This window comes from Thamnophis sirtalis, unplaced genomic scaffold, assembly GCF_051295495.1.
Source record: "Thamnophis sirtalis isolate CommonGarterSnake01/CBP01778 unplaced genomic scaffold, rThaSir2_p1.2 scaffold_1, whole genome shotgun sequence".
Lineage (NCBI taxonomy): Eukaryota > Metazoa > Chordata > Lepidosauria > Squamata > Natricidae > Thamnophis > Thamnophis sirtalis.
This window is the reverse complement of record NW_028261381.1, coordinates 7210818-7277460: the sequence shown is the minus strand read 5'-3', so window position 1 is coordinate 7277460 and position 66643 is coordinate 7210818. Positions and strand designations below refer to the sequence as shown.

Here is a 66643-nt window from a genome sequence, read left to right as displayed (position 1 = left end):
AAGATACAAAAAGAAACTCTTTAATAGTGTCTCCGCTCTGGAGACTGGGAGGTATTGTTGATCGGAGTTTTGTGTATTCAAAACAGAACTTTTTTTTCTTTCATGGATTGCTTTGACTTGGCGTCACAAAGCTTTACTGTTTGGCTACAGACTGAGAAGAATGCACAGATGTCCCTTTGAAGTATGTTTTCGACCAGAGAGAAGTCAGAGCAGCGTTCTTTGTGAATCTATGCTTTAATATTGTTGATCTTTCACGCTAGAGTAACTGTGTTTGTCAGAATGACACAGTCCAAGGAAAAATAGAGGTCTTGACTTTGCAAAATATATTTTCAGGACTACAGAAATTATCAAATATAGTAGAGAAAAAAATGGAATACCTAGAACACATAACAAGAAAATATGATGAAAAAATTGAAAATTTTCATCAAATGCAAAACAAGGTGATTGAAACTCAAAAAACCGAAGTGGAAAATGAATATAAAGAGACTAAACCTGCTGATATCTATGGTAATTGGTTTGTTCCTGAAAATGGAAAGAATGGAATACAGAAAGAGGAATTAAATGGAGAGGAAATCTATTTGAAAGGTCAAGATATAGAAGAAGATAAAAATTAAAGAACCTATGGATTTAAAGAAAGAAATTCCACTAGCAAAAGTTTTGATAACACTGCTGACAATCAAAGACAAATTGAATAAGGAAACAGAAAGAGGGCATCAAGATTATATGAGAGATCTTATAAGCAAGGAGTTGCTAAGAGAAGTCCATACAAAGCTAATCAAGAAGATGACTAGAGGATTGGTACCACAAATGGCAGAAGATATGAGATTGTTTTGTTATTGGAAAGATACAGGTTGATAGATGGAAGAATATAATTTAAAGCTAGTGAAATTTAGTGATAATAGATATAGTCAAAAAAAAATTGATAATGATAATAATGTATACAATGTGTAGTGTTATGATTAATAATTGGATATAAATATTGAATGGTACCCATGAAAGGAAGATTAGAAATCCTTTTGAATTATATACAAAGGTTAATAAAAAAGAACTAAGTTAGATACAGTTAAGTTTTAATAATTAGGGAGAAAATGTTATGATACAGGATATAATCAAATAAAGGAGGGATAATGATGACAACCTATATGTATGGGTACAATATAAGGAAACTGAATGAAAATTGCCAACAGTGAACTGGAAAGGAGGATTAGAAAAGTTTGTTACTAAATGTTATGGATGTTTAGCTAGAATAGGACATAAGGATTCAGTGCTATTGGAGGATTTTAGAAATATTAGATGAAATGCCAGTACGTGGTTATGTATTAAATCTTGGTATATTTTATGATGAAGGATGTTTAAACAATTATAGTCAAATAAAAATGGAGGTATAAGGGTAACATGTATAAATATCTGAGTTAAAATACTATGGCAGAAGATATAAGATTGTTGTTATTGGAAAGATACAGGTTGATAGATGGAAGAATATAACTTAAAGCTAGTTAAACAGTGAAATTTAGTGATAATAGGTATAATTAAATAAATTAATGGTAATGATAATAATGTATACAATGTGTAGTGTTATGATAAGTAATAATTGAATATAAATATTGAATGGTACCCATGAAAGGAAGATTAGAAATCCTTTTGGATTATATACAAAGATTAATAAAAAAAAAAGAATTAAGTTAGATACAGGGAAATGCCAGTATGTGGTTATGTATTAAATCTTGGTATATTTTATGATGAAGGACGTTTAAACAAGTATAGTCAAATAAAAATGGAGGTGTAAGGGTAACATGTATAAATATTTGAGTTAATATGAATTATGCTTGATGACTGTGGAAGAGATGCACGAAAACCTTTTGTAACCAACTGATATACTTTCTACAGTACGTAAAGAAGGAAGATTTTATGTGTTGTGTTTGTTTTGAAAATAAAAATAAATTCTATTTAAAAAAAAGAGGAAGATACATTTCTGAATATATTCCACCTGTTCCAGTGAATGCAGTACATTAAAAGTTCTTCACTATTGAAGTCACTGAGGAATCTGATGAGGAAATATCTCTGAAAAGATGAGCCAACGGGTCATAGGTCGTCTAGTAGCTAATAAACGTTTTACACAGATACACTATATCCCAAAAAACCTACCTAACAAGCATCCTCATATAGGATACTAGCTTTCTACTATGTATTACATAGTACACCAGACTGTCCTCTTAGCAAAAGAGCAAGATAGCTAATGAATCAAAATATCCCCTTGATGTAGTCTCCCTACACATCTATTACAAAGGATTCAAGGATATTTCTGCAAAGACAGGGAATAAAATGTTACTAGATGAATAAAATGATAAATTCTTGTTGCACAAATCCACTTTTGTAACAGTGGATGTAAATGCACCATTACATACCCTGGTTCCCCCCAAAATAAGACCTCACTAGATAAGCCCAATCGGGCTTTTGACCGCATGCGCTAAAATAAGCCCTCCCCCGAAAATAAGCCCTTGTCATTTGCTGGGGGGAAGGGGGGAACATGCCCCACATGCACCTGCCATCCACACAGAACAGCCTCGTGGAGGCCACTCCCACAAACCCTAGCTACCGCGCCCCTTCTCTTAGTGGCGGCTGCAAAAAAGAGCGGCAGGCCCAGCGACGCTAGGGCTGGCAAGAGTGGTGGAAACAGAGAAAGAACTTCCAGCCCTCTCTCGATTAACTAATCCGCAGGCCGAGGTTAAGGGGCCTGCTGCACCTCAAAAATAATAAGACATCCCCGAAAATAAGGCCAACACTTATTTTGGCGGTCAAAAGAAAATAAGACCTTGTCTTATTTTCGGGGAAACACGGTACATACTACATGAATTTAAATACTATTTGAATTTGTGAATACGTGAAACCTTAATGTGACACAATGAAGCAGCCAAATTTTAGGAAGTTTAATTAGCAGTTATTTCTACAAAAACATTTAGCAGTTTCACTTAAAAAAAACACCTGAATTTAATTATTCAAAGACAAATTAGCCTCTGACAAGTATCCACAGCATTAAATTACTTTTGAATATCAAAATTAGACAATCAGGAATGAACAAATTCAATATGTTTTTTTTTCCTTTTTGTCTTCTTCACTGAAAGTTGCACAAAAGCCGTAGAAAACAACTTGATTGTGAAAAATGATTTTGTACTGTATTCTTGGGACATATAAATAGCGTAATTACAAAATTCATTCAAATTAAATGTTTAAAAAGTGTAAAAAATATTACGTGCAAGTATAAATGACTGAAGCATCTTATGAAATTGAAGAAGTTGCCTATTCTAAGAAGACCCTTTAACTTCTTTGTCCGGGAGGGGATATTCTTCCACTTCACTATTAAACATCATCTCTACAAGAAAAAAAAACAAATTATCATAGGATACTAAAATATATTGAAAAATATATGTACAACAAAGTCCATAAAAATAATTCCTCCGTTTCCTCTTTCCACCAGGATACAGGTAGTCCTTGACTTACAACAGTTCATTAGTGACCGTTCAAAGTTAAAACGACATTGAAAAAAGTGGTTTAAAGTCACTTTTTCAAGCTTACAATCATTGCAGTATCCCCATGGTCACATGATCAAAATTCAGATGCTTGGCACCTGACTCATATTTATGACGGTAGCAGTGTCCCGGGGTCATATGATCACCTTTTGCAACCTTCTGACAAGCAAAGTCAATGGGGAGGCCAGATTCACTTAGGTTCCACCACAAATCCGCGAAGCCCTTATCCGCGGAGACATAAGCGCGAAGACTAATTTGCGCCGTTCGAAGCGCTAAGGAAAAACGCGACCCTACCGCGATGACATAATCACGGAGGGCAAATCCGCGCATTCCCAAGCACTCAGCATCCTAAACCTAACCCTAAACCTAACCCTAAAACAAACCCCTAAACCTAATCCTAAACCTTACCTTAATTTAAATCCGCTTTCTGCCGCCGCGCTGTTTTAAAGCGCCCTTCTGTCACCGCGCTGTTGTCGCGGCGGTGATGACGTCACGGCTTTAGCGACGCGATTTTATCACCGCTATTTTGACGAGCGCGGTTTTGTCGTGCCACGATTCACTTAATAACCACGTTACTAACTTAACAAGTACAATGATTCTTTTAACAACTGTGGCAAGAAAAGTCATAAATTCATTTAATAAAAGTTTCACTTAGCAACAAATGTTGGCCTCTATTATGCTCGTAAGTCGAGGATTACCTGTACATTTTGAAAGTATTACAGCTGGGGAATAGGTTGCAAGCTTGAGGAAAGAATGAAAGAAACCCTTAGCATCAGGATTCTGTATTTTTATATGTAACTCCTTCAGATTATTGTATATATAAAATTCTCTTCTGCAAGCTGAAAGACATATTACTCAGCATTCTAAGGTTCCTTAAAATTATTAAAACTTTACTCTCAATATATCTGCCAGTACTGATAACAAGGGGACGACACTTGGTAAATGTTTTAAGTGTCAGAAGCATCACAATTAAAATAAGCATATTATACAACACAAAATGTAAAATACAAGATTAAAATATGTAGTTCAATATATTTATAGGAATAGTCAAGCGGAGATACTGAATTCTATTTATTGCTGGGCAATTCCTTAATTTAATTTCTCTAGGCATTTTGCAATAGTGCTGTCTCTTCAAATATATTCCCCTTTTTCTTCTCTAACACTGTTATTTGCTGTTCCTCTCCGTGTGACTAATTATTGAAAATCCAGGCATACTATCTCCCCTTCCCTAGTAACTTCCTTGATCTAAAATTGTTTAGGAAAGAATCAGCAATTTGCCATTCAGATAATCTATTAAGGAAATGCTCATATTCTAATGGATTACAATCTATTTTCTTCTGTACCTTCAGTATGATCCATATGTGGCCGGTATGACAAAAAGAACCAGGAGATCCCAACAAGAATAGCTATCACAAGATTAATCACAATCCAAGGCTGAATAATCTCTTTTTCTTCATCTGAAATCCTGGGTGGGGATGTGGAGTGGGAGAGAGGAGAATCATATGTATTTATTAGTTATGAATGCTTCAGTTACATCTGTATAATCATACAGTTTACGGTTTGCGGTTTATTAGGATTTGTATGCCGCCCACTCTCGAGAGACTCAGGGCGGCTTACAGATAAAAACAGGGAGGGGAACATATAAAAATTAAAAGACAGACATTAAAATTACACAACATTTATATAACTTAGGATGGGGCTGGATAAATCAACAGCCCCAGGCCTGCCGGAACAGCCAGGTCTTAATCGCTTTGTGGAAGGCCGGAAGAGTAGTAAGGGTCCGGATCTCCATGGGGAGATCGTTCCATAGGGCCGGAGCAGCTACAGAGAAGGCCTTCCCCTGGGGAGTCGCCAGCCGACATTGACCGGCAGATGGAATCCGGAGGAAGCCTAATCTGTGTGATCTTATAGGTCTCTGGGAGGTAAATGTCAAGAGGCGGTCTCTCAGGTAGCCAGGTCCTAAATGTAGGGCTTTATAAGTAACGACTAGCACCTTGAAGCGTGTCCGGAGACCAATAGGCAGCCAGTGCAGCTCGCGGAGGATAGGTGTAATGTGGGTGTACCGAGGTGCACCCACAATCGCTCGCGCGGCTGCATTCTGGACAAGTTGGAGTCTCCGAAAGCTCTTCAAAAGTAACGACTAGCACCTTGAAACGTGTCCGGAGACCAATGGGAAGCCAGTGCATGGAAGAGATATGCTTAAATTAACTGTCTTTATAAAAGAAAAAAAAGTCAATAATTCTTACCAAAGGCTACCATTTTCTAAAGGTGGTATGTACAAGTTGATCTTGTCACTTGTCATTTGTTGGCTCAGAGACAGGATAAGAGCAGCAAAATACACTGAAAGAAACCAATAATGTTTATTATTGAGAAACTCCAGATTTTTGGAATAGAGTTAACAACACATTATCCTGTCTGATCCTTATGTTTCATCCATCAATCTGATTCATCAGAGTCCAGGTAGTCCTCAATTTATGACCACAATTAGGGCCCATTTATGTTGTTAAAAGAGACATTTGTTAAGTGAGCTTTGCCCCATTTGACGATGTTTCTTGTCACAGTTGTTAAGTGAATCATTTCCGTTGAGAAATTAGTAACGTGGTTGTTAAGTGAATCTGGTTTCCCCATTGACTTTGCTTGCCAAAAGTTTGCAAAAGGGGTCACATGACCTTGGGACGCAGCAATGTTCATACGTATGAGTTGGTTGCCAAGCACCTGAATTTTGATCACAGGGTCATTATAAGTGTGAAAAACTCGTAAGTCACTTTTTTCAGTGCCATTGTAATTTTGAACAGTCATTAAATGAACTACAGTAAGTCAAGATCTACCTATAGTAATAGCTAATTACAAATCATTAATTTACATAAATATTCCTTCAAATTCATTACTTTTCCAGCACAGACAATATCCCGACCAACTTTCTTTAAATATTCAGGCAGAAGAAGCAGTAAATCCATGCAAGTTAGCATTAGGAACCAAGTTTTTCAAAACTGTGAAAATGATTACATTATTGCCAAATTAACCTTTCAAATTCTTTGTTCGCTGCCTAGATTTTCACTTTCAGAAATTCCAAAAAAGCAAAACACTTTGATAGCATTCAATATGCTCTTTTCGGCCCTATGTCACAAAATAAGCTTGCTGCAACTGGTATTTAGTCTGTTCAGAACACAGATACAGAAGAGACGTGTAAGATACAAATCTGCAGAATTATCAAATTATTACTTGATAAATACCTCTATAACCAGCTTAGAGCCTCCTAGCATTAAAGTACTGTCGTAGTCTTTATGGAAACGGATGCCCTTTTACAATATACAACAAGAACAGTTATAGGAAAACAAAAGAACAAGGCCTTAATAGCAATAGCAATAGCAGTTAGACTTATATACCGCTTCATAGGGCTTTCAGCCCTCTCTAAGCGGTGTTACAGAGTCAGCATATCGCCCCCACAGTCTGGGTCCTCATTTCACCCACCTCGGAAGGATGGAAGGCTGAGTCGACCTTGAGCCGGTGAGATTAGAACCGCTGAACTGCAGATAACAGTCAGCTGAAGTGGCTTGCAGTACTGCACCCTAACCACTGCGCCACCTCGGCTCAGTCAAGATCAGGAATGAAAATATAGTGGAACCTCAGGTCACAAACACTTCTGACCACGACCAAATCAGGTGCTGGCCAAAAAATCTGCCAAATGTTTCACTCTGTTCATGGACACATCCTTGGGTGAGGATCAATCACAGCCACAGCGATTTTCCCACAGCCACAGCGATTTCTCTTTCCATGCCTTTTTTGTGTGCGCGCGCATGCACAGTCAGTCTTGCTTACAGTCATGACCAAATCAGGTTCTGACCGAAGTCCTGGAATGGATTACTTACTTACTTACTTACTTACTTACTTACTTTCGATCATGACCAGAGGTTCCACTGTATAACTAAGACATAAACTTGAGTAATTAGCTAATACTTATTGGTCAGTAAATGCTGCTTACTCACTGAAAGATGCAATTGCTGCTGGGTCCAATGTAAGAAAACTGCGTATTGCCACTGCTGCTTTAGCCAAATCGATTCTGAACAATGAGTATGAAATGGGTTTAATTAAAAGTAGCCACTCAATGGATGACTTGGTTCTGCTATATCTCAAAAGAAATTATCCATTGATGTTAAGGAAATAAGATATCCTTTAAAACCTTGATCTAACAGGCCAATTGTTTCATCGGAATAATTAACCTGCGTGGGTATCATTGCTTAAACTAGAATGTCTCCAGTTCAAAAATATTAATAATAAAAGTTTATAATAAAAGAATAAAGAATTTCAAAAGTAGGAAGTATAAGCAACTAACAGAACACAATGCAAATCTTTCTGGCTTGAGAGTAGTTTTCATTCTGTTTTAAGATGTTAACATCTGATTTACTTCTACTTACTTCTACTACACAGCTACAATTAAAAATATTAAGACTTTAAGCTATTAATCATTTGTTTCAGTTAATAGGATAACTTCACAATGAATCATAGCATTGTCACCAAGACAGAGGAATGCACAAATACTTATACCTGTCAAAAGCTGAAATGGTACTTATTGTAAGTAGAAAATAAAGGAGACATTGAGCAGGATATGCCAAAGTCTTGTACTGCTGTAGCAAGTTTGAAAGGGTTGAAAGCTGATTTCCTGCCAGAACATAAATCACTATGATGTTCCACACAGCATAGCCAGCAAGAAAGCCGTGAGTAAAATATCCAATTACTCTAATAAAAGAAAGCATATTAATTAAAAAGATAAACTTGTACAAATAAAAGGTTCAGAATGTCAGATTTACAATAACTTTTACGTCCACCATCTTAAATTCAGTTTCTAGTTCATTAGAGTCAGATTTCCCTAAATTCAGAATGTAGTGAATTAAATTCAACTTCTAGCCTCTGAATTTTCCTAGCCAATAATAGTTTTCATCTATGCAATAGGGACTTTTGAATTCAGGTTCCAAGTTATTAACCTGTATTCAAGTTATTCAAGTCACACAGGGGAATGCTGAAAACGAAAAGATTTTAGTTAATAATCTCTATTCAAATATTTGTTGTGGATGGCAAATAACATTTATAAGAAATAATTACAAGTGGGAGGCCAATCGTTATATCAATTACTGTCATTCTCTGAAGGATTTTAATTTTTGTGGAAGACCATTTATTTAATTTGACTGAACTCACTAGGCAGAATATTAGAGTGATTAGGCAAGCATCACACATTAAAACTTTCAGACAAATATCCCAAGATGGATAAATTGGAAGAATTAAGATGCAGTGGAAGTGTGTTTCGTATGGTGGGATTCTGTTAATATATCCTGAAACAGAACTTCTTAAAGTAAATAGTCTTAAATTTATTTAGATGCTCCAGCTCACTAAAGGCCAAGATTCAGCAAGCACATCCACTATAGTAGTTTGGAACATTGTATGTGAATAGAAAAAGCTTTGTGGCGAAGTTCTGTGAGTTTCAAACTTTGCATACATCTCTGTGTTTTAAGTCTTAGAACAGAGCTTTTATTACTAAGCCAAAATTATAAAGTTAAACTAAAGACTGTCTGCAGCATCTTGGCTTGGCTTATAATGATAGAGAGGGGCCTGCAGGGAAACATATTTTCTCCACATAGCTTTAAAGCAAGGGTAATTGATTGCTAAGCAGATGCTCACCTGCATTATGAAGTTGAAATTTTAGGGAGTTTGGTAAACAATTGCATCTTAGTGAACCAACATTTCACGTGTGCATGAGACAGAGAGAGAGAGAGAGAGACAGACAGACAGACAGACAGATTGAGACAGAGAGACAGAGAGACAGAGACAGACAGACAGACAGTGGAAAGGAAGAGAATCTGATTCCAAAGTCAGGAGTCGGCTTCATTGGATATTTTATTCATTTTAATGTACTTGTTCATTTTAATGTCAATAGTGGGAATAATTTCATACCTAAAACCACGATGAACTGAAAGTGCCACGTCTTTAGTAGTCCAGGAAGCCTTTACATCCATAAACACTTGAACATGTTCAGTAGTTTTAATCAAATCCTTGCGGTCTGCGGCCTGAAAACGTCCTTAGAAAATAAAATAAATGTACCGTATATACTCGAGTATAGGCCGACCCGAATATAAGCCGAGGCACCTAATTTTACCACAAAAAACTGGAAAAGTTATTGACTCGAGTATAAGCCTAGGGTGGGAAATGCAGCAGCTACCAGTAAATTTCAAAAATAAAAATAGATACCAATAATGTTTTTGAATATTTATTTCAAAGAAAAACAGTAAACTAGCGGTGTATTCAATGAAATACTTCACTCACCTCATGATGCTGATGTCCCGCTGTGATGATGATGTCCCGTGCAGCCGCGGGAGCGATGTCCCGCCTCCTATGACACACGGCACAGTGATTCCTATCATTGGATCACTGTACCAGAGGAGGTGGGACATCGCTATGTGGCTGCTTGCCATAACAAGGAGGAGGTGGGACATCGTTGCAGAGCGGCAGGAGGGGGAGGAAGGGGAATCGTAAGACAGCCCTGCATTACATTAGAACGTGAGGAGGGGGGATGGTGCGGTGCGCGCTGCGCGGCAAACTGACACAGAGGGAGGGGAAACTCACAGGGGCACTGGGCCATTCACGAGTGTCACCCAGCGGCATGGCCCCGCCCCTTTTTCTCCTCCATTTCGGGCAAATTTTTCACTGACTCGAGTATAAGCCGAGGCGGCTTTTTTCAGCCCAAAAAGTGGGCTGAAAAACAAGGCTTATACTCGAGTATATACAGTAAGTGCTTATAAGAAAAATATTGTTACAGTTTCTTATTACTATACTTGTTCATAAAAATTCATGATTTTTTTTTTTTGGTTAGAGTATAAATTGAGACTACATACATAATATCATATATACATACTTTTCTATTAAAAAGTCATTGCTGCTCTTACTGTATATCAGGAATGTCATCTGAAAACAAAACGCACCGACTAGTGAAATATCACTATTTCCAAGATGACTTATTTGGCGGTAGATAATTTGCTACAATCACCAGAAGTTCCCTTTTCAGCCTAATTGCCAAATTCTTAACACTTTGGTTCTATTAATCTCAGCCATCATTTAAAAAATATATTTATTTATTATATTACAGTTCTACATCACCCATCTCATCTATGAGGGAATCATAAATATGAGATCATATTATTTTTCTATATAAATAAAAATAAGTAGCTCTAGGCTGGTTACAAAAGCAATATATTCTTCAAATTTTCTTAGAGCTTCATGTCAAATTATATTATTCCTAACAGCAATGCATTAGGTGCAGAAAGATATGACTCAAGAATTCTCCAAATTTCTTCAAAAGAAAATGAAATGGCACAAAGGCAAATTCACTGAATCAGATTTTTAAACTTTCTTTCAACAATGACATTTAGGATGAGTTCCTGCACTTTTTAAAATCAAGTGATGCCAAGGCTTGTCTGATGGCACAGATACTTCATGTAAGCTATGGATGAGCTTTAATATGATATACTTTTTTGATCACTCAATTGACCATATCAAAGCATGAGTGTCAGCCACAATAAAATATAATAAAATGAGATAAGATATAGTGAAGTGATATGAGTTTCAAAATAGTCATACTTAAGAGGGGCTTTTGCCCAGGTTCGCCTGGTGCACCAGTTGCGGCCCTACCTGGACCGAGAGGCACTTCAAATGGTCACTCATGCTCTCGTCACCTCTAGGCTTGATTACTGAAATGCGCTTTACTTGGGGCTGCCCCTGAAGAGTGTTCAGAGACTACAATTGGTCCAGAATGCGGCCGCGTGAGCGATATCGGGTGTACCTAAGTACACCCATGTTACACCTATCCTCCGCGAGCTGCACTGGCTTCCCATCGGTCTCCGAACGTGATTCAAGGTGCTGGTCGTTACCTTTAAAGCCCTACATGGCTTGGGACCTGGATATCTGCGGGACCGCCACCTGCCACATACCTCCCAACGACCTATAAGATCTCACAGGCTGGGCCTCCTTCGGGTACCGTCAACCGGGCAATGCCAGTTGGCGACTACTCGGGGGAGGTCTTTCTCTGTAGCTGCCCCGGCCCTGTGGAATGATATACCCGCAGAGATCCGGACCCTTCCCACTCTCTCGGCCTTCCGTAAAGCCACTAAAACCTGGCTGTTCCGGCAGGCCTGGGGCTGTTGACCCCAAAATATGGTCCAGCCCCACTTCGAATGGAGTGCATGGTATGTTTTAAATCTATGTTTTTTAAATCTATCTTTTCTTTTCTTCCTTTCTTTTTGATTTACGTTGTATTGTAAGCTGCCCGGAGTCCTACGGGATTGGGCAGCATACAAATGTTATTAAACTTTGAAACTTTAAAGTAAGGAAGTGCTAGGACATTTTGAAGTACTATAAATTCAATTTAAAGGATATTTATTCATGTACCCCCAATATGATGGTCTAAAAATGACTACAAATCTGGTTGTTCTCTCAGGCCTCGAGATAAGGTAGCCCTTTTGGTTTTGCTTCATTTTATCCTCCTGTGCGTCATTAATCATCATTTATTTGTATAAGTATATTAACATTTTATTGTAAAACAAATTACTTACGATTTTTTTCAATGAACACTTTGCTGATAGGTTGACTAACCCCAGTTGGAACCGAAAACACAGAACGTTGTTCTGGGCCTTTTACTTGCTCATCCTCAATTATATCTTCATCTTCCACACACAAGTCACTAGAACTTTCTGCAGGCCGGGCTTTCCTAACATTATAGTAGCAAAGTAAAAGGACAGTCATTTTATTCTTTTAATGTTAGTGACTCAGGATATACCTGGGTCTTATATTTGCTGGGATTGTGGCACAATCTGCATTCAAAGAGGTGGTGAGTACATCACATCTTCTGGAACCTGCTTTAATCAAGTGCATCTATTCCCCGAATTTGCAAACTGCTGATTCTTAAAAAGATGCAGTAGTTTTAAGGAACTGTTGAATCCTCCAAATCATCTTTCCCCCTTCAAATCCACAGACCTATTGTCGGGCCTGCAATTATATTCCTGTTAGGATCTTTGGCCTGCCACACTCTCTCTTAATTCATTATGCTGTTTCATTAGTATAGTTGATGGGAGGGGGGAATAGAAAGGAGTAGGATTGTGGAATGTATTGTTGTCATTCTTTTCTAGAAGACCAAGGTCATTTTTTGTCTCCGCACCTTTTCACCTGATTGGAAGCAGCTGGGTGGAGACGCCAGCGTGGAAGAAGAAGATTGGACCATGTGATGGATTGTGGGTGTGGGGACAAGATCATGAACTTTTAACTGGGTGGGATTCTGATGTAATTTCCAGAATTGGGATTAACACAGATGTGCTAAGATGTCTGCTTCATTAAATTGGAACTTTAAAGATCATTTTGCCTTGGACTCTGATTTAATTCTACGTGATACTTGGAACGCTGACAGCTATTATGTTTCTCAAAAGGATAACCGGTGCTCTTCTACTGTGATGGAATACAGTAAGAAGGTGGATTTATAAAATGGACGAGGGTGCACTCCAGAGGAGTAAAAAGCAACTTAGCCCAGATTGGTGTGAGAGGAAGAAGGTGAAGATTAATAGTTCACATTATAGATGCCGATAATAGAGTGCTTAGTCTGGCAAGATTTTTTCTATAGGCATGAAACAATAAAGAAAGCTTGGAAGAATCATGTGACATTCTTGGTTTTGGGCCTGGCAACTACAGTGAACCAGAAGTTGAACCAAAAGTATATGCTCCCAGATCAGAAACTTATACAGTAGGAATCAATGTAAGCATGATACACAGTGCATTTCACCCTGGCACTGTAAAAGAAAGAAGGAAAGAATGAAAAATTCTGGTTAACAATAGAGGCAGGGTTTGGCAACTTGAGTAACTACCTATCTTAGCATCTGCTAGCCAATTTCATCTTGCAGAGTTGGCATGCTTTGAGTAAATCTGTCAGGTTCCTCCCAAAAGCATTCTGAAATTCTATACACAAATATAACACACACACACACTCACACAAATGTGGATAACTGAAACAAAAGACCATCTTACTGCCAAACAACATACATTACAAACTTGTTACTTCAGAAGGAATATAGACGTCAAAATGGAATGTCTCACTTTACTCTTTTCCATTGTTTACGAGTTACTGTTTCTTCCACTGGCGAAGGATCCATGTCATTTCCATTCTGTTCGGTAAATGATGTTTCTGACTCTGAAAATTTCAAATGGAAAACCAGGAAATTTGTGCTGGGTAAAAATATTATTTGTACCCGTAGTTCCAGAAGAGACGGCGAAGGGATGAAGCATTTCCTTTGCCAATAAGGTTTTATATAAATGGAGCTCCTTTTCTTCTTCATAAGAATAACCGTGTGAAGAAGATATACATGTAGAGTATTAGATCAAAAGCAGGAAATAAATATACTAAACATGTGTCTGGAATTCCAGAAACCGTGTAGAAAAAGTATTCAGTATATTTATTTCCTACCTTTCTGTTAAGGAAAAATACATGCATCTCCTCAAGAAATTTTCTCATGAGTAAATCAGGCAGGAACCCCACATGTATCGGTTCCACCACAAATCCGCGGTAGACTAAAGCGCGCTCGACGAAAGCGCGTACGTGACGTCATCACAGCGTGACGAAAACGGCACGCTGTGAGCGGTAAATTTAAAATTAACGCGAGAACCTTACCCTAACCCCCCCAAACCTAACCCTAAACCTAACCCTAAACCTAACCCTTAACCTAATGCTAAACCTAACGCTAACCCTTAACCTAACCCTAAACCTAACCCTAACGCTTAACGTAACCCTAAACCTAACCCTAACCCTTAACCTAACCCTAACCCTAACCCTAACCCTTACCTTTATGTGAATCGGCTTGCTTTAATTTTATTTTAATTTAATTTATTTTTAATTTTATTTGTCGCGCTGCTGATGACGTCACGTACGCGCTTTGATCGGGCGCGCTTTAGTGGACCGCGGTTTTGATGGGTCACGCATGTATCACCTTGAGTTCAAAATGAAAAGTGGGATATAATATAAATAACTCTGTGCTAAGAGGTAATGAAAAACAAAGTCGTGTTTACAAAACTGTGTATTTTATGAGTGAATTTGGATCAGAGATGTACCTTCCTAGTTATATCTCAATTGGGAAAACAGTGACATTCTTGCTGTATTAAAAATTAATTTCAAAACACTACAGCTGTAGCGCATTTAATAATAAAAATAATAAAAGATTTTGCTGTAAATCAGGATCTTTATTTTCATTATCATAAGATCAGGCATTTCAAGGGTGCCCAGCAACTAAAAATGTATTACTGCTGATTTTATTATTATTTCACTATGCGATACAGTATTGTAGCAAGGGACGTGGTGGCTCAAGGGCTAAGATGCTGAGCTTGTCGATCAGAAAGGTCGGCAATTTGGCGGTTCGAATCCTTAGCACTGCATAACAGAGTGAGCTCCCATTACTTGTCCCAGCTTCTGCCAACCTAGCAGTTTGAAAGCATGTAAAAATGCAAGTAGAAAAATAGGAGCCAAATTTGGTGGGAAGGTAAGTGTTCTTAGATTGAAATTTCATTTTCATTACAAACCATTAAAAAAAACATTTTTTAACTAGCAGCATATGCAGCCTCATTAATAACAACGATGCATCGGCTTGTATTCTCTGCCGAAATTGCTGTTCAAAATTCTTCACATACCTAGAGGCGCCTTCTTTTTTCTACGCTTCCTCTGAGGCGGAGCATCCTGTGCTTCAGAAGTCAGAGGCTCATTGCTTTCAGACACAGCAACTTGACCCGTGTCATCTAAAACGGATTATTGCCATCAAATCAGTGTTAGAATAGAATAGAATAGAATTTTATTATTTGTATGCCGCCCTTCTCCGGGAGGACTCAGGGTGGCGAACAATTCAAGGGGGAAAAGGGGGAACATAAAAAGACAAAATACAAATAATAAAAGTAGACAACAGTCGCACAACCATACATGTCGAGAGGGGAGGGAACTCATCACCCCCAGGCCTGCCGGCAAAGGCAGGTTTTGACGGCTTTTCGGAAGGCCTGGAGAGAGGTGAGGGTCCGGATCCCTGCGGGGAGTTTGTTCCAGAGGGCTGGAGCTGCCACAGAGAAGGCCCTCCCCCGGGTAATAGCCAGGTGGCATTGGCTGCTAGATGGCACCCAAAGAAGGCCAACCCTGTGAGATCTAATGGGTCTGTGGGAGGTAATTGGCAGCAGGCGGTCTCTCAAGTTACCCAGATCAAGTAACTAGTGTTGACTGTTTGTAACCACAAAGACAGAAGTTATCTAAGAAGCACTGCTGAAGGGTAATTTCAGTGCATCACAAGATGCTTCCGAGCCTTTTTTATAATATACTTTTTTATTTTCCATTTTCATAACATATAATCCACATGTATACTATTACATAGCCAATATCCTATTGTATTAAGTAGTAATTACATCAGTTCCTCTTGTCATCAACGCCCAGAAAGATAAAAACCCATTATTAGCTCTTCTGCTCTCCATACACCTCTTTCTTCTGCCTCTCTCCTACCTCCTTTCTTCCCTCCATCATCCTTTTCTACTCTACTTCCCCTTCCTTTCTCCTTCTCCTCTCTCTTCATTCCACTCCTCCTTAGAAGAGCCGAGGTGGCGCAGTGGTTAGGGTGCAGTACTGCAGGCCACTTCAGCTGACTGTTATCTGCAGTTTAGCGGTTCTAATCTCACCGGCTCAAGGTTGACTCAGCCTTCCATCCTTCCGAGGTGGGTGAAATGAGGACCCAGACTGTGTGGGCAATAATGCTGACTCTGTAAACCTCTTAGAGAGGGCTGAAAGCCCTATGAAGCGGTATATAAGTCTAACTGCTATTGCTATTATCCTCCTCATCTTCCCCCCTTACCCTCTCTCCTATTCCCCTCTTCCTATCTTTCTTCTCTCCTCTGTTTCCCACTCTTCCTCTTACTGGTGTATTACAGCTTCTGAGCAAACTCCATTCTATGTTGATGGTATTTATGCTTCCATATCAATATACTTAATATATCTTAGTTTTAAACAAAAAATAAGAGAAGACAGTATACATGTGCAATCATATTACATTAAAATCTAACACCCCTTGTCAAGCCTAATATTCATCCCTCCCTCCCCCCCAGCCTTCCCTCCCCCAACTTCCCAGAACCCATACATGCTTCCAAGCCTTTGAAGACCTCCACAAAAAATATTTGATCCTAGTTAGCTCTTGCTGAATTCTTCAAAGACTTTATTAGAACATTTTATATTTCACACAGTATTGACAGCAACTGTATTTAAAGTTAGGATGTTATCAATTGCAGTTTAGTCCTACGGTTATGATGTTAATTGGGACTGCAACTGCTATTGCTAAGTGACATGATTGTAAAGTATGACATAACACAACTACTTTGCGAATTGATTAAGCAAGGAACATGTGGGTTGTTAAGAGACACAACGTGACCTCTTGCCAACCTATCCATTGACTTTGCTTGTGGGAAGATTGCAGGGAATGTCAGAAATCACAATCCTGTGATTCAGTAGCCATTAGGATTTACAAAAGTAAATCCTTGATTGCGTGTATACTACTGGTAACGCGGTGGTTAGAATGAAGTATTGCAGGCTAATTCTGCCCACAGCTGGAGTTCAATTCAGTAAACATAAAACTACTATTATTTATGAAACAATATTTGAAGATGTGAAGCATCCTTCATAGAATATCTGGTACTCAAGTAATAACTATAATCCAGAATTAAGAAGCCAACAGGTGTAATGCCATTCATAAATTGCACCTTTAAATTCTCTGTAATCTCTTCATCTAAACTTGCCTGCTTGGTTGTTAACTAAATCATCTTCTTACCTAATGAGTTTTTCTTGACTTTTTTCTTTTTGGGCCGACTAAGAGGAATTTCATCTGCAAAACCAAAAGCCAAGAATTAGTTGATCCCATAATAGTAAACATACATTCTTATTATATGTCTAAATGCTTTAAGTATATTATTCAAGCTGTTTCGTGTACATTATCTAGTTGAGTATTTACAACAGTCCAATCACCTTAATCAATTAATACATTAAAAAAAATGGGGAAAATGAATAGTACTCACCTTGGTCTCCACTTTCGATTAATATTTTCCAAATTAAAGGTATGTGAAATGGGAAACATAAAAATAAAATGTTAATATTGAAATATACAATCCAATGCATAATACTCAATTTGGAAAACATAATAAAATTCACCCACGTAATAGTAATAGGTGCCAAAAAAAAAAGGTTAAGGAATAATAGCTTCCTTGAAATTTCTAAATTGCCCATTGTATTTTTGCAGAAAATTGTTATTTTTACCTTGGTACTGGAGGAAGAATCCGAGGTGGACGCTGCAATACATAAAAATATAGAACTCAATATTTTTTTTAAAAACAAACAAACTTATTTTCGAGTGTCAGCAGATGTAGATAGCCTGTAAGCCTTGTTTAAAATGAGTCACTAAACATTTATTTGAATAGACGTATAGATTTTAAATGTATTACTGGAAGAATATCACAATGATTCCTTTTAACTTTCTGCTTCTAAACTACTATTCTAGCAAAGTATATAAGATAATGCATAATAACCAAAACCAGCAAGTTATTTGTTTTTTTAAACCGCATACATGAATTTTAGAGCAGTAGCACTATTCATAACTAACCAAGTCTTTTAGAAAAGCCAGCCTAATCACAATACTTTTCTTTGCTCAACCGAAATAAGCAATGCAATTGAATCAATGTGCAACCACATATCGCACAAGAGGTACACATTTTAAAAAGCAGTCAAAAATCCATCCCTTTTATCGTTAAATGAACCGTGTCCTCCACCCATGAAAACAATGAGAGAATTCTCAAATCAAATCTTTGTGTAAATGAAATCAAAAGATGAAGGAGCCGAAAATGAAGCTCGAGATTCGGGCATAGTTTTTATCTTAATTTATTTTTTATTTTTAAAAAAAAACAATACAAATATCCGACAGTTCAAAAGAGGACTCACCACTTGCTTCTTCCCCATATCCCTTTGTGAGGTTACATATGAACTAAGGCAACTAGGACATAAATAACTCCTGTTAATTCTGTACTGTACTAAAAATAAACTCTCAGTACCCAGGATTAGCTGGAAATGAACTTTTGCCCCATCTAGTTTAAGGGCTGGAGGGTGCATTCATTAAAAGCCATTATTTTATTATGGATTGCCCTAGAGAAGTTTTTCTCGATGGCACCTGCCACACAAACCTATCACACCTGTTGTGTGTTTTTAAATTATGTTATGTCTTTTATTTTCTGTCTGTACCCCCCTTCCCCGATTTGAATTGTGAGCCGCCCTGAGTCCCCTTCGGGGGAAAAGAACAGCATATAAATATAATAAAATCAAATCAATCAAATCAATCATGCAGGGGTGGGTTTCAACTGGTTCGCGGCGGTCCCCGCAAACCGGTTGGTCAGCGAACCCGGAAGTAAGTAACTTCCGGGAACGGCGAAGGGCCCACCCGCCCGCCCGCGCTCCTTACCGGTCTTTGAAGGCTTCTGCGCTTCCACGCAGGCGCATGGCACATACAGCGCCTGCGCGAGTCTCCGCGAACAGCTGGAGCATCGCGCAGGCGCTAAGACGCATGCGTGAACTGCGCGCGTGCACGAGGACGCCGCCGGCCCCGTTCCAACCGAACCGGTTGGAACGGGATTAGCAACCCACCCCTGCTATCATGTCTCTCAAAAGTAAAGGGTCTGTTATGCCACTCTTAGTGAAAGATAGGGAATAAGTATGTAAAAATTGAGCTTAACATACCTCTTCCAATATCTTTGGGTTAAAAAAAAAAGGATTAATTCTGAAATGAAGTTTCCTGGGGGTTAGCGTATACTAAAATTGGAATTCTGTACACTACTCTGAACTTGCTATCGGATGTATACATGATTCGTTGAATTATCTTATAGCCAAAGGTACTTAGCAAATTCCCACTAAGCAGTAATTCCTAAAAGACACGGAGTGAAATTAAAGCTTAAAGCGGATGAGCATTAAAACTCTCACGAGGCGACCTTCTTCAGGGTAAACAAGGAGAAAGCACAAGAAGGAAGTCTTCATCATCTCTTCAGAACAGCAATTTCAAGGATGCCTTTTAAAGGAATCCACTTTCCTCCTGGCTTTAGTTAAGATTTAGGTGAATCCTAAAAACTCAGGATTCCAAATTTCTTGATGAGGTCATGTATCACACCCAGGGCCGGATTTTCCTATAGGCTAACTAGGCTTCAGCCTAGGGCCTCAAGATCAAGAGGGGCCTACATTCAAATTGTTAGCAAAATTAAAATTACACTATTCTAAAAACAGTGAACACTAAAACACTGAACCGAAAATAAGGAGAAATTCTACGCAGATGACTAATAAACACACATAAAAATGTATTGCTTAAAATCGTTCCAGCGCCGCGGCAGTTGGGGAGCCCGCCCACGTTCCCGGCACCGGCGGTCGGGCGAGAGGCGTGGCCGCTCCCAGTAGCCGCCCCGTCGACGCGGAGCCCACCAGCGGCCAGGCAGGTGAGGGGGAGGGGGCTGAGCTGGGCAGCTGAGCGCAGCAGGGGAGGCGGCTGGCCTCGCTGCCTTTGCCGCAGAGCAGAGCCACCCTCCGTCGGGAGGCCAGCTATATATATATATATTGATATATATTGATATATATCACAGTAATGATGTATTTTATTGTCTCTCATGCAATTTACAAACTTAAAAATTGGAGGTGAAAGGGCCTCATAAGTGGAATAGCCTAGGGCCTCTCTTTTCATCTAAATCCGGCCCTGATCACACCCCAGTTCTAAACACTTCTCCCGCTTCTGAAGAGGGATGGGGGATTTCTCCTTCCATTAATGATGGTACACAGAAGGGAATTGCTGGATTTGTGAGGTGCACCCTGAATTCAGGGGTGTTTCTTCTGATTAAATGGGCACAGTATTAGGTTGCAGGAGACCCAAAGGGGAAACTCAAGATAGGGTGACTGAAGGAGAACAGAAGATGCTTTAAGGCAGGGGGCTCCAACCTTGGCAACTTTAAGCCTGGTGGACTTCAACTCCCCGAATTCCCCAGCCAGCTTGCTTTAACTTTAAGCCTGGTGGACTTCAACTGCCAGAATTCCCCAGACAGCTTTCTCCAACCTTGGCAACTTTAAGCCTGGTGCACTTCAACTCCCAGAATTCCCCAGCCAGCTTGCTTTAACTTTAAGCCTGGTGGACTTCAACTCCCAGAATTCCCCAGCCAGCTTTCTCCAACCTTGGCAACTTTAAGCCTGGTGGACTTCAACTCCCAGAATTCCCCAGCCAGCTTGCTTTAACTTTAAGCCTGGTGGACTTCAACTCCCAGAATCCCCCAGCCAGCTTTCTCCAACCTTGGCAACTTTAAGCCTGGTGGACTTCAACTCCCAGAATTCCCCAGCCAGCTTGCTTTAACTTTAAGCCTGGTGGACTTCAACTCCCAGAATCCCCCAGCCAGCTTGCTTTAACTTTAAGCCTGGTGGACTTCAACTCCCAGAATTCCCCAGCCAGCTTGCTTTAACTTTAAGCCTGGTGGACTTCAACTCCCAGAATTCTCCAGCCAGCTTTCTCCAACCTTGGCAACTTTAAGCCTGGTGGACTTCAACTCCCAGAATTCCCCAGCCAGCTTTCTCCAACCTTGGCAACTTTAAGCCTGGTGGACTTCAACTCCCAGAATTCCCCAGCCAGGTTTGCTGGCTGGGGAATTCTGGGAGTTGAAGTCCACCAGGCTTAAAGTTGCCACTGTTGGAGACCCCTGCTTTAAAGGTGTGCGCAAATCCACCCCCACCACCCCCGCCCGCTTCCTTTTAACAAATCCGAATTATTTTGAAAACACCCTAAAATGGGCTATTGGGAGGATTACAAGTATGAACCTTTACAGCCAACGTGCGGATTTCTCCAGGTGGATTTCTCCATCGGAACAACGAACGTTTCAAAGCGGAACCCAACTCCCAGTCGGGAATAACAACAGGCGGCCAGTTGGCAAACAAAGCAGCCGAACAACGTTTCCAAACAACACCAACACATCCGCGATGCAAACGCTGCCGTGCATTTATTGCAAAGAGGACCTAAGCGGGGGCTATTGTGAGCAGCGACAACCCCTCCCGCAAAAGCCTAAAAAGGGGTGGAGGAGCCCTGAAACTGCCAATTTTAAGCCAACCCCAAATCTGAGCGATGCTGCAATTGACACTTTCCACCAAGCCCGATTTTAAGAGAGAGATGCATCCTCGGGAAAACCCCCCTCGCTTTAAGTGCGGAGAGCTCCGACGGCAAGCAGCCTCACCGGCCGGACTCCTTCCATCCTGCAAGCCTTCAGCGTCCGCAGCAACCGAAAGCGCGCCCTTCTCCCAGAGGCTCCTTGCTTGCAGACGCCCAGGGAAGAGGAGGGGAGGCCGGCGGTGCCATTTCCGGGCAGGGGGGGGGGAAGGCTGCGGTTTGGGCTCCTCGTTCTCCGCTGCTGAGAGCTCTGCGAGTTCCCGGCTTTCTGATGATGATCCTCTTTTCGGAGCATCGTTGGTGGTGGATGAGCTGCGAGGGAAAGACATCGTCTGCAATAGCAATAGCTGTTAGACTTATATGCCGCTTCATAGGGCTTTCAGCCCTCTCTAAGCGGTTTACAGAGTCAGCATATCGCCCCCACAGTCTGGGTCCTCATTTCACCCAGATAGATAGATAGATAGATGATTGATAGATAGATAGATAGATAGAGAGAGAGAGAGAGAGAGAGAGAGAGATATGATGGATGATAGGTAGAGAGACAGAGAAAGACAGATGGCTGATAGACAGGATAAGAAGATTAGATAGATAGATAGATAGATAGATAGATAGATAGATAGATAGATAGATAGATAGATAGATAGATAGATAGATAGATAGATAGCAATAGCTGTTAGACTTATATACCGCTTCATAGGGCTTCAGCCCTCTCTAAGCGGTTTACAGAGTCAGCATATTGCCCCCACAGTCTGGGTCCTCTCTTCTTTATAACAGTTATAACTACAATTATAATAGCAATAGCAATAGCTGTTAGACTTATATACCGCTTCATAGGGCTTTCAGCCCTCTCTAAGCGGGTTACAGAGTCAGCATATTGCCCCCAACAACAATCCGGGTCCTCATTTTACCCACCTCGGAAGGGTGGAAGGCTGAGTCAACCCTGAGCCAGTGAGATTTGAACCGCCGAACTGTAGAACTGCAGTCAGCTGAAGTAGCCTGCAGTGCTGCATTTAACCTCTGCGCCACCTTGGCTCTTTGCAACTAGGATTTATGCACGGGATCCGTGGTGCTGCAATGTCCATAAGAAAAAAAAAATTATGACTTCTGAAACAAAATCTTGTTTGGCCCGCACCTGCTGAAACCTACAGGAAAAAATGAAGACTCTAATTCAGTGTTTCTCAACCTTGGTGACTTGAAGTCCTGTGGACTTCAACTCCCAGAATTCCCCAGCCAGCTATGCTGGCTGGGGGATTCTGGGAGTTGAAGTCCACAGGAACTTCAAATCACCAAGGTTGAGAAACACTGCTCTAATTGAAAATTGTTAAATAGAAAAAAAATCATGCTTCAGTATAAAAGGACCGTCTCGACAGTTTTGAAAATTAGATGTATCGTTTTACAATGCTGAGTTATGTGCCTTGCTTCTGTGGGAAGTTATCATCCAGCCCTCCTCTCCCAGAAAAAACGAAATATCCTAGGAAATATTGAAAAGGCAGAATATTTCTCTGGATGTGAAAAGAAACATGTTTTAAAAGACAGAATAGTTGCCTATAGCTTTCTGCCCATCCCCAGTTAATGGCCCATTGAGATGGCCAGGCTAGCCCACTTTACATAATAAAGACTTCTCCTCACTGCAGCTGTAGGGGGAAGGGATATTACTCAACTGACCACAAGGCAACTGAGAACTCATCACAGCCTAGAGAGTAGCCCCCTGCATGGCACCATGGGAGTCTGACAACCAGTCAGAATACATTTCTTACACAGGAACAGGAAACAGAGAGGTGGGACTGAACAGGGTATAAAAAGCCTAGCAAGCCCCTCCCTCGGCCCTTCTCTTCTTCTCCACCAACATTGAAGCATGTGATCACCTTTTCTGTTCAGGGCTTAAGCCATGTGGCCCTGTCCACCAATAAACCATCTTTCCAAGCAGCCTCCATGTCTCCAGTGTCTTCTTCCCCACTTGGAGCTGAACCCAAAAGGACATTTCTTTCAACAGTATAAAAGGACTGTCTCAACAGTTTTGAAAATTAGATTTATCATTTTACAATGCTGAGTTATGTGCCTTGCTTCCGTGAACAAGTTTAAAAATGAAAAAAAATACCATGTTCTAGCACAGGTTTTAGTATTTATGTACATGCTGCATTTGGCTAACACTTAAGTTATAAATGTTACTCTTAAACATGTTGTTGAAAGAAATGTCCTTCTGGGTTCGGCTCCAAGTGGGGAAAAAGACACTGGAGATGTGGAGGCTGCTTGGAAAGATGGTTTATTGATGGACAGGGCCACATGGCTTGAGCCCTGAACAGAAAAGGGGATCACATGCTTCAATGTTGGTGGAGAAGAAGAGAAGGGCTGAGGGAGGGGCTTGCTAGGCTTTTTATAACCTGTTCAGTCCCACCTCTCTGTTTCCTGTTCCTGTGTAAGAAATGTATTCTGATTGGTTGTCAGACTCCCATGGGGCCATGCAGGGGGCTACTCTCTAGGCTGTGATGAGTCCAGGTATAGATGAGTTCTCAGTTGCCTTGTGGTCAGTTGAGTAATATCCCTTCCCCCTACAGCTGCAGTGAGGAGAAGTCTTTATTATGTAAAGTGGGCTAGCCTGGCCATCTTAATGGCCCATTAGCTGGGGATGGGCAGGAAGCTACAGGCAACTATTCTGTCTTTTAAAACATGTTTCTTTTCACATCCAGAGAAATATTCTGCCTTTTCAATATTTCCTAGGATATTTCATTTTTCTGGGAGAGGGCTGGATGATAACTTCCCACAATGTGAATGCAATTATAGTTTAAATTATAGCTCTGATGTAATAATTGGAATATAATAGCAGGACATATTTTGCCTGTATTGACATCTCATTTTGAACTTGAAGTAGACTTCGCTGGAGCCTCTTTTCTTTCTATAGGGTGAAGGTAACAAGACTTAAGAATTTTATTATTCAGCAAAATTGGTAAATTTAAAGCAAATGCTGCATTGGAGGTATATTTATATAGAAGAAACTAGCCAAAGCTTGATCTTGTTTTTAGATAGGATGAAACACTATAATTGCACATTCATTCTATGCACATATAATGAGCATATCAACAGCTACTAATGAAACTTAATATTTTAGTTAGAATTGTTGACCTCCTTCATAGACCTTCCGACCTGCTTATTCATAAGCTCTTGTTGAACTGAATTGCAGATAATAACTGTCAAATAAGTCAGAAAATAATTTGAGATTGGAAAAAACAAAAACATTGAAGACCAGCTTTCCTGCTGAGTAAAATATTTTACTTCTTGAAAAAAAAAATGGCTACAGAAGTATAGTACCATCTTGTACCAATTATCTGGACCAGTGTTTCTCAACCTTGGCAACTTGAAGATGTCCGGACTTCAACTCCCAGAATTCCCCAGCATTTGCTGGCTGGGGAATTCTGGGAGTTGAAGTCCGGACATCTTCAAGTTGCCAAGGTTGAGAAACACTGATCTGGACATACCTTTAACAATCTTTGGACCATTATGTTATTATCCACTTTTTATGTCAATACTTTTTAATTATATTTTAATGTTAGTATTTTTAAAGATAGTGTAAAAACTAGTGTGTATTGCTGGTCTTTGACCGTAATAAAAGATTTTACTTACTTACTATACACGGTATCCAATTGATGATCACTAGTCCTTACCTAGCATCTTGTGAGATCCCCTGATTTTTGTGCAACCTGTCCCCTCTGAAAGAGTGAAGCTGTTGTAGACCACACAAGGGTCTATTTGTGCGATAATATCATTATATCGAACTTCAACAAGTTTACACGGGATTAGCTTTTTTTTTTTTTAAGTGTTGGTTTTAACTTGTGGGAAGTTATCACCCAGCCCTCTCCCAGAAAAAATGAAATATCCTAGGAAATATTGAAAAGGCAGAATATTTCTCTGGATGTGAAAAGAAAGAAACATGTTTTAAAAGACAGAATAGCTGCCTGTAGCTTCCTGCCCATCCCGACTTTGTCAATGGGCCATTAAGAAGGCCAAGCTAGTCCACTTTACATAATAAAGACTTCTCCACTTCAGCTGCGGGGAGATGGGATTAAAACATGTACTAAAATGGAATGTTAAATCAGTTTTATATGGATGCTGTCTCTTGTACATTTTATTGCTTATGTGCCTTTCCAATCTTGACCTAATGGCAGCTTATTGCACAAGTTGGTAAGCAATAATTTCTAAAAAGAAATTAAACTTTGGTGATTAATGCAGATATATTTACACGAATTCAGGGCACCTCTAAATATGGAGACCATAATCCTTTGTACCGCTGAGAATCAGATTCACTGAATGTAGTGAAACTGCATTCTCGATGGGATAGAATTACACTATAAATTCTAAGACTGAGTCTATATAGCAATTATCCCAATTCAAGAGAATCATAAATGTTCTATATTATTTTTTAAACCACCCTCCCCCAATGTAATAACGACAGATGTAATGAATTACCAATCCCCCCCATTTTATGACTTTGGTTGCCAGGATTTGTGAAATTTGTAATGAAATAAAATGACAGCGTATTTAAATTTGAACTATTTCACACGATCGTAGATGTTTTTGAAAATAATTGAAAGCCTGACTTCCAAATGGCAGTCTTTCCAAGGTGGTTAGTATAATTTAAACCAGTGTAATTACAAAACAAAAAATTCTAAAAAGCTTACAGGCTGGGTGAAAGAAAGGGTGTACAATTCAGCAGACTTAAGCACTTTTTATTTATCTTCAATTACTAGTATTACCATTTCTAGGAGTTCACAGACCAACAAAAATTTAAAAAAAGCACACCATAACACTCATTATAAACCATATGAAATCTAAGATGGTAGGGAAAGTGAATCCCCAAGACTTGTTGAAAAGCCATCTTTTAACAGTTTTCAAGATGATTTAAACTTCCTGATTGATATTTTCTGTGCCAGTTTTATTTATACATCGGTTTTGGCTTTGGAGATTTACTTAAAACTAATCAAAACAAAATGAAACAAATTACCAAAACAATATTAATAATCCATTAAAAATTTATTAGAAATTAAATATAGCTAATATTTCAGTGTTTTGTCACTAAGGGTCACTGGTTTACTGACAACCACTGTATGTATGTGTGTGTGTATGTGTGTGTGTGTGTGTGTGTATGTGTGTGTGTATGTATGTATGTATGTATGTATGTATGTATGTATGTATGTATGTATGTATGTTGTGGCCCAGCAGGAGCCGTTGGAGCTGCCACCAGACTCCGACAGCAAGGGGCCCTATGAGTCGGCTCTGGAGGATGTGGAGGACCCTGGGCAGGGTTCCGACTCCAAGCAGGGCGCAGAGAGGCTGGTTGGCCACCAGGAGGCGCCTGAGCCTTGGACCAGTGGGGAGGAGACAAGGGAGAGTGATCCAGAAGCCAGCAGTGAGTTGTTCTTGGATGCACGCCATCGAAGAGCTAATAGGTGTCAGGAACAATTACGCGATTACAGGAGGTGATTGTACTCAGCTGGTGGTCATTAGGCTCCTCTCCAGACTATAAAAAGCTGCTTGTACAAACGCCCCTCTTTGCAGAAGTCAACGCAGGATTGAATGTCGGAGGACAGTACTGTGAGCTTGGCAGGCTGGATTGCTGCCAAACCTTCTCTGTGTTTATTGCTGCCTGAGTTTGTCTGAGCTGCTGCCAAGGTCCTTATCTGTTTGTTCTGCTTGGCTTTCAGCCACCAAGGTTTTGGTGTCTTGCTATTAAAGTACATTCCAGTTAAGCTTGTCTCAGCATTCGTTACTGAACGGAGGAGGGGGTCAGAACATACATACATACACACACACTCAATGGTGTAATAAATCATGCTTGAGCTCTAATTATAGACTGAATTGATATACTTCCCGAATCTTCACCCATCATAATATAAAGTTAATTATATTAATTATATTTTTTATTAATTTTAAACATAGAGTACCTTCTTAATTTTGAACTAACATGCGTTTCCTGACATCTAAAGGACAAGGTGTACCTTCATTATTTTTTTTAAATGGTGCTGTTTGCTACCAAAGATAAAGGATGCTGGAGAAAGTTTTAAATAATATCACAGTAATTTTAATATGATTGCTGCTAGAAGTATGATGTTTGCTAACTGGAAAGTTCGGTGAAAGGTAAAAATAACTCTTTTCTCCAGATTTCATTCTTGTTGGAGGAAAATCAAAAATGTTGGTCAAAAACTTCTGCAATTCCCTTAACACCTCCTATGCTTAAGAAGGGAAAAAATATCCAAAATTACACATTTTAAACAATTACATCATCTTTGATTATACCATCAGAATGATATTTCTGGTCCAGAATTACTTAATATATAATGATGAAAAATACCACATAAGTGTGGCTGCACTTATGACAAAGTAAGTGATGTGTTAGGATTTAATAAATTAATATTAACCAAGAATAAATGCTGGTTTATAAATTCTGGCTCCTCAGGAGCATAACGAATCATAATCCTGGTTTGGACTAAATGAATCTCCCTGCTTTATTTGCCTGCTTACCTGAATTAGGAAGGAATTAAAATAAATTATGTGCTCTGTGATTTATTAAACAACTGTTCCTAGCTTAATGCAGGGGAGACCTATGGTAGTTCTTAGGTTTTTAAAGTTTTCTGCAGGCAGGTGTGCGTTAAGGATGTTTTTAACGTTCCCTGGAGTGTTTCCGGGATGGAAAGAAAGGAAAGAAATGATCCTACCATTTTAATACCTGGCCTACTCCCAGAATTGGGTGCAAACATAAAATTATTCTTTAAAGAAATAATGTTGTCCCTAACTTAAGTGACAGGCAAATGGAGCCAATAGACCTGCACCTTGTAATAGCTTTTGTTAATCTTCTCTTGATATCTCCAGCAACCCCAGCCTTAAAATCCAGTAAAAGTTCCAAAAGATTTATTGCCAGAAAAGTAATGTTCACCCCTAAGATGGCTGAACTGATGCCTCTGGAAGAAAACCAGGATCTTCCCCAGAATGTTGGATTTTGCACACAATTACCCTGCTGTTGTGGCTCCCAGCAGGAGCCATTGGAGCTGCCACCAGACTCCAACAGCGAGGGGCCCTATGAGTCGGCTCTGGAGGATGTGGAGGACCCTGGACAGGGTTCCGACTCCGAGCAGGGCGCAGAGAGGCTGGTTGGCCACCAGGAGGCGCCTGAGCCTTGGACCAGTGGGAAGGAGACAAGGGAGTGTGATCCTGACGTCATGCATTGGAGCAGTGGGGAGGAGCCAAGGGAGTTGTTCCTGGATGCCCGGCAACGGCAGGCAGATCGAGGTAGAGAGCAGCTATGCAGTTACCAAAGATAATTGGACCCAGGTGATTGTAATTAGGTTCCTCCCAAGATACTATTTAAAGAGAGACTGGGAGGAGCCTGGTTTTGCAAGATTCAACGTCATTCCTAACGCTGGAGAAGCTGTTATCTGTCGAAGTCTGAGTTGCTGCCAAGGTTCTTATCTGTTTGTTATGCTTGGCTTTCAGCAACCGAGATTTTGGTTTCTTGCTAATAAAGTGCTGTGACATTCCAGTTAAGCTTGTCTCGGCATTCGTTACTGGACGGAGGGGGGGGGTCAGAACACCCCGCTATCATTTCATGAAACGGGCTAGTCCTGAGAGTTTGAGCATATCCATGTGGCTGGAACCCACTGTGGCTCATTCTGGGCTTGGTGCACCGCAGAGACGAGCTGAAGACAAGCTTCCTGTAAATTGTCATTCACAATCACTTGATCAAAGAATTGTCCAAACTGAGTTTCCATTTTTTTAGCTGACTCTTCCATTTCCTGCAGATCTTCTTCCTGGAGGGAGATCACAATAAATAATGAGCTGGCATAGTTGTACCTATGTACCTGCTTCATTTCTCCATCTTGTATTTTCTTGTTAGCAGGCATGAATATAGGAAAAAAAACAATTTCAGCCACAATTTGTTTACACTCCATGAAAGAATTCCAATTTGCTTCTTTCTTGGGGTGGGGAAATAAGCCATGCTCTGCAGCTATTAAAGAAGTAACAATTAACTTCTTAATTGTTTCCCATTGGTCTCCGAACGCGCTTCAAGATGCTAGTTGTTACTTTTAAAGCCCTACATGGTTTAGGACCTGGCTACCTGAGAGACCGCCTCCTGCCACTTATCTCCCAACGACCAATAAGATCGCACAGGTTGGGCCTCCTCCGGGTGCCGTCAACCGGACAATGCCGGCTGGCGGCTCCCCAGGGGAGGGCCTTCTCTGTTGCTGCGCCGGCCCTGTGGAACGATCTACCCGCAGAGATCCGGACCCTTACCACTCTCCCGGCCTTCCGTAAAGCCGTCAAGACCTGGCTGTTCCGGCAGGCCTGGGGCTGTTGATTGATATCCAGCCCCGCTTAGATGGAATGGATGATGTGGAGTTTTAATATTGTATTCTCTATTTTTAAATTTTAAATGTTTCTTTGTCTTGTTGTGAGCCGCCCAGAGTCCCAATGGGAGTGGGCGGCATACAAATTTTATTAAACTTGGAAACTTACTGCTGAACACTACCTAGAAAACTCTTTAATTCCTGATTTTGACTCTCCCATAAAAGAGAACGAAAGACTTGAAAACCATCAATGGAATTGGAATCAAAATACTCTTATTTGGATAAAGAAGAGCAATGTTTATACTGAATAACAAAGCAGATCTCTTTGGATGTGAACTCTCAATTCATACTCAAAGGGATGCAGAGGTATAGGCCTCCTCGTGGCTAGTTAAAGGGCTACTGCAAGATCATGGGGGAACAGAGAAATATCTCATTGATAATACCAATCCTTTTATAGGCACAATGCTAGTAAATAGTGCTGTCATTTATTTATTCGGAACGCATATATAGGAAACAGCTCATGTTACAGATAGGGATTGGTGGATCCTATAGCACCCCCCCCCCCACCTTCTATTGAAAGTTAGCAAAGATAAAGGTTCCCCTTGCACATATGTGCTAGTCGTTCCCGACTCTAGGGGGTGGTTTTCATCTCCGTTTCAAAGCCGAAGAGCCAGCGTTGTTCGAAGACGTTCTCCATGGTCATGTGGCAGGCATGACTAAACCCAGAAGGGGCACAGAACGCTGTTCCCTTCCCACCAAAGGTGGTCCCTATTTTTCTACTTGCATTTTTACGTGCTTTCGAACTGCTAGGTTGGCAGAAGCTGGGACAAGTAACGGGAGCTCACTCCGTTACACGGCGCTAGGGATTCGAACCGCGGAACTGCCGACCTTTCTTAATCGAAAAGCTCAGCGTCTTAGCCACTGAGCCACCACGTCCCTGGTAATGGAAAGTTACCAGCTAGTAAAAAAAAAAAAAACATCCACCAATCATTCCCCTAAATGTGGGCTGGTGTTGGGGCAGGAGGCAAGCAGCCTTGAAAACTGATGGGTATGAAGGAATTTAAGAGCCGAGGCGGCGCAGTGGTTAGGGTGCAGTACTGCAGGCCACTTCAACTGACTGTTATCTGCAGTTCAGCAGTTCAAATCTCACCGGCTCAAGGTTGACTCAGCCTTCCATCCTTCCGAGGTGGGTGAAATGAGGACCCAGACTGTGGGGGCGATATGCTGACTCTGTAAACCGCTTAGAGAGGGCTGAAAGCCCTATGAAGCGGTATATAAGTCTAACTGCTATTGCTATTGCTGTTAAGCTGTGAAGCAGAAAGGTAGGAGGTAACTCCATGTACCCCTCATTCTATAAACCCTAGATCAGTGTTTCTCAACCTTGGCAACTTGAAGATGTCCGGACTTCAACTCCCAGAATACCCCAGCCAGCGAATGCTGGCTGGGATATTCTGGGAGTTGAAGTCCGGACATCTTCAAGTTGCCAAGGTTGAGAAACACTGCCCTAGATAGATGTTGTTCAGGCTATTCCAGGTTTCCAGCTGCAGATTGACCCAGAGACGTGGCACATACAAGAAGTAAAACTAGACTATTTTGCCGCCTGGAGCTGAATAGCCCTGGGTGGTGCTCAGAGACTAGAGGGGAGGTAGTATGGTTGCGCCAGCCTAAAGTGGCCAATACAGGTAGACTTCATTGAACAGCCATTCAGCAACTATCCGAAGTTACAACGATGCTGAGTGAAGGAGACCTTCAACAGATCCTCATTGTTGCAGCCATCGCAATGTCTCTGTTATTATCATGGATCACAATTCATGTCCTTGGCAACTGGTTTGCTATTACAACGGGCCCAGCATCCCATGGTTACGTGATTGCCATTTGTGTCCTTCACTGTGGGCTTCCAACAAGTGAAGTCTATGGGGAAGCTAGCAGCGGTCACAATGGTGATCACGTGACTATGGGACGCTATGGTTGTGGGATTCGCCTAACAGTGGCAATTAGGATTGCTGCAGCTACACTGAGAATTGGCCCAGTCATGTTGAATTGAATTGAATTTATTTGATTTCTATGCCGCCCAATCCCGAAGGACTCCGGGCGGCTTACAGAAATGAAAGAAATTAAAAGAACTTAAAAACAATAGGACACACAAAGTTAAAAAAAGGAACGCAACAAACACCCTGCCGGAAAAGCCAGGTTTTAATGGCTTTGCGAAAGGCCATGAGAGTGGGGAGGGCCCGGATCTCAGGGGGCAACTCATTCCATATGGCTGGAGCGGCAACAGAGAAGGCCCTACTCCTAGGCGCCGCCAGCCGACATTGCCCTGCTGAAGGCACCCGGAGAAGGCCCATCCTGTGCGATCTTATTGGTCACCCTTTATGACTGCATTACTTAGCGAAGGAATTGCTCATCTTAAACACCAATGTAAAGCAAGGACTACCTTTAAACACTGATAATCTCATTTCCTAAGAGTCACCTTATTGGATCCATGGTTGGTGAAGCATATCAGATTGATACAAAACTGTCACTAAGAGAAAAACTGAATGCGCTTTGGAACATCAGGAGGACAGCAGAGAAAATAGTTACGGGTGATAGTTGTGCTGCAGTTAGATGCAATAGCAATAGCAGTTAGACTTATATACCGCTTCATAGGGCTTTCAGCCCTCTCTAAGCGGTTTACAGAGTCAGCATATTGCCCCCAACAACAATCCGGGTCCTCATTTTACCCACCTCGGAAGGATGGAAGGCTGAGTCAACCCTGAGCCGGTGAGATTTGAACAGCCGAACTGCAGAACTGCAGTCAGCTGAAGTAGCCTGCAGTGCTGCATTTAACCACTGCGCCACCTCGGCTCTATGCAAATGAGAAGGGCTTACAGTATATCACTAAACTGTATATTTGATAGGTTATACAAGTGTATTACTTTGAATTTACACTTACTTATTAAAGCAATAATTCAATGTTGCAATTACTTTCCCTTTATAACAGTGAAGTGACAGTACTTTCACCAGGAATATGATGAAGAAATCGAAGTAGTGAGTATGGCTACCTTGAAGCCATGTAAATCTCACTGCTAATTCCCTCCTCTTAAATCTTACCTTAAATTTCATGTTCACATAATAGTCAGTGATTATCCTAGCATTTTTCCGAGTCTGCTTCATGCAGCTGACACTTGGTGGTTTAATAAATATAATGTAGGGTTTCAGTTCATGAGTACGAACAAACTGAATACTCTGCAAGATAAAATAAAAAAAATAAAAACAATCATACACATTATATTTATTCTGCCCAGTTTTTGTTTTAATTTTTTTTAAAAAAAACGATTAAAAGGTAACATCTATAATTCAGAAGTAGCTTAGAGTGTCAACTTAATAGGACTAGTTTTAGATAATTCCAGAATATCTTGGATAAAAATAGTATCATTAATAATTTCTAGCTCATAATTTTGTTGGGAAACTATTCTAATTGCCGTATGTTAGAAATGTTGTATTTGCTTAAAACATTAAAATATTGAAATAAATGTTATTATTTCTATCCCTGACGTATTGACAGCAGTGATGTGCAGTCAGGGGAGGCAGAGCCTCACCACTGTCATCATGAAAAGAAAAGAAAAATATAAAAAGAAAAAGGCTGAGCTAGTTGCTGCCAGAGTCACAGTGGATGACTCTGCTTAGTGCTTAACTGTTTAAAAAAGCCTCTTAAAAAGGGCCCTCTACAGGAGGAGGCAGGAGAACCACGTGCCTCATTTAGTCTGACTTTATGATCACTCGAGCACAGTTAAGCAAGGGTTAAAAGCCAAAAAATTCCTTATGTAGATGAGGCACGTGGTTCCCTTGCCTCCTCCTGTAGAGGGCGTTTTTTTAAGAGGCTTTTTTAAACAGTTAAGCAGAGTCATCCTCTGGGCAAAAGAAAGAAAGCGGCAGCCCGCCGCTGGCTTTCTTATGTCCGCCTTTACGTCGGACATAGCGGCGGGCAAAAGAAACCCAGCGGCGGGCTGCTGCTTTCTTTCGCCCGCCGGTCAGAACTCAGGCGGGCGAAAAAAAGAAAGTCCTTTAGACAGTCGGATTGTCGGGGGAGAAGACTGCCTCACCAGCCATAAACCTCACCGCACGTCACTGATTGACAGGATATGTTTTTTACCTAATTAATGCCTGTGCAACATGTATTTAGAAAAACCATCAAGCAAGCAAGCAATTGCCGGAGTCAACATTGACTTGAAGGCATCAAAAAAAGAAAAAGAAAAATTGTTTAAGGGCAGACTCATGTTTGATCGCTTAAAACCTTCAACATTAGAAGAATTTTCTGTGACTCACGTAAGGCTCTAAATCCACTATGCAGATCTTCCCTTCATCAAGCACCGCGTGTACTGCATCGATACCTGTCCCATAGAGGTGTCCCTTGTACTCTCCGTACTCCAGCATTCTGTAAACGTGGTCAGTAGAGAGGGAGATGGTGAGCATATTTCTAAGCAAAGACTGTAAAAGAGGCTACGTAATGAGTATCTTTCTAATAATGCCAGGAGAAAGCCTGTACCCCAATTCAAGCAGAATAGGAAGGGGCAGCAGTCTTGTTTACATATTTAGGGGGACAAGAAAAGTCCTTACTTGGAATCAGCGCTGTCACTTTTTTCCCCGCTTCTCTTATTGCAGCAACCTCTGCTGTATGTGCATATATGTACGTGAGAGAGGTGTAAAATAACAGCTCTGTTTCTACAAGCCTCTTCTTTCTACTGCAAACACAACACTACTTTTGCTTGCTTTTTAATGCACAGTGGAGGTTTATTTAATGACTGAAGGAGAGAAGCATGCAAATTCGGTGTTTTCAAAAAGGCAAGATAAAGAGTCAACTCCTTTCCAATGAACCTTGTAGCAAATTCCTGGGGTTCTACACACACACACACACACACACACACATCTCTCTCTCTCTCTCTCTCTCTCTCTCTCTCTCTCTCTCTCTCTATATATATATATATATATATATATATATATATATATATATATATATATATATATATATATCTGTCTATCTATCTATCTATTTATCTATCATCTCTCTCTCTCTCTCTCTCTCTCTCCCTATATATATAGATATAGATATAGATATAGATATAGATATAGATATAGATATAGATATAGATATAGATATAGATATAGATATAGATATAGATATAGATATAGATATAGATATAGATATAGATATAGATATAGATATAGATATAGATATAGATATAGATATAGATATACATCCTATTCTTATGCATGCCAGTGCTGTGTGTGGGGTAATTTAAGGTGGTTCTGACAAGTGTCGTCGGAATCTTCATATCTGGTCACATGGGCAGCAAGCCACTCCCATCCGGTCACATGTGCAGCAAGCCACTCCCACAAAGGAGGCCACACCCACAGAGTAGGTTCGAACAATTTTTGAAACCCACCGCTGAGAAGACCTCTGAAGTACCTTGCAAACTCTATCATTCTATGTTCTGTGTTTTCAAATTCCTAGCTTGTTAACTGCTCAACTTTGCCTTCCTCACTACATATTTACCACAGTAAATGCTAGTACAACATTAATTAATTAAATAATGTTTCATGTATAAAAGAACGTTTGTATTTGTCAAATAAGAAAAACTGTGGCAGAAATAAATTTTTAACTCTGCTGACTGGCTATCCTGGTATCTGGGCGCAGAACTTTAAAATTTGATGAAAGAACAAAAAGTGTGACTCTAAATACAAATTACCTGTAATTGTACACCATATTTTCAAATGTTTCCTTTGGTACATAATGATATTCCCGACCATTCTCTTCATAGCTCTTTTGAGCACGGGTTGTATCTGTTTTTAAAAAGGACAAATTGTGGCTATTGCAATACTTTTAAATAGTTACTGGAACATACTTTTAGTGTAAATCTCAGTGCTTAGTGTTATATTGGGCTGGTTATTTGGTATATACATCCATAAAAGTCATTCCTTTCCAGACAGTCCTCTTTTTGTAAAGTCAAAATCCATGAACCTTGATATGCATACCTGAGAAAGTTGTCCCCCAGAATCAGAGAATCTCCAGAAATTGCTCCAGATATGACCACAAACTTTTAAAAAAAGATAAAGCCGAATGTTCTTTTGAGCTCTGCTCCTTTTAAGCTAATGTATTTATTAAATTATGACTTTATGCCAAATCAGTGTTCAGATTTGTCCTGTTTTTAATGTAAGACAGTGAACCTTTTGTTGTGCTAGTAACTGATTCCACCCAAGCAATTCTTAAAAATATACTGGTTGTATTTGCTTCCTATTCTGAAAGCATAATGAGAAGTAATTACATCATGCTATAGGAGAATTGGTAGTATCAGTGGGAAAACTGCAAGACCATTAATTTCCTTTTATTTAGGTAGCAACCATAACTGTCTAATCTCATAGCCAGAAAGGTTTGACTTTAAGGCGTATTAAGAAACATATTTCACACAAAAATCTTATACTGCTTTAAAGTGGTTGGAGGTATTGAGAACGATGGCATATGAAAGTGTCCTTAGGTTTCCAAATCTGTCTTAAAATGAGAGATACACCTTTTTGTGAATCCTCTCTTAATTTGGGGAAAAGCTAGTGGTAATTACAAATAATGAAAGGCTAATATACAGAGCACAATTAGTGAAATTCTGATATTTTGTTTCCTTCCATTGGTATGCGCTAAGATTTAAAATCTACATACGTGGCACTGCATTTCGGAACAGGTGAGGATTAATACCAATAAGCTGTTTCCGTAGTTCATTCACTCCAACACCTGAAGGACCTAAGAATGAAAGAAACGATTGAATAAAAATGCACTGAATAAAAATTCTGTACCACTTAATCACATACAATAGAATACTGACTTTTTCCGTAGAAGAAACAGAGGCAAGGAATACAAATCAAGGTCACCGTATTATGACCCAGTTCTACAAAGATGCAATATACTTGCATATTTTTTTTAAATAACTGTACTATGATGAGGTTATTTTTCTTTGAACTAATTTCTTTCTTTTATGCATTTTTTTTTTACCATAGTAATCACTTTTTCAACAAGGAACAGTTTAACTCAATTTCAATTTCAATTTCAATTTACTTTATTTGTATGCCGCCCTTTTCCCTGAAGGGACTCAGGGCGGCTCACAGTTCAAGGGAGGGGAAAAACAGACAAAATTACAAAACATAAAGACCATACACAGTTAAAACGCACAGCAATCATACCATTCGAGTGGGGCTGCAAGTCTTTAGCCCCAGGCCTGTCGGAACAGCCAGGTTTTAAGGGCTATGCGGAAGGCCTGGAGGGTGGTGAGGGTCCGAATCTCCACGGGGAGTTCGTTCCAGAGGGTCGGAGCAGCCACAGAGAAGGCTCTCCTCCGGGTAGTCGCCAGTCGGCATTGGCCGGCGGATGGAATTCGGAGGAGGCCTAGTCTATGGGATCTTATTGGTCTAGTGGAGGTAATTGGCAGTAGGCGGTCTCTCAAGTACTGCTACTTACCTATTAGTACAATTAATCTGTTTCGATCACCTGGCTGCCTTTGATATCTCACCACCTCTTCATAAGGTGCTGCCATAGCACTGTAGCAATTGTTGAGGCAATGTGTTCGACACGCCAGGTGACTGTAGTTGCATTTCCTACGACACAGACGCATACTTCTCCGGAACCCAGCTGAAAAATCGGAGACAGATACAGATTTTTAGAAACTGATCACTGAACCATACGGCTACCCTGCTATATTTAAGGCGTTTCAGATATCCGCTTTCACGGTTCATTCCAAATTTTGGACTTTCTAATCCTCCCTAAAATTCTAAAATCCCCTTATTCCCTCCATTTGGTTAATAGCAAAGAATTATCTGGAAAAGGCAAGGAACACATTGCCATGTTTGCTACTTTGGTAGCAAACATGCTACTTAAGTAGAATAAATTGGTGGCAGATTTAGGCAGCATCTTTTGGGTGCTATAAGTGGATTGCAAAATGTTAGGTGTTAAATATTTTTATTGTTGGAAAGAAGCCGGATCTACTCGTGAGTTGTATTTTGCCATCAATTGGGTTTTTCTGAACCAATAAACCTTTCTGCAGGGGAAGGTTTATATATGATCATTTAATCATGGAAATTTCCACTTGTTATGTTGTAAGTGGAGGTTGTTGGAGTTTGTAGCTTATTTCAACTAGTGCCACGGAATCATACTTCTATGAAAACACAGAATCCCAACATCATAAAAATTGCATATTGCTAACAAATTGGCTTTTAGGAAGCACAGTTCAGAGGTGGGTTCCTACCAGTTCGCACCAGTTCGGTAGAACCGGTTCGTCAAATCTACCGAACCGATTAGAAGAGGTTCCACCAGTGGACCCGGAAAGCAGGCCACACCTACAGAAGAGGTTCCAAAAATTTTTGAAACCCATCACTGACACACACACAAAACACACACACACACACACAGACTCACACAGAGAGAGAAAGAGAAAGAGAAAAAGAAAGAAAGAAAAGAAAGAAAGAAAAAGTGAGAGAGATGAAAGAGAAAAAGGAAAAAGGGACAGAGAGACAAAAGGAAGGAGAGAGAGAGAGAGAGAGAAAGAGAGAGAGAGAACACATGGCCGGCAAGCCACTCCCACCAGGTCACATGGCCGGCGAGCCACCCCCACAAAGGAGGCCACACCCACAGAATAGGTTTGAAAATTTTTTGAAACCCACCACCACTGGCGCAGTTGATCCAGATAAGAAACTCAGGTGCAAAAGCCTAATTTTAGTTCTGTGTTAGCAGCAAGGGACTCAGTTTAGGAAAGCCCCTATGGGGAAAGGGCAGCAGAAGATTATTATTTCAGTGAAGTCAAGTCCATAGTTCAAAGTATTGTCTGTAAGTCTGTCTAAACCACTTTGTTTAGCAAATCTATCCTCAATCATTCATTTGGACATTCTATCTGTTGGGGATTTTTTTCCCCGCTGATAAAGCTGTCCTTTCTTCTTTCTGTTTTGGAAGAACAGAAATATACAACACAAGCAAAGGACTTTCATTACATCTGTCTCTGGCTATTACCAACCATTTCACCTCACAAGAAATGATTTATTTTTGGACCATTTGATACTAACTAAAAGACTGAAGTTCCAAAATGAGATACATACCGTATTTGTCAGATTCTGAGTCCCTGGCCTCCGTTACATTTATCTGACTAAGATCTAGCAATTCAGCTAGTGTATTTTTCACATTTCCATTGTTTTTATTTTAGAAACCAGCCGTTAATAACATTCTCTTGATTTATCAGTGCTTCCCTTGAACTCATATATGTCTGTCTAACTATACTGTTAGTCACAAACTTTTTATTCACAAGAAGGAGCTGTGAGAATTAAAAGAAGTGGATATGCAGGACTTAAAAGCAGTACATCATTTGGCTTTTTTGAAGCCTACATAGCAATAACAAAGCAGAAGTAAGTAAAGAAATAGAGCAGTCAAGAAGAAAGCACCAATACAATGCATCAGATACAAACTATTTAATAGCCTGGTGACCCTGAACACAATTCTCCAGTTGCAGAACTGGCTACGTACGAATGAACACCGGCTGAACAGATCCAATGAATTCTTCTTCTTCTGAAGTGAGAGATAGAGATGCAAAATAAAGAATAAGAAATGTAGCAATATCCTTAAGACAAGAAATATATAATGTTCATTTGTAATGCTACCAGCAAAAGGAAAAAGCCTAATATATGAACTTGGTGTTCAAAGCAGGCCTTTAAAAAAAGGCACAAGCAACAGAGGTCCTTCAATTATAAAACTTAAGCATTTGATTTTCAAAATATTGTCAAGTTATTGAGTGATATCAAATTAAGATAACACCCTCTATTGATTTCTTTTTTTAAAGTTTCTTATTCATAGTGAATAATAATTTTCTAAAGTATACATGGATCAACATATATGAAACATAATATGTAGGATCAATTTGCAGGAAGCATGTCTATAAAATTAATTTAATAAATGTGGATGGAAAGCAGTGGTGGGGTTTAATTTTTTTTACTACTGGTTCTGTGGGCATGGCTTGGTGGGTGTGGCAGGGGAAGGATACTGTAAAATCTCCATTCCCTCTCCACTCCAGGGGAAGGATACTGTACAATCTCCATTCCCTCTCCACTCCAGGGGAAGGATACTGTACAATCTCCATTCCCTCCTCACTCCAGGGGAAGGATACTGTACAATCTCCATTCCCTCCTCACTCCAGGGGAAGGATACTGTAAAATCTCCATTTCCTCCCCACTCCAGGGGAAGGATACTGTAAAATCTCCATTCCCTGCCCACTCCAGGGGAAGGATACTGTAAAATCTCCATTCCCTCCCCACTCCAGGGGAAGGATACTGTACAATCTCCATTCCCTCCTCACTCCAGGGGAAGGATACTGTACAATCTCCATTCCCTCCTCACTCCAGGGGAAGGATGCTGTAAAATCTCCATTCCCTCCCCACTCCAGGGGAAGGATACTGTACAATCTCCATTCCCTCCTCACTCCAGGGGAAGGATGCTGTAAAATCTCCATTCCCTCCCCACTCCAGGGGAAGGATACTGTACAATCTCCATTCCCTCTTCACTCCAGGGGAAGGATACTGTAAAATCTCCATTCCCTCCCCACTCCAGGGGAAGGATACTGTAAAATCTCTATTCCCTCCCCACTCCAGGGGAAGGATACTGTAAAATCTCCATTCTCTCCCCACTCCAGGGAAAGGATACTGTAAAATCTCCATTCCCTCCCCACTCCAGGGGAAGGTTACTGCAAAATCCCCATTTCCTCGTGATCAGCTGGGACTCGGGAGGCAGAAAATAGATAGGGGTGGCACCAGTCAGAGGTGGTATTTACCGGTTCTCTGAACTACTCAAAATTTCTGCTACTGGTTCTCCAGAACTGGTCAGAACCTGCTGAATACCACCTCTGATTAAGGCAACAGCTGAATTTGGAAAGGAAGTGGGAGAAAAGGCAGTAAAGTATGATTTCTAAAGTTTATGGAGAGTCTCAAACATCCAGGTCATGGTTGTCCTAAATATGCTTTTCCAAAAGGCAACTGGACTTTCTTGGGGTTTTTTTTCCCCTTGAAAATATTTAGCTTCTCATCCAAGAACTGAACTGAAGAAGCTTCTTGAATGAGACTGATTTCCAAAGCCATAAATGTGCCACTTCCATAATGCTTAACGCTGCCTGGTGGTTCACTAGTTTTCAGCCTGTGTACTTTTTTATTATATAGAGCTTTGTTTATTAATATTATTTCCCGATAGGGACTCAAACTCCATTAATTGGCCTGAATGAAAGCCAGAAATGACCTGAAGGAAAGCAAGCATGTCCAAAATGTTGATTAATCCTATGATTTCTGCGTTTTCTGAGCAGTGGAGAGGTTTAATCTATTACGCATAGTTCCTGTTTAGTGACCACGATTGGAACTGCGACTCTATTTATGATCTTACTTCAGTTTTCCTTTGTTTTACAGACCTTCAAAGGTAATCAATATTGATTATATTTGCAGGTGTGTAAAACGAAGAAAAGCTGAAGATCATAAGCAGAGTCTTCACTCTGTGATTAATGGACAAAGCAAGAAATCTTTTTGAGATATCAACAGAAGTTAAGTGTAACTTCTCAGCACCTATGAGGAATTCTACATTCAGAATAGTTGCTTAGTTTATAAATGATCAAATAGGGTTTCATTGTCAAACATGTCTTAATTTCCATCCTATAGAGGAAGTTATTTGCATATATTCATCTGTCTTTGCTTAGAGGAGCACATTGATTAGTCAACATACATAAGCCCAGAATTTGCCTATAATTTAAAGTCTATGAAATAAAAAGATAAAATACCTTCTTTAAGTTCCTCTGTTACATTGCACAAAATGGAAGGATACGAAATGTCAAATTACAAGAGTTTTTAATTTATATCACTCATGATAGAAAGCAGAAAAGTACGCAGATTATTCAGTATGATCAGACCAGTGGCGGGTTTCAATTTTTTTTAGAACCTATTCTGTGGGTGTGGCCAATTTTGTGGGCATGGCTTGGCAGTCATGTGACCGGGCAAGTATGGCCAACTTGACATCACTCATGCACACTCAGTCACATGACCACCATCCCAAGCCATGTGGCAAACAATTTTGGGACTCCTATGAAGGGGCGGGGAGAGAGAGGGGAAAACCTCCCCAAAATGGACAACTGGAGGATTAAGGGCCGAAATTAGGGAGATCGGAGAAGGCAGGACAGAGGGGAATCCAGTAGAAAGCCATCACATGCTGGGGAAAGAACTTTGGGAGATCGGAGGAGGCAAGATAGAGGGGAATCCAGTAGAAAGCTATCACACTCTGGAGAAAGAACTTTGGGAGAACAGAGGAGGCAAGACAGAGAGGAATCCAGGAGAAAACTCTGAGCTTGCCGCTGCTGTCTGGTGGATTGTGCCGCTGGACCTCTCCATGCTTCTCCGTTCACCAACTCCACTCTCAGGTATGGGACTTGACACCGAATTGAGCTAGGATAGTGTGGGCGGGTGGGGGGGGGAGCAAGCAATGGAGCGGTTTCCGGACGGGCGGGGGTGAGAGAGGAGCGACAGGGCTGGGGCAGGCATTCTGGAAGTTACTTCTGGGTCCACCGGTCAAACCTCCTCTCTCCGGATCGGTAAATTTCACCATCCGGTTCTCCCGATCCGGTGCGAACCGGCAGAAACCCACCACTGGATCAGACCAGCATAAAGTTGGCAATTGGTACAAAAAGCAAAGACAAAAAACTAACAGCAGCAATAGGCATGAGAACATAAAATCTATACAGATAAAAAACCTTATTGGGAGAATTGCACAAAATCAGTGTTAGGTTTTGAGTTGCAAGAATTCAGTTTGCCTGACGAATAGCAGAGGAAAAGAGAGGCCAAGAGGGGAATCCTCTGATTATCCAGCAGCCATGTCTATTATACTGTAGTTTACATGTTACTTCTAAGAATAGATTATCTTCACACATGCAATCCTTGCCAAGACCTCCATTTACAGGTTTGAAGGCCTCTGTCACATCAGTCTATTGCAGATATTGGTTCTACAATCAATCACTCAAAAGTTCTTCCCTATTTCAATTTCTAATCAGTTTGATGAAGGTTTTCTAAAACTCAAATGCTTGTAATATTTTCAGCAGAGCCTTCAACACATTTATTGAAGGGAAAACACTTTGGTTTTCCCATGACTTCAACTTAGCATCAGCCCAAGCAGACCTTCTCAATTACATCCCGTCAGATGCCTGCCTTTTTGTTCCAGATTTCACTTCGTTCTTTGCCCATGGTCTACTCGTTTAAAAAATAAAAACATTACCAAGAGTCAGACTTTTTAACTTTCCCCACAGGTCCTTTCAAATTGGAACAGGTTAATCATTTCGTGACCCGTCAAAACCGCGGTCCACAAAAGCGCGATCGCCGAAAGCGCGCATTTGACGTCATCACAGCGCGACGAAAAAAATTAAAAATTGAAATAAAAATAAAATTAAAGCAAGCCGATTCACATAAAGGTAAGGGTTAGGTTTAGGGTTAGGGTTAGGGTTAGGGTTAGGTTAAGGGTTAGGGTTAGGTTTAGAGCATTAGGGTTACGTTTAGCGTTAGGTTAAGGGTTAGGTTTACGGTTAGATTTAGGGTTAGGTTAAGGGTTAGGTTTAGGGTTAGGTTAAGGGTTAGGTTTAGGGTTAGGTTTAGGGTTAGGTTTGGGGGGGTTAGGGTAAGGTTTTTGCTTTATTTTTACATTTTTCGATCACAGCGCGATGTTTTCGTCGCGCTGTGATGACGTCAAATGCACGCTTTCATCGACCGCGATTTTGTCGTCCGCGGTTTTGTGGTGGAACCAATCATTTCCCAGGCCAGCTACAGCAATTTTAACCTTCTGGCATTTCAAAGCTTGTAAGAAATGTAGATTTTCCTTCGTGCTAGCTCTTTGGAGGTTTTTGTACACAAACTCTGGAAATCCACAAGAATGACTGACATATATCACTTCAATCTACCTGCACAATGTGAAAGGGGGAAAAAACCTTCAAGAGATGCTTCACGATAGAAAGCCAGTTGCTTTAAAAAAAAAGTTCTTTAATAAAGTAACAATATTGCTGGAATTTCAATCTATTTTAAGGCTAATTTCTCAGTGTGCAGACTGATATGCCTCTGGCCTGTACTATTTTGGATTTTAACATACAAAAATATCTTGATAAGGAAACATCAGCATGGATACTCCTTCATCACCAAGAATAATAAAATAGATTATCCTCTCAATTACGCTTATGTAGTGTAATCTCATTAGCTTCCAGATGTCTTCTCTGTCTCTTGCATAGCAATATATATTTTTTGTTGTAATTCAAATTTGAATAATTATTTGGGAAAAAGAAGCCAATTTGTTTCACATTATCTAGACTTGGTTATAAAAGTACCCAGACAGGCTGAGAAAATATCTTTCATAAACATACACCTATCATACAGACACATAAATGGAGCATTTATTTAATCCCTACGTTACATAAGTCTGAGATTCTTATCATTAGCAAAGGACATTGCAGGAACTTACCAGATTCAAACGTCTCTTCATCTTTTAAAGTCAACCCAGGGAGCAAAAATAGCAAATGAATTTTATTTTAGTGATACCTTTGTAAAACATAATTGTAACCAAATACATCAGAAACAATTTCCCATTGTGGCAGCAATAGGAAGGGACAATGAGATTCTCTTGTAACCTTTTGTAAAATCAAGTTACATATCTCTGGTTAAATCCATGATTGATTTTGGTATTGATTTAAAAGTATTTGTGCTGGGGAATGAATTCCAAACTGGATAGTGACAGAGGCATCTGGTAGGAGGGGAGATGGAATTCACTTCCTCCACATTCCTTATTTCAGATTTTTATTGGAACATGAAAAATAGGACTGTGTTTACAAAAATGGCTTTTTTTATTATCTCATCAAGAACATTCTTTGTGCAACTGTTACAAAAGTAATTCAAAATCGCAATACTAGATTTTAACATTTTTATTTTTTATTTTATTTTAGTCTTTTCATGAAAAAAATCCTAACACCAAACAGTAAAAGTGTTCAAAATTACAAACTTTAAAACCATAAATCAGGTTCACGATCAAAAAAGGCAGAAGGAAAGCTGCAGGACATGGTTCCATGAATTAAGCCAAAAAGTGGCATAGTGAGCTCTCTAGATTCAGCATCAAATCTGTCTAAGGAAGGAACTGCATAAGCAGGCTACACAAATGCAGATTTCTACACTGATGATTCTCTCTAGCTGAAGCAACAGTTGATATGACTCAGTGGTGGGTTTCAAAAATTTTTGGAACCTACTTTGTGGGTGTGGCCTCCTTTGTGGGAGGTGGCTTGCCGACCATGTGACCTGGTGGGAGTGGCTTGCCGGCCATGCGTTTTCTTTCTTTCTCTCTCTCCCCCCTCTCTCTTTCCTTCCTTTTGTCTCTCTGTCCCTTTTTTCTTTCATCTCTCTCTCACTCTTTTTCTTTCTTTTTTCTTTTTTCTTTTTTCTTTCTTTCTTTCTTTCTTTCTTTCTTTCTCTTTCTCTCTCTCTCTGTGTCAGTCTCTGTGTGTGTGTGTGTGTTTGTGTGAATGGTGGGTTTCAAAATTTTTTGGAAGCTCTTCTGTAGGTGTGGCCTGCTTTCCGAGTCCACTGGTAGAACCTCTTCTAACCGGTTCAGTAGATTTGACGAACCGGTTCTACCGAATAGGTGCGAACTGGTAGGAACCCACCTCTGATATGACTGGACTTATGCTTCTGATCTCAACATCCATATAACGTTAACATTTCTGCATTGTTATTAGGGGTCATTTTGTTCAATGTTTCTTACAAATGGATCTTCTTTTTGGCCTCTGGGTTACACATACTGGGATTTTGACCCGTTCAAATGAAAGACGTAATTTCCATGCATCCAAACTAGAAGTGATTACCTGTTTCTACACACTTCTCATCGATCTGCATATCATCTTCTTGTATGTTGTAGACAAGGAAAAGGAAATATACGTCAGGCTGTTATAATTTTCATAGAACTCACATAAAGATAGAAACAATAACTTATCTGCCCCATGACTTCTAAAATCATATTTTATCTACTACTTCATATAGCACCATGATGTACAACATTCTACAATGATTTTCTTTTGATTAAAGCAAAGATGACTCTATTCTGATGGCCCTCAGCTGGAACCTAAGTGGAAGAACTCTTTCACGGAAAAGATCAAAACCAGAATGGAGATCATTGGAATGCCCATTTGAAACCCCCAACACTGAAAGGAGTAAAACATATAAATTACTCTGCCCTCCTTATTTTTTTTTGCCCTCTCCCCAAGATGTGAAGGAAGAACCAGGACAGTTTATTGATTACATGAGCCTGGATGTGATAATAGTAGCCCCACGGTTAAAGAAGATGATTGATGCCTCCTTGCAGTGCAGTGGGATCCGTTTCCCCTGGGGTAGTTATAAAACCTCTTTCAATCTCCACAATTATAAGCCAATCTTAGCCTCCGTTTCTAGAAAAGGTGAGTTATCTTGCTCTCTATTCCCTCGATCTCTTTCAGTGAAACCCTCAGAGCAGAGGAGTGGACACAATGGTGCAAGAAGAAAACAGCAAGAGGGACTCTTGTTTTCAAAGAAGACTTCCAACTTGGTATTAGCAATAGTAGTTAGCAGTTAGACTTATATACCGCTTCATAGGGCATTCAGCCCTCTCTAAGCGGTTTACAGAGTCAGCATATTGCCCCCAACAACAATCCGGGTCCTCATTTTACCCACCTCGGAAGGATGGAAGGCTGAGTCAACCCTGAGCCGGTGAGATTTGAACAGCCGAACTGCAGAACTGCAGTCAGCTGAAGTAGCCTGCAGTGCTGCATTTAACCACTGCGCCACCTCGGCTCTATTAGAAACTCCTGACTTTGGTAACTACAGAGTATGCTATTTGGGACCATCCTTTGAAGCATGCTTGTTTTCTTTGTTTAAAACAACAATAGTATTTGATTAGGACAGTGCAGTATAGGAGACACAGAGAAAAGTAGTAAGACCAAACATATAGCAATAGCAATAGCAGTTAGACTTATATACCGCTTCATAGGGCTTTCAGCCCTCTCTAAGCGGTTTTACAGAGTCAGCATATTGCCCCCAACAACAATCCGGGTCCTCATTTTACCCACCTCGGAAGGATGGAAGGCTGAGTCAACCCTGAGCCGGTGAGATTTGAACAGCCGAACTGCAGAACTAGCAGTCAGCTGAAGTAGCCTGCAGTGCTGCATTTAACCACTGCGCCACCTCGGCTCTTTATTGTATTGCTAAATGCAATCCTAAGGGTGAATAAAGACGCTACTGACGGAAGAACCACAAGGATGGCTTGTCCTACTTGGTTGCTTCATTTCACAGACAATATTGTCCAAGAGTGCTGGTAAAAAGACACTTTCAAATAGCTGTGTGTGTATGTGTGATTGTGTATTACACATGCAGATAGTCCTGGCTTAACAACCACAATTGGGACCAGCAGTTTCATTGCCAAGGAATGTGGTTGTTTAGTGAGATATTCTGCGACCATACAACCTCACTTCCACTATGGTTAAGTGACTCATTTCGCAATTGTTACATGACTGCACCACGTAATATTACTGTTGGCTTCTTCATTGATTCTTCTTGTTGGAAGATGAGGTGTGCAAATGGTGACCTCAGACCACAGGCGCTGTGATAGCAATAGCAATAGCAGTTAGACTTATATACCGCTTCATAGGGCTTTCAGCCCTCTCTAAGCGGTTTACAGAGTCAGCATATTGCCCCCAACAATAATCCGGGTCCTCATTTTACCCACCTCGGAAGGATGGAAGGCTGAGTCAACCCTGAGCCGGTGAGATTTGAACAGCCGAACTGCAGAACTGCAGTCAGCTGAAGTAGCCTGCAGTGCTGCATTTAACCACTGCGCCACCTCGGCTCTTAAAACTTTGAGCCTCCCCGTCGGGGAATCGAACCCTGGTCTCCCGCGTGACAGGCGGGGATACTTACCACTATACTAACGAGGAATGGTTATGATGGTCATAAGTGCCTGAACCAGTTATAAAGTTACTTTTTCAGCTCTGGCATAACTTTGAATAGTCATTAAACAGAGCAGTCATTAAGCAAGAACTGCCTGTATATGGAGGACAAATCCGTTTGCTCTCGAAAAGGCTAGAGAAAACAATACATCTATACATTTTTTTTTGTATTTAATATTTCTAAAGCTGCTTGGTGAAGCATTTAATTTCATGCTGGATGTGTGTTTGTGAACGGTTATAAAACTATGTCGTGTGTCTGTAAAACTATTGTTAAAATCAACATTTTGGATTTGAACATGCATTCTTATCCGTTTCAGGGATGTTAAGACATTATGAAACAGGTAATGCACAGAGAGCAAGATTACTTATTTTGTGCATATGTTAATAAAATAAATGTTCAGACACGCAGACACACAGATCTGATACATTAAAATGGATTATAGACAGGGAGAGGGAGGATGACTAGGATATAGCACACAGGGGTTTAGCAGAAAATAGATTGGGATTAGCTGGTAAACTCAGGACATTGCAGGAAGAGACCTGTCTTAGTGTAGGGTAACTAAAAAAAAATATCGGAAGAATCTAGCAGCGTCTTTTCTGACTAACACATTTCATTAAAAGGCATAAGCATTACCATCTAAGCTAATGTATTTTAAGTCTCTATTGAAAAGTTCAGGGTGGAAGCTGTTAGCCTGAAATCTCTCCTTCCTGGCTATAGAAAGTTTTTAAGACTATCGTTTTTAAAAATATCTCACAGAATTCATGGGAAAGATATGAAAATATTTTTTTTTCTCTTTTTGAATTGTGCTTCATTTTTCTGAAGTTACACGGTTGCCACTGTATTATATACTGTTTAGATAGCAAAGAGTGAACATCTGATACCGTATAGAACAGTGTTTCTCAACCTTGGCAACTTGAAGATGTCTGGACTTCAACTCCCAGAATTCCCCAGCCAGCGAATGCTGGCTGGGGAATTCTGGGAGTTGAAATCCGGACATCTTCAAGTTGCCAAGGTTGAGAAACACTGGTATAGAATATTCCTTCAAGCAATACATACAGATAGGCTTCGACTTATAACAGTTCATTTCGTGATTGTTCGAAGTTACAACAGCACTGAAAAAAAGTGTTTTATGACATTTTTCACGCGTAAGACCGTAGCAGCGTCCCTTTGGTCAGCTGATCAGAATTCAGATGCTTGGCAAACTGCCATGTATTTTTGATGTGTCCGGGGGGGTCATATAATCACCTTTTGTGCCCTAATGACATGCAAACTCAGTGGAAAAGCCAGATTCACTTAAGGACTGCTAATTTAACAACTGCAGTGATTCACTTAGCAACTGTGGCAAGAAAGGTCTTAAAATGGGGCAAAACTCACTTAACAACTGTCTTGCTTAGCAACAGAAACTTTGGGCTTGGTTGCTAAGCAAGACAGTTGTTGAAAACTACCTGTACCTGAACAAGGACCATTCAATTATGAGACAAATTCCATCGCAACATTCTTATAAGGATTCTGGTTCCACCACAAAACCGTGGTAGACAAAAGCGCGCTCGCCGAAAGCGCGTACGTGACGTCATCACAGCGCGACGAAAACATCGCGCTGTGAGCAGTAAATGTAAAATTAAAGCGAAAACCTTACCCTAACCCCCCAAACCTAACCCTAAACTAACCCTAAACCTAACCCTAAACCTAACCCTAAACCTAACCCTAAACCTAACCCTTAACCTAACGCTAACCCTTAACCTAACGCTAAACATAACCCTAACGCTTAACGTAACCCTAAACCTAACCCTAACCCTAACCCTTAACCTAACCCTAACCCTAACCCTAACCCTAACCCTAACCCTAAACCTAACCCTTACCTTTATGTGAATCGGCTTGCTTTAATTTTATTTTTATTTCAATTTTTAATTTTTTTCGTCGCGCTGTGATGACGTCACGTGCGCGCTTTCACCGAGCGCGCTTTTGTCGACCGCGGTTTTGACGGGTCACGAAGGATTCTGAGTAGTACATCTCAGAGAGAGATCAATCATCTTAGGTAGGACTACTTTGGAGACCTTAGCTAACACACACACACACACACAAACACACAAACACACAAACACACACAGACACATGTTTATGGAATCCAATTAACATTACTGACCTTCTTCTGCAATATTCACTAATCATGGGAAATCCATAAAAAAACAAAATATATAGGCATCATCAGGGGCACGAATGAACAATTCTAAGTAAACGAAACAGAGATTATTCCGATAACGTTGATACCTTTGTACACTAAAGCATAGTAAATGATTTCCCTACAGTTCCCCCTTGTGTTTAAGACTAAATAGTCCTAGGTAATCCTGTTTCCTGATTGTTAGCAGTTTTGCAATTCAAACTATAGCATTTTTTTCTCTAAATCTAAGTAGTCTAACTTGTACCCTATAGAAATAATTGCGTAAATAAATAATAATAATAATTACAGAAACAGTTCCATGCACAGCTTATCATCAGGAATTTATTATACTCACAGAATGTCGATTGGAGGCAAGAGTGGGGATGAAAGGGATGATTCCACCAGAATTCTTGCTGTTTCCTAGACAGAAGAAGGGAAGATTGCAGAATTAGAACAAGATTTCAACTCGAATCTGGAATTCCTATGGTCTTATGAGGAATTTCATGGATGGAGAGGGATTTAAAACCAGATTTTCATTACAGGTACACTCTTAACCAGGACACAAAGCTAAGAAGAGGAATTCTTTCCTGGAGAAAGGAAGTTTGTCTCTTCTAAAACATTTGACTGGTTGAGTGCAGAGCCACCCCCCCCCCTTTTTATATCATCATCATCACCGCCACCACCACCATCATCCCAATCATCATCATCATCTCAAGTTTATTAGAGTTCATGAAGAGAAGATTGTAATCCTTCTTTCAGCAATGGTCTCTTTTGCTGAAATCTCCCTGGTATTCCTCTGCATCCTAACCAGTGCTGCCTCGAGGGTACATGGCACCCCTGGGGCACATGGATTGATGGTGCCACCTCTCGCTGATGCAAAGTTTAGCATTTTTACATTGATTTGGAAGGAAATACGATATTGGTGCCCCCTAACATTTGGCACTCTGAGCCTGTGCCACATGGTCTTACCCTAAATTTAGCCCTGATCCTTTCCCAGTGGCAGCACTGGCCCTGTGGACCAACACCCACCTGGAGATTTGGATGGCTCAACCCTGTCTGCCTTTCACAAGGCATTGAAGACATGGCTGTTTTCCCAAGTTATTTGGGTCACATAGTATATGCCAGTGGTGGGTTTCAAATAATTTACCAACCAGTTCTCTGCCCTAATGACCAGCTGGGTAGGCGGGGCTCGGTGGTCATGTGATCATGTGGGCAAGTCAATGTCACTCAGGTCGATGGGCGCTTCGCCTTAGTTGTTACAATGGTAATAAGGGTTAAATGGAGAGGCAGTTTCTGTAAGCAGGGCAATAAAGATTAGGCTAGAAACAACACTAGAATGTTTCCTTCCTGCCTTCCTTACAGGATTAGCCCTGTAAAGTGGGAAAAAAACAAAAGATTTCTTCCAACAACCGGTTCTCTGAACTGCTTAGAAAGTTACCAACCAGTTCTCCCGAATAGGTGCAAACCGGCTGAATCCCACCACTGGTATATGCACTCTGCTACTATTGACGGGGAATAGGATTAATTGTCTATCATTGGATGATGAAGGAATTATAGATAGAAAGAAGAAGACCACTGTTGCAAAGAAGTTTTAGGTTTTCCCCACAGCCATGTAACAGGAATTCACTATTGTTTAGTTAATTCACTGGGATTGTTTATTTTTCACCCTTTTCTGCATGGAAAAATAGATACATTTTCTATTTTTATTCAATAGCAGTTAGCAATAGCAGTTAGACTTATATACCGCTTCATAGGGCTTTCAGCCCTCTCTAAGCTGTTTACAGAGTCAGCATATCGCCCCCACAGTCTGGGTCCTCATTTTACCCACCTCGGAAGGATGGAAGGCTGAGTCAACTTTGAGCCGGTGAGATTTGAACCGCTGAACTAGCAGTCAGCTGAAGTGGCCTGCAGTACTGCACTCTACCCACTGCGCCATCTCGGCTCACTCAATTCAGCAATGTATGGAGAAAACTTGCCTATAATTTTGATCGGTTTTAACTGTATCAGGTGCTAACAATGATGATCTTTATGCTAATAGAGACATCTTGTCTAAGTTGGTTCACCACATGTGACCCATCAGCAGAAATAAATACATTCCTGATTTTCCATACCTCTTCATAAGGTGATTGGAAGGGATGAGTCCAGCACAAGCTTTGAGGTTGGAGACTTTCCTTGCCTGCCACCACAGGATGTCCTTTTGGTCTACAATCTGAAGAATCTCTCCTTTTTTAAACGGCAGTCCTGCATCAACACACGGAATGAGGGGGTCCTGACGAGGGCAGTAATCCCGCATTGCACGGACATAGAGCTGGAGGGACAACATCAAAAGTTTAGTTCTATCACAGAAGTGACACTCCAAAGACAAGGGAATACACTTGTAAACGTTTCATAATTGCAAAGAATAAAAGGTCGGCTTTAAAAAAGCCTAAGATACAACTGCAGTCAAAACGTGGCAATAGGTATTAATTCATAAACAGAAATAAGAGCATAAAATGATCTTGGAGATCAGTGGCAGAGGTGGGTTCCTACCAGTTCACAGCTGTTCGGTAGAACCGGTTCGTCAAATCTACCGAACCGGTTAGAAGAGGTTCCACCAGTGGACCCGGAAAGCAGGCCACACCTACAGAAGAGGTTCCAAAGTTTTTGAAACCCCCCACTCTCTCTCTCTCTCTCTCACTCACTCACTCTCTCTCTCTCTCTCTCTCTCTCTCTCTCTCTCACACTCACACACACACACACACACAGACACACACACACACAGACACACACACACACAGACTCACACAGAGAGAGAAAGAGAAAGAGAAAGAAAGGAAGAAATAAATAAAGAAAAAAAGAAAAAAGAAAGAAAAAGTGAGAGATGAAAGAAAAAAGGAAAAAGGGACAGAGAGACAAAAGGAAGGAAAGAGAGAGAGAGAGAGAGAGAGAGAACACATGGCCGGCAAGCCACTCCCACCAGGTCACATGGCCGGCAAGCCACTCCCACAAAGGAGGCCACACCCACAGAGTAGGTTCAAAAAATTTTTGAAACCCACCACTGATCAGTGGGTTGGGTAAGCAAGAAACTGCGCAGTAAAAAGACATTTCAATCTCTAGACAAGACAATGTATTTCGGAGGTGAGTTTTGGCTAGGCAGAGATGGAAGACTATTTATCCTGTTCTTATTCCTCCTTGACAACAATTTGGTGGAGTGGTTCACATTGATCCTATCACTAGCACTGATAATGTTACCTAGTTTGGGTAATGAAACACCTGCAAGAAAAAAACAGCCAAGCTCAGAGAGCACCAAAGGACCCCCCCCCCATTTCAACCCTGAGCTACAAATATTCCTCTTTATTGGTATCATGTTGGTCCTTCAAAGTACTTATCAATTACTACTAGCTGTTGTGGAATAGGGGCCCTAATATCTTGCTTGTAGCATCTCACTGATCACTATGGAAATAAAGTGGACCTTTGATTTGATCCAACAGATATAAGAGAATGATTAAAGTAAAAAAGCTTTCCCCATGAAGAAACTTAATGCTAACTAAACGCTAACTCCGAGGGATTCCTGTATTAACCATTTGAAGCAAAGGAAATGCGTGGCACGACAAAACTGCGCTCGACTAAGCCGCGCCCAATTAAACCGCGTCGCTGACGTCATCAACAGGGCGACAACAGCCAGCGCGGAGAAAGAAGGGTGCTTTAAATAGCGCTTTGAAAGCAAGCCGATTCAACTTAAGGTAAGGGTTAGGTTTAGGGTTAGGTTTAGGGTTAGCTTTAGGGTTAGGTTAAGGGTTAGGGTTAGGGTTAGGTTTAGGATTAGGTTTAGGGGGGTTAGGTTTAGGTTTAGGTGTTAATTTTAGGTTTAGCGTTTACAGCGTGCTTCTGTCTCCGCGCTGTTGTCGCCCTGTTGATGACGTCAGCTACGCGGTTTCGTCGAGCTCGGTTTAGTCGAACGCGGTTTTGTGGTGGAACCAAGGAAATGTATCCATGCATTGCATCTTACTGTTGTTTGATTGCTGACGATTCGATCAGAGCCTGGAATCAGCTTGAACATGATGGTACTTTGAGATAGAGCCTGCAAGAATTCAGAAAAACAGTATCTAATGCACTTTGCCTACTTTGGTTGCAAACTTAATTTGGTTATCAATACACTTATAATTCTACCACTAGCTATTCCTTTTGACAGGAAGGATAAAATCCATGATGATATTGCTTTTGGTACATAGATAGTCTTTGATCTATTACCACAACTGAGCCCCAAATCTCTGTTGTTAAATAAAATAGTTGTTAAGTTAGCTTTGCCCCACTTTACGACCTTGCTTGCCACAGTTGTTAAGTGAATCTGGCTTTCCCATTGACTTGGCTTGTCAGAAGATCACACAAGGTGGTCACATGACCCCGGGACACTGCAACAGTCGTAAATATGAATCTGTTGCCAGGTGTTTGAATTTTGATCATGGGACAATTGGGAAGTAAGAGTGGAAAGAGTTGCAGTGTTTGTAAGAGTGGGAAACGGCCATGTCACTTTTTTCAGTGCCATTTGTAACTTAAAACGTTCACTAAATGAACTGTTGTAAGTCAAGGATTACGGGTACAGTATATGCAGTGGTGGGATTCAGCCGGTTCGCACCTATTCGGGAGAACCGGTTGGTAACTTTCTAAGCAGTTCGGAGAACCGGTTGTTGGAAGAAATCTCATTTTGTTTTTTCCCCACTTTACAGGGCTAATCCTGTAAGGAAGGCAGGAAGGAAACATTCTGGTGTTGTTTCTAGCCTAATCTTTATTGCCCTGCTTATAGAAACTGCCTCTCTGGTTAACCCTTAGTACATTGTAACAGCTAAAGTGAAGCGCCCATCAACGTGAGTGACATCGAGTTGGCCATGCCCCCCAGTCACATGACCACCAAGCCCCGCCTACCCAGATGGTCATTAGGGCAGAGAACCGGTTGTTAAATTAGTTGAATCCCACCACTGAGTATATGAATATGCCTCTCCTGTCAATTTTAGCTATCAAATTGTGCAAAAGTCAGGAAACATGTTTTAAAAAAACAAAGCAGCAACTGTTAGTTGCAACTGAGGAAGGAATTAGATTGCACAGTGCAGTGCAGCACTGCAGGCCACTTCAGCTGACTGCTATCTGTAGTTCGGCGGTTCAAATCTCACCGGCTCAAGGTTGACTCAGCCTTCCATCCTTCCGAGGTGGGTGAAATGAGGACCCGGATTGTTGTTGGGGGCAATATGCTGACTCTGTAAACCGCTTAGAGAGGGCTGAAATCCCTATGAAGCGGTATATAAGTCTAACTGCTATTGCTATTGCTACTTCTTATTTGTTTGGGAACTGCCACAAGGGTTTCTCCCCCCCCACCCCCCAGCATGCAAGCAGCAGACAGAAGCAGCAGATGGGGAAAGTGGTGGTGGTGATGGGAACAATACACACACACACACACACCTTGAAATTAAAACAAAGTGTTCCCTACAAAACTAGAAATATGAATATTTGCCTCCTTGCTCTTTGGTACAATCGCAACAAAAATCTGCGGGAAGGACAGTAGGACTGACAAACTTGTGGGCGCTACATTGAACAGTTGTGAGGGATCTATGAAAAGTGGGAGAAAATGACCATCCCCTCTTTATAGCATTTTTTCCCTTCGGCCATTCTCCTTTGGAGGATGTCTTTATTTTCCAAGTGTGCACTTTTGCATCGATTGCATGCTATCCTTAAGTGATATATTTAAAGAGCAGAAGGCTGATTGTGATTACCAGAATATGTATGACTTGCTCCGGTTCCAGGCCCTCCACTAGGATTCCGTTCACTTCTACAAGCTTGTCTCCAGCATATAACAACCCTGCAAAAGAAAAGAAAAAAAAAACAGTAATGATATTAAGCAGTTTGTCAGAGAACTGGAGAAGAAAAGTATCTGGATTTCTAAGAAACACCTAGACTTTATTCCCCCCTCTCCCAAGTTTAAAACAATTCATTATGGACAGCTGTGCATCTGACGAGGGCCGGATTTTCCTATAGGCTAACTAGGCTTCAGCCTAGGGCCTCAAGATCAAGAGGGGCCTACATTCAAATTGTTAGCAAAATTAAAATTACACTATTCTAAAAACAGTGAACACTAAAACATTGAACCAAAAATAAGGAGAAATTCTACGCAGATGACTAATAAACAAACATAAAAATGTATTGGTTAAGATCATTCCAACGCCGCGGCAGTTGGGGAGCCCGCCCACGTTCCCGGCACCGGCGGTCGGGCGAGAGGCGTGGCCGCTCCCAGTAGCTGCCCCGTCGACGCGGAGCCCACCAGCGGCCAGGCAGGTGAGGGCACGGAGGCCGAGCCGGGCAGCTGAGCACAGCAGGGGAGGCGGCTGGCCTCGCTGCCTTTGCCGCAGAGCAGAGCCGTCCTCCGTCGGGAGGCCAGCTATATATATTGATATATATTGATATATATCCCAGTAATGATGTATTTTATTGTCTCTCATGTAATTTACAAACTTAAAAATGGGAAGTGAAAGGGCCTCATAAGTGGAATAGCCTAGGGCCTCTTTTCATCTAAATCCGGCCCTGCATCTGACTATCCTAACCTCATTTCAGTCAGGGTTATTTTAAGGAGGAAGAGTAAATTTCAGTTCAATAGCTTTCCTCCTCCATTTTGGCCTCATGGAGGCAACTGAAAGGGGACTACGCACTGTTTGGAGCCCGTTTCCCCCCACCCGTGAATGTGATGACCACAGCAAACTGACTGCTACAGTTGGCTTAATGCATCTCTCTGTCTGTGGAACACAATCTCCAATAGAAGTACTTAGCAATAGCAATAGCAGTTAGACTTATATACCGCTTCATAGGGCTTTCATCCTTCTCTAAGCGGTTTACAGAGTCAGCATATCGCCCCCAACAATCCGGGTCCTCATTTTACCCACCTCGGAAGGATGGAAGGCTGAGTCAACCTTTGAGCCGGTGAGATTTGAACAGCCGAACTGCAGAACTGCAGTCAGCTGAAGTAGCCTGCAGTGCTGCATTTAACCACTGCGCCACCTCGGCTCAGTAAGCCTTCTAAGCCTTTTATACTATCTCCAAACCCCTGCCTCCTAAAAGCAATTTTGGGATAAGCAGAAGGAAGTTAATCATAATAAAACAATTTAGAACACCTTCACTAAGACTTACTGGGAAATATGTTCAGAACATTCAAGAACCTGTACAGAACTTTCAAAACGCATATTGAAAATGATTCCCTGCCCCTCCCCAGAGATTTTTTTTTAAACTTTCAGATGTATTAAATTTACCTTACCACTTTTATCTGCCAGTCCTCCATGGATTACTCTTGCTATCGTAATATCCCCTGTCAGCTCATGGCGTTTAATGGTGGCACCCTGAGGAAGAAAAGGAAGAGTTACTTCCTACTGAACAAAAGAATAAAAAGGTGGACACTTGGTGAGTAGTGGTATACGGGAAGTCTACAGCGTGATAGAGATATTAAGATTTTTAGCTTCCACATCATGTACCTCCCTGCATTCATGTACCATAACGTTCAACTTGACTCTGGGAACTTAGTAGACCATTAATGTAATTTTTGATGTTAATTTCAGTACAGGTAGTTATTAGTGGAGCCGAGGTGGCGCAGTGGTTAGAGTGCAGTACTGCAGGCTACTTCAGCTGACTGCTATCAGCAGTTCGGCGGTTCAAATCTCACCGGCTCAAGGTTGACTCAGCCTTCCATCCTTCCGAGGTGGGTGAAATGAGGACCCGGATTGTTGTTGGCGGCAATATGCTGACTCTGTAAACCGCTTAGAGAGGGCTGAAAGCCCTATGAAGTGGTATATAAGTCTAACTGCTATTGCTATTCTTGATTTATAACTGTAACAGAGTCCAGAATTTCTATCATAACTTCTTGTAGATTGTAAGTTAAAGCACCCACATGACTAGATCTGATTTTACAGCTTTTTTTGTGGCAATTGTTAAGCAATCACCATGGTTATGTAAATGTGATAGCCCTTAAGCAAACACTGTGTTTGTTAAATGAATTCACAGATTCTATGTGTGTTTTACCAGAAACCATCCCAAAAGGCCAGAAAATGGCAAATATATATATATATACACTTGTCAGAACCACCTTAAATTACCTCACACACAGCACTGGCTTTGGTTTGCGTTAAAACAACTTCAACACACGCAATGTTCTGATTGCACCACAAACGCAGTAGTCATCCTTACCTTTCACAGAGGCACCGAGCTTTATAAATAGGAGCATGATAGTGTAGAATAATCATATCCAAGGACCAGTGGTGGGTTTCAAAAAAGTTTGGAACCTCTTCTGTAGGTGTGGCCTGCTTTCCGGGTCCACTGGTGGAACCTCTTCTAACCGGTTCGGTAGATTTGACGAACCGGTTCTACCGAAAAGGTGCGAACTGGTAGGAACCCACCTCTGGTCTGTTGTAATTTTGAACAGTCACTAAGAGACAAGTCATTAAACAAGGACTATTGGTAAGGGGTTGGCTTGCCATACTTTTTCTTTTTTTCCTATTCCATGGAACCAATGGAATTTCTTTAGGTGACATAAGCAAATGATATACTCTGACTAACTAGTTTATTATGCAAGTCTGCTTAGGTGTATTTGGACCTATGGCCTTAGTCTCAGGTTACAAAATGCTAGCTATAATTATATTTCCCTCAAAAAAAGAATTACGCTAAACATCAAATAGGGCAGATTGTTTTTTTAATGTTTTCTTCTTGTGAATTCAACAATGCATCATGCTTGTGTCCTATATATTTTCATAATTAAAAACAAACACAAACGAATAAAATAAAAATTCTAAGATGGGAGGAATCCCCCGTAAGCTGTGTGGAGTGGTAAACTTGTCCTACTCTAAGATGGCCTGTTGCCCCGAAGGAAGATATGATACAAAGCAGAGGTGGGTTCCTACCAGTTCACACCTATTCGGTAGAACCGGTTCGTCAAATCTACCGAACCGGTTAGAAGAGGTTCCACCAGTGGACCCGGAAAGCAGGCCACACCTACAGAAGAGGTTCCAAACTTTTTTGAAACCCACCACTGGTCCTTGGATATGATTATTCTACACTATCATGCTCCTATTTATAAAACTCAGTGCCTCTGTGAAAGGTAAGGATGACTACTGCGTTTGTGGTGCAATCAGAACATTGCGTGCGTTGAAGTTATTTTAACGCAAACCAAAGATGCCTTTTAAAAAACAAGTTTACATCATATTCTTATGCATGCCAGTGCTGTGTGTGAGGTCATTTAAGGCGGTTCTGACAAGTGTCGTCGGCATCTTCGTATCTGGTCACATGGGCGGCAAGCCACTCCCATCCAGTCACATGGGCGGCAAGCCACTCCCACAAAGGAGGCCACACCCACAGAGTAGGTTCAAACAATTTTTGAAACCCACCACTGATACAAAGGGAAACACAGCAAACGAACTAAATGAATGTAATTAAAACTAAAGTGAAATTGAACATTACAAGAGGTTGGTTATTTTTCACCAGGCAGACAATCCTCATGGCCTCTTCATTTTCAGGGAGGTTTTCTGTCAGGGGTGGAAGCTTAGGTTCAAAATCCTTCCGGGCCACAGTATCATGAGCTAATAATAAGGCCTGTGAGAAAGAATAAAGACAGGGACGGGGTAAATAAATGCTAGGTCATTTTTAATGGGGATGCTTGGGTGTAAGAGTTACAAGGTAAATTTAACCTAACACTTATTTTTGATTTTTATTTATTTTATTTATGTCCATTAAGCTCCCCGAAACAAGGATGTTTTAAAATCTAGCATACAAACCTTGCAGAGTTCAAATATGATTAGAGTCTGCTTGAATTGGAATATGAAGCCAAATTTCCCAGCTTTAATGTATTATTTCCTTTTTCAAATGTCAATACAATGGATTCGTGTTAGGAAAAAAAACATTCCTTGTGCTGAAAGATTTTGGTAGCCACAAAAGAGACCCTCACATTTTATAACAGGGAATGATAGATCTTCGCAGCCACTTCTAAATCAACTTCTGCAACGTAAGGAGCTTGAAAAAGCTTTTCTCAAAACATACTTAGGTCTCATGCAAACATTAAGTAGAAAGTACAGAACTGTATAATTTTAAAAGGCAGATGGAAAAAATATGGATTCTCCTTTCTATAAAGCTTCTTACATAGAAAAATGTAGATTGGCAAGAAGAAGGCAAGCTGAACTGTTCTCCAAAACTTTCTGAATGATCTTTGAATATGCAGAATAGACATAAATGCAGCTGGAGGATAATACATACTGTTTAAAATGCTAAATGTTTCCCTTCTTGTACCTTAAATTATTCTAATCTATGATTTAACCTTTTTATAATTTAAAAGGGAGACAGGATTTGTAAGTTAAAACGGAAAGACACACAAGTGTTGGAAGAGAACAGAGATTCTTTTGTCAAAACCAGAAGAAGCTGCTGAGCTAGCACTGATTCAGATGAGCTGATATTCCTACTTGGAATTCTTGCTTTAAAGCAATAGTATAGCAAGAGTATTGGCAGCTACTGTAACTTCCAGATACAAAACCTACAACTACACAATTTAGGGTGAGAAGATTTTGCTTCTCTATTGTAGGAAGTTATCACCCAGCCTTCTCCCAGAAAAATGAAATATCCTAGGAAATATTGAAAAGGCAGAATATTTCTCTGGATGTGAGAAGAAAGAAACATGTTTTAAAAGACAGAATAGCTGCCTGTAGCTTCCTGCCCATCCCCACTTGGTCAATGGGCCATTAAGAAGGCCAAGCTAGTCCACTTTACATAATAAAGACTTCTCCACTTCAGTTACAGGAAAGCATGATAATATTGGCCCCAACTGACCACATGGCATCTGAGAACTCAACTAAACCTGGATTCAAAACACAGCCTAGAGAATTGTCCCTGCATGGCCCTATGGGAGTCTGACAACCAATCAGAATACATTTCTTACACAGGAACAGGAAACAGAGAGCTGGGACTAAACAGGTTATAAAAAGCCTAGCAAGCCCCTCCCTCAGCCCTTCTCTTCTTCTCCACCAACATTGGAGCATGTGATCACCTTTTCTGTTCAGGGCTCAAGCTATGTGGTCCTGTCCACCAATAAACCATCTTTCCAAGCAGCCTCCATGTCTCCAGTGTCTTTTTCCCTACTTGGAGCCGAACCCAGAAGGACATTTCTTGCATGCTTTCTCTATAAAACAGAGAAAACTGGTCTCTTTTCTCATGGAGGAGCAGATTTCACCTATCGGTTATATTGAAAATGGCTATTGGATTTTATCACTCTCAATTGGTCACTCTGCTTCTTTTGGCTGATGGATGTAGGGTTAGCGTTGACGAGAGCCGAGAGTGTTGCTATTCAGCTCTCAAGGCCCATGGGAAAAGTCAGTAATAATTCAGGGTTCCTTTGCAAAGGAAAGACAAATATGCTTTCCTGCAACGGTTTTTTCTCTAGCCACTAAAAGGCGCAGTTTGGATTCTTGGATTGCTAAAATGTTCTTCAGGAGTGGAGAGAAACATGGCTCCTGGCACCACTTAATGTATCTCAAAGTGAGGAAATCCCTGGCCTGTGCCAATACTCAAGCTTCCAACAATGCATCTTCATAATAAAAATAAAGGAACCTTCCCTGTCTGAAACCTGAAAGTTTCAGGTTTCTTCTGGATGGTGCTGCTGTGTTTATCCAAGCACGACAAATGGCGCACACACACTCACACACACACACACACAAACAGAGACACGGAGTCCTCCCACGCCAGGGATGGGTTGCTAATCCCATTCCGACCGGTTCGGTTGGAACGGGGCCGGCGGCGTCCTCGTGCACGCGCGCAGTTCACGCATGCGTCTTAGCGCCTGCGCGATGCTCCAGCTGCTCGCGGAGACTCGCGCAGGCGCTGTATGTGCCACCCAGCTGCTCGCGGAGAATCGCGCAGGCGCTGTATGTGCCATGTGCCTGCGTGGAAGCGCAGAAGCCTTCAAAGACCGGTAAGGAGCGCGGGCGGGCGGGTAGGCCCTTCGGCGTTCCCGGAAGTTACTTACTTCTGGGTTCGCCGACCAACCGGTTCGCGGGGACCGCCGCAAACCGGTTGAAACCCACCCCTGTCCCACGCCCTTGAGTGACCTTCAAAGAGGCTCAAGGGTGGCTTGCAGGCCGTGTGCGAAGCCGTGTGTGGGTGCGTCTGCTGCCCAACTGTGTTTGTGTGTTTGTGTGTCTGTGTGCTTGTGGGTGTGGTTGCTATCCATCAGAAACAAACATACTTTGGGGTGGAAGAAACTAGTTTTCAGTCTCTGCCGGAATCTGCTCTCTCTGCCCCAGCACCAGAGGTGGGTTCCTACCAGTTTGCACTTATTCGGTAGAACCGGTTCGCCAAATCTACTGAACCGGTTAGAAGAGGTTCCACCGGTGGACCCGGAAAGCAGGCCACACCTACAGAAGAGCTTCCAAAAATTTTTGAAACCCACCACTGGTCCTTGGATATGATTATTCTACACTATCATGCTCATATTTCTAAAACTCAGTGCCTCTGTGAAAGGTAAGGATGGCTACTGCGTTTGTGGTGCAATCAGAACATGGCGTGTGTTGAAAGTGTTTTAACGCAAACCAAAGATGCCTTTTAAAAAACAAGTTTACATCCTATTCCTATGCATGCCAGTGCTGTGTGTGAGGTAATTTAAGGTGGTTCTGACAAGTGTCGTCGGCATCTTCATATCCGGTCACATGGGCAGCCAGCCACTCCCATCCGGTCACATGGGCAGCAAGCCACTCCCACAAAGGAGGCCACACCCACAGAGTAGGTTCCAACAATTTTTGAAACCCACCACTGCCCAGCACGCTCTGGGGAGGGACGTCCAAAGGCCAGCTCACACATTGCCTAAAATAGGCAAAGATGCACAATGAAGAGACCTTTCTCTTCCATGCTGGAGAGTTTCAGGGGCCAATGCTTACCTTGAAGTGAGGACCTTGTAGAAGTTGTCTTAGCTCTTTCCTTTCTGGAGATTGTTGGCCTCTATTCAGCATCTCCACTACCTATGAACAAGAGAAGCATATACTTCATTTTGAAAATATATAACTTAACCTATTGCTTAAATAGCACGTTGATGTCTATAAAATACAATTATGTAAAACTCAAAAGGACAATTTGGTGCAGTAGTTAAGGCATTAGGTAGAAACCAGAGACCATGAGCTCTAGTTCCATCTTAGGCACAAAACCAGCGGGAGGCTTCAGGTCAGTAAACTTTCTTTTATTCCTAAGAAGTAGGAAAGGGCAACTCCTTTCTGAAAAAGAATTTTGTCAAGAAAACTGCAAGGAGTAATCCAAGCGGTTAGAAGGAGTCAAAACTGATACAAATAGGGGTGGGTTCCTGCCAGTTCTAACCTCTTCTGTAGAAGAGGTTCCACAAATCTACAGTGCCGTTTAGAACCGGTTCCAGCTCCCTCCCCCCGCATGTCTGCACATCATCAAGATGAAGAGCGAGAGGAGGAATTCTGGGAGTTGAAGTCCACAAGTCTTAAAGCTGTCAAGTTTGAACACCCCTGGTTTTTTTTCTAAAGGGTTAGGGGTGCAAGGGTCTTGTAACTTGACAGCTTTAAGACTTGCACGCTTCAATGCCAGAGTTCCCGAGCTAACATGACTGGAGGAGGAATTCTGGGAGTTGAAGTCCACAAGTCTTAAAGCTGTCAAGTTTGAACACCCCTGGTTTTTTTTTTCCTAAAGGGTTAGGAGTGCAAGGGTCTTGTAACTTGACAGCTTTAAGACTTGCACACTTCAATGCCAGAGTTCCTGAGCCAACATGACTGGAGGAGGAATTCTGGGAGTTGAAGTCCACAAGTCTTAAAGCTCTCAAGTTTGAACACCCCTGGGGTTTTTTTTCTAAAGGGTTAGGGGTGCAAGGGTCTTGTAACTTGACAGCTTTAAGACTTGCACACTTCAATGCCAGAGTTCCTGAGCCAACATGACTGGAGGAGGAATTCTGGGAGTTGAAGTCCACAAGTCTTAAAGCTGTCAAGTTTGAACACCCCTGGTTTTTTTCCCCTAAAGGGTTAGGGGTGCAAGGGTCTTGTAACTTGACAGCTTTAAGACTTGTGTGCTTCAAATGCCAGAGTTTCTGAGCCAACATTTTGGTTGCAAAGCAAGAACGTTGTTAAGTGAGTTTCATCACATTTTACAAGTTGACCACACCCACCCAGTCACAAGGCTGGCAAGCCACTCCCACCTGGTCATATGGCCAGAAAGCCACTCCCACAAAGCAGGCCACACCTACAGAAGAGGTTCTAAAAAAAATTGAAACTCACCACTGGATACAAAGCAATTTTATTTCTGTGAAACTTGTAATATTGAAAGCAAAAACTAGACATCAGGGAAACTGCACTTAATCTCAAGTCCAGCAATCTCACCTCATGCATCAATTCTTGTGCCTGGGATATGAATGGAACTGGCCTTCTCTTGATATACTGATGAAGGCATTCATATACCTAGAAACAGATGACGGTAAGATGTTGATGCCACTATGCAATGTCACAATATTATAAACGTGGTACATACATGCAAAAACCTGGCTATCTCCCCATACAAAGAAACGTGAATGGGTCAGGAATCAAGGCCACGTTTCTTCAGTACAAATCCTACAAGATTTGTATGTGTAATGATATATGAGATTGGAGAAAGAAACACAGACTAGATAAGAAAAGCTTAACCTGCAGAAGAAATGGGATATACAGGCGAAACTTGAAAAATTAGAATATCGTGCAAAAGTTCATTTATTTCAGTAATGCAACTTAAAAGGTGAAACTAATATATGAGATAGACTCATTACATGCAAAGCAAGGTAGTTCAAGTTGTGATTTGTCATAATTGTGATGATTATGGCTTACAGCTCATGAAAACCCCTCTCTGGTTTATTACCAAACCATTCATTGGTAGTTTAGTTCTAAAATTAGTGGGAAATTATTGGTTTCTGAAGCTAAGTATAGAATAAGGCTTCTATCATTTGTCTTTGCAGCTTCTATCATTTGTCTTTGCAGCTCATTCAATGATTAAATAATTAAAGTTAAAAATTCCTAAATGCAGAGAATTTTGTTTCTGTGCCTAACCAAGGGAAAGGCACAGAATTTGCAGTTGCTGCTTATTGGAAGAGATTTAAACCGTTTAAACCATTTTTTTCCCCGTTATGTGTTCGTTATGTGTCTTTCCCCCCCCCTCTTTTTTGTAAGCCGCCCGGAGTCCTTCGGGATTGGGCGGTATATACATTTTATAAATAAATAAATAAAATTTTACCTTTAGTAGAGCCTGCAGCCATGGAGATCTGAGCAGTTCATATAATACACCATCAATATCCTTTTTGTCAAAAAAGCTCATTTCGTGCCAGACCAAAGACAGACTGTGTCATAAACCTAACCCCAAAAGACACATCAGTGATATGGTTCATTGTTGCACTCCTCTAAATACAAGTATTTATACAAACATCTTTTATTTTTTTTGGACAAAAGATAAATGAAAAATTATAGCATGAGAATTCCTCATTCCTATAATAAAAACCCCATAAATAGTTTTTTGTTATAATTTATTTGAGTTTTGGACTAGAAATGTTCTAATTTAATGGCATGATTTGAAGATATACGTACCCTATATGTTAAGGTGACCAGATTTTAACATTGGTAAAGCAGGACACCATTGACCGGGGTGGGGTGGGGTGGTTCTTGATTAAAAATGTAAAAAAAAAAAATCGGGACTTTTTAAAAACGCTGCGGGACGCAGGACAAATTGTTAAAAATCGGGACTGTCCCGCCAAAAGCGGGACGTCTGGTCACCTTACTATATGTGGGACGCGGGACAAATTGTTAAAAATCGGGACTGTCCCGCCAAAAGCGGGAGGTCTGGTCACCTTACTATATGTGTATGTGAACCCTGCAATTTCTTTCAGGTCAAAACCAGAATTGGGAGACTACAGCACCTTGTAAATCCATTTTTGCCCCTTAGTTTTGTATTTATTTACAAGGCTAGCCAAGATTAAAACAGACATAACTGTGTGATAAACAGCTGACTTCCCAGTTATGCAAATTGTCACTTTATTCTACGATCCTACATGGTGCAGCTGGCAGTTGTGGCTAGGAGGGCCTTGGTGCAGTTGTGCTCCAGTTGCACCCATTCCTGGATTGGAAGGCTCTGCTCTCAGGCATTCCAACCCAGGTCACCTCCCGAATGGACTGCGGTAATGTGGTCTATATGGGGCTGCTGCCCCTGAAGAGTATTCAAAGGTTTCAACTAGTGCTAAATGCTGCAGTGAAGACAGTTATGTGTGCCAGTAGAGTAGCACACCTTTAATTTGCAACCTGCATTGCTTCTCGGTCCAATCTGAGGTGCAGATTTTGGCCTTTA

The 66643-nt window shown here is 41.0% G+C and overlaps 2 protein-coding genes and 1 non-coding gene across 3 annotated transcripts; all 3 read right to left on the bottom strand.

The window, feature by feature from the left end:
- Positions 1–2912: 2912 nt before the first annotated feature.
- TMEM237 (transmembrane protein 237) lies at positions 2913–18578 on the bottom strand. The gene is made up of 12 exons (XM_087707111.1): positions 18553–18578; positions 17637–17906; positions 17393–17446; positions 15234–15338; positions 13653–13746; positions 12125–12279; positions 9474–9597; positions 8073–8264; positions 7514–7587; positions 5774–5867; positions 4871–4992; positions 2913–3370 (listed from the first exon to the last, which is right to left on the bottom strand). The coding sequence occupies exons 2-12, from the start codon at positions 17842–17844 to the stop codon at positions 3303–3305; spliced, it is 1290 nt and encodes a 429-aa protein (XP_087563237.1). The 5' UTR covers positions 17845–17906; positions 18553–18578; the 3' UTR covers positions 2913–3302.
- Positions 18579–29349: 10771 nt separating this feature from the next.
- MPP4 (MAGUK p55 scaffold protein 4) lies at positions 29350–65650 on the bottom strand (the record flags this gene model as incomplete). Its single annotated transcript, XM_087707099.1, is given in 21 exon segments — positions 29350–29580; positions 33208–33342; positions 34423–34531; positions 35844–35937; positions 36806–36886; positions 37598–37768; positions 39647–39688; positions 41931–41945; positions 44639–44669; positions 44672–44715; positions 46026–46064; positions 50282–50299; positions 50652–50716; positions 52408–52604; positions 54285–54356; positions 56041–56126; positions 57570–57651; positions 59759–59890; positions 63214–63294; positions 64663–64740; positions 65543–65650. Coding segments are annotated over 21 exon segments (1872 nt in total), but the record flags the coding sequence as incomplete, so codon positions are not given.
- On the bottom strand, positions 48054–48125 carry TRNAD-GUC (transfer RNA aspartic acid (anticodon GUC)). The gene has a single exon. It is a non-coding gene; the product is annotated as a tRNA-Asp (tRNA).
- Positions 65651–66643: the final 993 nt, after the last annotated feature.

Coding starts and splice junctions, on each gene's coding strand:
- TMEM237 (XM_087707111.1), bottom strand. CDS start 17,844: ATGGGCAATTTAGAAATTTCAAGGAAGCTATTATTCCTTAACCTTTTT. Junction 9,598..12,124: donor AGTGTTCATTGAAAAAAATC/GTAAGTAATTTG, acceptor TTATTTTCTAAG/GACGTTTTCAGGCCGCAGAC. Junction 4,993..5,773: donor TTAGAAAATGGTAGCCTTTG/GTAAGAATTATT, acceptor ATCCCCACCCAG/GATTTCAGATGAAGAAAAAG.